The sequence below is a fragment of the Pelophylax lessonae genome (genome assembly GCF_965119305.1).
Source record: "Pelophylax lessonae genome assembly, chromosome: 7".
NCBI lineage: Eukaryota > Metazoa > Chordata > Amphibia > Anura > Ranidae > Pelophylax > Pelophylax lessonae.
The window spans coordinates 260,574,366-260,646,454 of record NC_138774.1 but is presented as its reverse complement, the minus strand read 5'-3'; positions in this window follow the sequence as shown (position 1 = coordinate 260,646,454).

Below are 72,089 nucleotides of genomic sequence, written 5' to 3'. Positions count from 1 at the left end.
GGACGGATAACTGACCGAGAATTCCTCCCCATCCGGATAGACTGGCATCCGTGGTCACTGTCGTCCAATATATTGGCAGAAATGACTTTCCCTGGCTGAGCATCGGAGACCGAAGCCACCATACCAGAGACTCTCTGGTCTGTTTGCTCAATCGGATCTGATTGTCCAGGGATTCCGGATTCCGATTCCATCTGAGAAGAATCTCTTGCTGAAGAATTCGGGTATGGGACTGGGCAAATGGGACTGCTTCGAACGAAGCCACCATCAACCCCAGAACCCTCATGCAAGTCCGAAGGGAAGACCAGCTGTTGGACAGTAACAACTGGACTGCTGATTGAATCTTTCGGAGTTTCCCTACCGGAAGAAAAACTCTTGTCCTGACTGTGTCTAGAATTAGACCCAGATATTCGAGCCTCTGGGTGGGAACCAGAAATGACTTTTGCTGGTTCACCAGCCACCCGAATTCCTGTAAAGAAATCATAGTAATTTCTATGTTTTGTAGCAAGGTCTGAGGAGACTCTGCATGAAGCAGAAGATCGTCTAGGTAACCTAGAATCGATATACCTCTTTGGCGCAGAAGTGCCAACATTGGGGCCAACACCTTTGTGAAGACCCGCGGAGCCGTGGCGAGACCGAAAGGTAACGCCACAAACTGATAGTGGTTCTCCTCTACGGAAAAGCGTAGAAAACGCTGATGTCCTGCGAAAATGGGAATGTGAAGATAGGCGTCCTTGATGTCTATGGACGCTAGGACATCCCCTGGATGCAGGAAGGCTGCTACCGTGCGAATGGACTCCATTCTGAATCTTCTTATGTTGACGAAAGAATTGAGTGCTCTTAAGTCCAGAATTGGACGCACTTTGCCCTCTTTCCTGGGTATTGTAAACAGGTTTGAATAAAACCCTTGAAACCGTTCTGTCCAAGGAACGTGGACTACCACTCCTTGTTGTAGTAAATCTGTGACTGCTCTCCGCAGATCTTCTAAACGATCTGAGGATAGTCGGATATTGGAAGGGAAGAATCGCGCCGGTGGGATTGTACCCTGACCTTATGACTTCGCAAACCCATTTGTCCGGGATTCTGGAAAGCCATGGATCCGGGAACCGGCGAAGACGTCCCCCCACCCCAGTTATGGGTGGGGGCGCACCTTCAGGCTTTGGATGGTTTATCTTCAGGTCTGGAGGGGGCGGGCTTTTGCTTGCCCGACCAACGACCCCTGACGCCTCCTGCAGGAGCTTTGGAGGACTTAGTTTTTTCACCCGCTGGACGAAAAAACCTCTTGTGAGCAGAAAAAGAAGGCCCTCGTCTTTGACGAGTTCCTCTACCTTTAAAATTTTGCGGTAAAAAGGTGCTTTTTCCACCGGCGAGATCCTTAATGATCTCATCTAAGTTGGCTCCAAATAGACGCTCTCCTGAAAAGGGGATATTAGCCAATGCTTTTTTGGAACCTTGGTCGGCTAACCAACCTTTTAGCCACAGTGTACGCCTGAGAACCACTGCTGAGACTGATGCTCGCGCCATTAATGGAGTGGCGTCTAACGCCGCATCACATACAAACTGTAACCCCTGTATCATTTGTTCCAACAAATCTGATACCGCCTGAGGGACTTCTTCTAAGTCCCGGCGTAACCACTTGGTCCATTCAGTTACAGCCTGCGAAACCAGACCAATAGCAATTATTGGTCTGAAAGCTGATCCAATCAAGGAAAACATGGTGCGAGACATAGCTTCTATCTTGCGATCCACTGGATCTTTAAAAGACGGAGCGTCTTCTAAAGGAATAACCGTGGCTTTATTCAATCTAGCAATAGGTGAATCCACCACAGGTGGTTCTGTCCATTTCTTAATAAGGGTTTCCTCAAACGGATAACGCCTGTCAATGCGTTTAGAAATATTAAAAGTGCGTTTTGGCAGACGCCATTCTTCTTCGATTGGATTGCCAAAACATTTGGGCAATGGAAAAACCTTCGCCACTTTGATGCGCTTTTTAGTCCCAAAAGGGATCTCAGTTTCAGCTATTTCTGATGGAATACCCTGTAACCTTAAAGTCTCTTGAACAGATACAATGAGTGCGTTTACCAACGCTTCCTCTCGGGCTATGGCGGATGCCGAAACATCCTCCTCACTGTCTGAAGAGACAGGACCCGAGACACCAATACCAGATGAAGTACCTGCAACTGCAGAAATAGGCTCAGAGTCTGAATCCGAGGTTTCAGATAATAAGGGGTTAGGCGGGGGTCGCTTTCTTGCGCCCTGTCCCTGACAAGCCACTTCCACCCGGGACACAAAAGTTTCCATAATAGCTGACAAAGATTCAATTGTCAATGGGGTGCTGGAGGATCCCGCAGACCCCTCGAGGGGATCCGGAGGAGATACATGAGTGGCAGGGTCCATGTTAATACAGGACACCTTTGCCAGCAAAACAAAAAAACTTTTTCTTTTTTTTTTTTGTGTGTCTCCCCCTAGCGCAATAGCGCCCCTCAGAGTACCTGCTTCTCGATCCCAGAGAGAGAGAGAGAGGGACCCCCAAGGCTCACCAACCGATGCAGTGCAGTTTCCAACAAACTGCAGTCAGCGTCTGTCTTACACAGACTGGAAGGAGCTGTTTGCTTTTTCCCGGGCAGAAGGCGTGGCTCCGCCCCCTGTGTACGCCTTCCGGCGTTCCCAGCCCTCCACGAGGTAGCTGGGCTCACAAAACATGGCCGCCCCCATAGAAGAGACATAAGACTCCAAAAACATGGCGGCCGGCGTGACCTGAGGACATACATGCATTCGGTCTACGGCAAAATGGCGGCGGACCGCCGATATCGTCTTCCCAGCACATCCACCTGCCCTCTGCTAAGAGGTGACATATGGATCTACAGAGATATACTGCACATAAGGTAGGATTATACCTCCTATGTCTGCTGTAATGTTACAGTCTGCTGGGTAGAGTGTTAGCTCTTGAACCAAGTCCACTTCCCACAAACACATGCTGTTTTACAAGGGGGACTTGTAAGTATCAGATATATACTGACCATATATGGAGGGGCCCATAATATATACTGCCTCATAATGAGGAAAAAAGGGAACGTTTACTCACCATACCGAACCAACAGGCACCCTCTCTTCACAATACCCTCTCCACCGGGGTGGGGGTTTGTGGACGCCTCGACTCTCTGGTACCTGGCGTCCAAGCGAGACTTTTAACTCGCAAAGTCAGTCCCTTTACTCGGACTCCGTCGCGGCCGACCCAGCGCACTGGTCTGGACGCGCTCGTAGGCAGAAACCGGGGTGACCACTGGATCTCAACATCCAGCCCGTCGCCCGGCCCCGCATACTTACTTGAATATGTCGCGGCCGACCAAGCGCAATGCCATGGTCTGCGCGCGCTCGTAGGCCGGCTGGGGTGACCACAAGTGTCGCCCAGTCCGGCATTTTTGCTTGAAGATCTCACAGGAAAAAAACACTGGAGAAAACTACCTAAAAAATGTCTTTTTCTTAAAGAAAAAAAGTCTTGCCAGGACCAAAAGATCCCAGCAAGGAACTTAGGTCCTTACTCCTGACTAGACAGAAAAAAACTGATTCCCTGTAGCAGAGAGAGGGAGGATATACCCTCAGGGACTGCCCCTAAGGTGGAGCCAGAACGTTTTTGTCATTCTGCCTAGTCCTACTCCTGCGGAGACAACATAACCCAGCTCTTGAGAATCAAGAAGACTACGTCTGTCAATGAGCGATAGAGAAACATTCTTTTATCGGATTTACACTATGTGAGCATCCTTTTCTCCAATACATGTATCGGGGTATTTACATCTGTGGAGATACATCCGCCTTGGAGGAGTTGTGATAGTCGGTTCCTTACTAGGACATAAGCCCTGTCGATCTCTATAGCTATACAGCATAGGGGTCACCATTGTCCGGTAAGTGAACACCCAAAGGGGGAGGACCGGCACTTGCTCACTGCACCGCAAAAGATTGCATGTTTGTGCACTTTCTTCCTGGCACTCCAGCACTTTCGTGGGACACATTTTTGGGACTGTTTATATCTTATCATCTACTGAGATCTTAAAGAACTATTTTATCTGGACTGGCACTTTATTTACTTAGTATATGTTTACATGGTTTCTACACTCCAGCCTTTTTTGCACATATTTGCACGGTGCACTTTATGAGTTTTTGAGTAGAACCTAATTACCTAATTATTCTTTATATGATTCACTATTGTTTGCGCTGTGATATATTTTTCTTGCAATTAATGAATTGCTTAATCTTATAAGATTTTGACTGTCCTGCATCGGTGATTACATTGGTACTTTCTACGTACAGTATCTCACGAAAGTGAGTATACCCCTCACATTTTTGTAAAACAGATGCATAGGTTATCATCTATTCCCTCACTTTCTCATATGACATCAAAGAGTGAGCCATTATATGACAATGATGTATTATGGCAATGTTTTTATACATCCAATATATGCCTTTGCATTATGTGCTGGGTGGGATGACACCATAGGATCTCACACACCCATCTGGGAGGGATTAGCCCTGGTTTACACCTCTTTGCAAGGAGTCTGGTTCTTTAAATATAGAGGTTGAGATACAGTATAGCAGGCTATGAGGAAGAGGCGAGACCTCGATACGCATCAGACAGCCGCTGTAAGGACAATATCTGGGATGCGACAATCTCGATGCTGTAATATTAGTGTTGATGTGCCTTAGTCAAATCTACGTTTGGGAGTATGAATTTTTACTTTCTTTTAATAAGGCTGTTTGTATTGAGGATAATGCGCTAGGCCAGTGTGCTCTCTGTTTATTTCTTGATTCCATTAATGGCTGTGTGTTGAGTTTTTTTGAGGGGACAGCAAATTTACATTATACAAGCTGTACACTCACTACTTTACATTGTAGCAAAGTGCAATTTCTTCAGTGTTGTCACATGAAAAGATGTAATAAAATATTTTCAAAAATGTGAGGGGTGTACTGTGTGTGACATTTTTGACGGGTACATGCCCTCTAGTTCCGGCAGTTCCGTTAGCCAACTCCTCGGCTTGGATCTAATAAACTCTGACTGTATGAGCTCATCTGACAGATTTTTCACCCTTTTGGCAAACATCAGGGGTCTAGGCCCAACGATATCCGCCAACTGTAATGAACAGGATAATATGTGCCAATGTCTTGTTATTATGGCACGTACCTCATCCCATTGTGTGCCAAAGGGCGTAATGATCCTCATGTGGTCAGAAAGACCAGTGTTTTTTGGTTTTCTTGCTTAAAGGAGTAGGTCTTTATAGCTTTTATGTATGACAATGCTGTCAGTTTTTTTTTTAACTATTGTCTATTGCCTATCAACTTTGTATAATTTTCTATTTTTTATGCTTAATAACGTTTTTCAAGGAGAGGGTGCTGGTGGCTCCATTCCCTTTTCACAATTTTGAACTACTGATAGGCTTTTCCGATACATTTATCTCCTGCTGCTGATAGCATGTTCATGTGAAATAGGGAGAAGCCCCACCCAGTGGTGTATTTTGGTTTTGTGCTGCCCTAGGCAAGACTAAAATTGGGTGCCCACCTCCACCCCCTATGTAAATTTGCCCCACTCCTTTTTTACCGAATGTGGCTCCCTCCAAAATTGAATGACTACAAGTCCCAGCATGAACCCCTGAGATCTCACGAGAGGTGGGTGGGTGAGAGAGAGAGAGGGGGGTGGGTGAGAGGGAATGAAAGAGAGAGAGAGGGGGGTGAGAGAGGTGGGTGAGAGAGAGAGGGGGTGAGAGAGGGGGGTGAGAGAGGAGGGGTGAGAGAGAGAGAGAGAAGTGGTGAGAGAAAGAGGTGAGGGGGGGTGAGAGCAAGAGAGTGGGTTGGTGAGAGAGGGGAGATGAGGGTGAGAGAGAGGTGGGAATGAGAGAGGCGGCTCTAGTGGCCAATAGAGTCTCAGGTAGAGGGGGTGGCTTTTTTGCTGCCCCCCTGCAAAGTGCCGCCCTAGGCCTGGGCCTTGTTGGCCGAGGCCAAAATACAGCACTGCCCCCACCTCTCATATTAGGTAAGTCGGTACTCCTAATGTGCTGGTACAGTATTAACCTTACCAGTGAGATCCGGATGATTTGTTTTATTGCAATTACTGTCTATGCAGTGAGAATGCAAACAAAATGCATTCAACTGCATCTGGGGTGAATGGCCTTTTACTAAGAGCTGCACTCCAACCATACAGGATTTAGAACATGATGCAACAGTGGCTTAGTGGTTGGACTTTTGTCTTACATCACTGAGGTCCTCAGTTCAAATTCTGGCTAGAACACTGTATGCATGAAGTTTGCATGTTCTCTCTATGGTGGCGTTTTTCTCTGGGTACTTCAGTAAACATGTCATAGGTTAGTTGGCCTTAGTAAGCGTGCAAAAGGTGAAGGACTGATTTGAATGTACAGTATGTAAAAGAACTGTGTAAATTTTTGGTGCTATACAAATGCCTGTAATTATTTAATTACGATGCACAAAGCTGTATACAAAAAATGTCAGATCGCACAAAGGCATAGATTTAACTGTTGAACTGCATTTTGTCTCTTCATTCGATAAACTCAAAGTGCAGTGTAGCTGAGACACAGGTTTTACATTGCTGGCAATGAAAGAGTAAATTAATCTTACAGGCTGAATAAAAATGGAAAAAAAAAAATACACATTTAAAAGTGATGTCCTTCTCACTTCAGGTGTGGTGAAATGGCCACTGGCTATAGAACTGAAGTGTAAAGTCACACTAAGACCAACACCCAATTATGCCATATCGTATCTTCTTCAAATTTCCCTTCTCAGTTTCAGTGTTTATAGTAAGACAGGCATTTAGGATAAATCTTTTCTATACAAGTATATATCATGGCACAATATCCAATTAAGATAAAATAGATATCCAATTGTAATGAGAATAAAAATGTCGGTATCGTTGAGTTCCTCATCTACTTTATAGGCAGATTTAGGTGTACGTTTATGAAACCAAGAATTTTTCACATCTCGGCAGTTCTCAGAAGAAAATGATCTCCTCTGGCACTATGTGTATGAAACTGAGAACGGCCAGGACCCGTGTAAAGGTGGGTGGGCAGTCTGTATTCTCGTGAGACATAGCGAGATTACAGTATGAGAAAATCAGTGAAACACTGGTGCCTGTTTATTAAGCAGTGGTAAATTATCACTGCGGAGTACACGGGCATTCTCAGTGGAGACCCCCACCTAATGTTAATAAAATATTTATTCACCCTACACATACAGTATCTCACAAAAGTGAGTACACCCCTCACATTTTTGTAAATCTGTTATGTCTTTTCATGTGACAACACTGAAGAAATGACACTTTGCTACAATGTAAAGTAGTGAGTGTACAGCTTGTATAACAGTGTATTGTATAACAGTGTAAATTTGTTGTCTCCTCAAAACAACTCAACACACAGCCATTAATGTCTAAACTGCTGCCAACAAAAGTGAGTACACCCCTAAGTGAAAACGTCCAAAATGGGCCCAATGTGTTAATATTTTGTGTGGCCACCATCATCTCCCAGCGCTGCCTTAACCCTCTTGGGCATGGGGGCCATACTGTACAAGATAATTTTAAACATACGGATCTCAGAAATCACTCCCTTTTTAACCCAAAAGTACCAGGGAGTGATTGTTTAGGAGCATTTAAGAGGATGGTGGAAACAGACTTAAGGAAAATAGACACACCATTCTAAAGATACAAATAAAATTTGGAATACCATTAAAAAATTAGAAAAACAAAAGGATATTGTAATCCGCCCTGCGGATAAAGGAGGGGGGCTAATAATTTTAAACAAAGCATATAACCAACAAGAAATGACTAATTCATTACAGATCGAAGGTACATATCAGAAATTGAAGGGGAATCCTACTAAAAATAATACAAGAAAAAACTCAGGACCTTTGTCGAAGTCAATGTCACTGAGCACTTTATGATCCTATTACTGCATAATTAATTTCAGCGATTTTTTGGATGCATTTTTTTCAATTGTATTATTTATTGTTGTGGTGCACACTTTTATAACTAATTTATATGTGGGCATAAAGTATAATATTTATATATTTAACATAACACCCTCCTGATGTACTAGAGTTAATTTGCTTTATTACCCATTTGGCAGCGCCATATTCCCTACCCTTACCCATTCACACTCAACATTGAACCTGCCACGGTGAAAAGGTAACAGGCCAGAGCCTCAGCTCTCTTGTCCAGAGGATCCTTAAAAGGATGGAGAATCCTTCACCGGCAAAGGCGTGGCATTATTTAGCCTCAAAACCTGAGAGTCCATCGGTGGTGGAACTGTTCGTTTCTTCAGGAGAGACTCTTCAAAGGATTATATCCTAGCGAAGCGCTTAGGTATTCCAACCATGCGTTTTAGGGAACCCCACTGACTAGTGACAATATTGTCAAAATAGGCAGGAAAAGGGAACACCTTTGTCACCTTGGAAGATTTGCAGGTGCCAAACTGCACCAGCGTCGTCGACCCAGCATTAGCTGAGTCCTCCAACTTTAAGATTTCCCGCACTGACACAATTAAAGCCTCCACCAGCACGTTTTCATGTGCGGCAGCGGAGGAGGAGGATTCGTCCTCACTGTTAGAGCACTCAGGGTGTGTGGACGCAGACCCAGTGGGCTGATCCTCGTCCGTGGCGGCCAAATCCACCTCAGACTCTTAGGAGACAGAGGACACAGGTGAAGGCGGGGGCGCTTTTGGTAGGCCGCCTTTGTAGGGCCATATCAACCTTCGACACAGAGCCGCCGTCATGGCCGCCAGGGCAGACTGAGACCCAGAGGGTCCCGTGGCTTAAAGGAGTGGGTCAGGTGGTGATACATGCTCCAGAGGCTCCATGGTTAATCTGAGCCGCACTATAAACAAAAATAAAAAAGTTTTTTTTTTTTTTTTTTTTTAAAGAACCCCTCCCCTGCACACCGCTTGGAACACCACAATAATCAGCACACCCGCGGCGCTGCATATAGCAGAGGAAGGATCATACAGTGCCTTGCGAAAGTATTCGGCCCCCTTGAACTTTGACCTTTTGCCACATTTCAGGCTTCAAAACATAAAGATATAAAACTGTAATTTTTTGTGAAGAATCAACAAGTGGGACACAATCATGAAGTGGAACGAAATTTATTGGATATTTCAAACTTTGTTAACAAATAAAAAACTGAAAAATTGGGCGTGCACAATTATTCAGCCACCTTAAGTTAATACTTTGTAGCGCCACCTTTTGCTGTGATTACAGCTGTAAGTCGCTTGGGGTATGTCTCTATCAGTTTTGCACATCGAGAGACTGAAATTTTTGCCCATTCCTCCTTGCAAAACAGCTCGAGCTCAGTGAGGTTTGATGGAGAGCGTTTGTGAACAGCAGTTTTCAGTCCTTTCCATAGATTCTCAATTGGATTCAGGTCTGGACTTTGACTTGGCCATTCTAACACCTGGATATGTTTATTTGTGAACCATTCAGTTGTAGATTTTGCTTTATGTTTTGGATCATTGTCTTGTTGGACGACAAATCTCCGTCCCAGTCTCAGGTCTTTTGCAGACTCCATCAGGTTTTCTTCCAGAATGGTCCTGTATTTGGCTCCATCCATCTTCCCATCACTTTTAACCATCTTCCCTCTCCCTGCTGAAGAAAAGCAGGCACAAACCATGATGCTGCCACCACCATGTTTGACAGTGGGGATGGTGTGTTCAGGGTGATGAGCTGTGTTGCTTTTACGCCAAACATAACGTTTTGCATTGTTGTCAAAGTTCGATTTTGGTTTCATCTGACCAGAGCACCTTCTTCCACATGTTTGGTGCGTCTCCCAGGTGGCTTGTGGTAAACTTTAAACAACACTTTTTATGGATATCTTTAAGAAATGGCTTTCTTCTTGCCACTCTTCCATAAAGGCCAGATTTGTGCAGTAAACGACTGATTGTTGTCCTATGGACAGAGTCTCCCACCTCAGCTGTAGATCTCTGCAGTTCATCCAGAGTGATCATGGGCCTCTTGGCTGCATCTCTGATCAGTCTTCTCCTTGTATGAGCTGAAGGTTTAGAGGGACAGCCAGGTCTTCGTAGATTTGCAGTGGTCTGATACTCCTTCCATTTCAATATGATCGCTTGCACAGTGCTCCTTGGGATGGCTAAAGCTTGGGAAATCTTTTTGTATCCTAATTTGGCTTTAATCTTCTCCACAACAGTATCTCGGACCTGCCTGGTGTGTTCCTTGTTCTTCATGATGCTCTCTGCGCTTTAAACGGACCTCTGAGACTATCACAGTGCAGGTGCATTTATACAGAGACTTGATTACACACAGGTGGATTCTATTTATCATCATTAGTCATTTAGGTCAACATTGGATCATTCAGAGATCCTCACTGATCTTCTGGAGAGAGTTTGCTGCACTGAAAGTAAAGGGGCTGAATAATTTTGCATGCCCAATTTTTCAGTTTTTTATTTGTTAACAAAGTTTGAAATATTCAATAAATTTCGTTCCACATCATGATTTTGTCCCACTTGTTGATTCTTCACAAAAAATTACAGTTATATATCTTTATGTTTGAAGCCTGAAATGTGGCAAAAGGTTGCAAAGTTCAAGGGGGCCGAATACTTTCGCAAGGCACTGTATACCCACTAGAACTCACCACCCCAGAGCTGGAGAGCGCCAAACAGCCTGCCCCACTGCAATCAAAGAGGAAGAGGACAAGCAGATACTGACCCTAGATGCCCCCGCAGCACATCACTGCACCGGACTACAAGAAAATGGCCGCTGCTATTTACAATGGGAAACCCAAAACATGGCCGCTGGACTACACAAACATGGCCGCCGAAGCCAGTGAACACCATAAACGGTACAATGGCAGGGCTGCGTGGGACCTGGGCCCTCCCTGGACCCCAGGGAAATAAGGATCCACCGGGGAGAACCCCCGAGGGACCCCCTTCCCCACAGCACCAAAGGTACAGGCACCCCCAAAGGGGGGCCGTCAGTGACACACCCACTGCACCTCCACCCCAAAACACACCCGTGCCCCCCAAAAGGGGACTAAGAGGGGAGGACAGGTGAGGGCGACCAATGAAGGGGAACCCCGCTAGGGAGAGGGGGGGGAATGTGAGGGAAGGAAGGACACAGAGGGGGGCCTACCATCCCCAGGGAGGGCCCACGACCACCCCAGCAATTCCCAGAGAAAGGAGGGGGGACACTACTAACCACACCACAGCATCAGGCGGGCACCATTCCCAGCAGTCCACCGCACCATGTTTCGCTTGCTGGCCAGCCCTCACCCAGTGGGGCTATGTCGCAGGCAACCTAGCATGGAGCTAACAGTTGTGTCGCGCTCACAGGCCAGACCGGGAAGACCATAAGGATCTAGGACAGTGATGCCAAACCTTTTCGAGCCCGAGTGCCCAAACTGCAACACAAAACCAACTTATCAGTTTCAAAGTGCCAGTGGGTTAATACCAGGGGTGGGAAGGTGATATATCACCTCCCAGCCACCTGTCAACTGGCTTCTGAAAACTGATCCACCATGTAAATGCACCCCAATCCAGCTACTCACCTCTGCATCCCAAAGCCCCCCTTTTTGCTTACTTCTACATGCCCTCCTCTGCTCACTATTGCACCCACACAAAGCTGCTGACCTTGTAAAGGATAGCCAGTCAGTGGTGTGCGCTCTTCTTCCTTTTGGGCCCACAGAGAGGGCTCTGCGTGCCAGCTGTGGCACGAGTGCCATGGGTTCGCCATCACTGATTTAGGATATCCAGTGCGTCACCCAGTCCAACTGTTGATTGTAGTTCACACAGGAACAGGCTGATTGTAGTTCACACAGGAACAAAAATAATAAAGTAAAAAGGAAAAAAATTCCATTTAAAAAAGGTAAAAATACCAGGACTGCAGATCCCAGCAGAGAGTCAGGTCCTTACTCCTGACAAGGCAGGAAAAACTGAAGTCCTATAGCAGGGAGTGATGGTATACCCCCTGGGACTGCCTCAGGGGCATAACCATAAATGTTCCCGCCTAGTCCTACTCCTGAAGAGAGAGCAGCATAAGCCCAAGGATCTAAAAGACATGAAGCTGTGTCCATCAGTAAATGGAAGAGAAATACTGATTTTAACAAAGCAACAAGTGTCAGAAAAAGGCCTAGTCTTTAAGTGGTTAAATTGCTGTCATTTACAGACCAAAATTCATCCCTTTGATCTTAGACCCCGTTCACACTGGGGTGACCGGTCGGGCGACCTGTCGGGCGACCTGGTCACCTGACAGGTCGCCTGCCATAGAGTAGCTGTGGACCTGTTCTAATAGGAGCGACACAAGTCGCTCCGACTTAGAAAAAGGGTCCGGAGCTTCTTTGGGGCGACCTGGAGCGACCTGCATTGACTTCAATGATATGAAGTCCATGCCGGCCACTCCGAGGTCGCGGTGCGAGCTGCGCACCGCGACCTGTGAGGTCGCCCCGGCAAGTAGCGTTGCCCCAGTGTGAACGGGGTCTAAAAGAACCAAATGATACTTTGTTTATAGTTATCTCCCAGCGCTGGGCAATGTTGATAAACATCTGCTGGAGGCCCTTTTTTTCTGACAGCTGTGCGTGAGCAGAAAATGGCTCTACACTGAATCGTGAAAATGCTGGAGTAGGATCGTGAGGGGGGTGTAAAAATGTGGGAACGACAACATTTATAATGAAGGTATACTGGTCAGCCACGTAAATATCTAGTGAATTAGTGAATATTTAAAATGAATAGACACACCAAGAGCAGTTTTAAAAAGTATAGAACAAAACTTTACTGGACATCAAAATACATAAAGCTTCTTACATAAAAGTTACCATAAACATTAACAAGACTCAAACATACACTCCTATTCCCAATATCCCAAAGAAAGGTCAAATAATACAGTAAAACCTTGGATTGCGAGCATAATTCGTTCCGGAAACATGCTTGTAATCCAAAGCACTCTTATATCAAAGCGAATTTCCCCATAAGAAATAATGGAAACTCGGATGATTCGTTCCACAACCATTTATTTATAAGCCCTTCAGTTTATAGTCCATATAAAAAGATTATAGCATTGCGATAGGTTGTGTAACCATAAAATGTCCATCCACAAATAGCTGCTTCCATAAGGGGATTAGAAGCAAAATCCAGCAGGAGCTACAGAGTATCAAAGAGAAGAGAGGCATCTCTAAGTGTAGCAATATGGTTCCATTTAATGAAGGTACAACATTTAGCAACTCACATGGTTGATGAATAAAACAGGCACATCTAAGTATGCAGGCATCCGGGGTAAAGCTGTCCACATAGACTATCTTCTGCACCGCCGGCTGCCAGTCTGTAATCCTGACCGGGAAGACCACCCTGCAGTAAAGCGATCTGAAAGCGAGGGGCAGCATGGAAAGGATGACGTAGATTAGCGGTGCGGAGGATGGTCTATGTGGACAGCTTTACCCTGGATGCCCGCATACTTAGATGTGCCTGTTCCAATCATCAACCATGTGAGTTGCTAAATGTTGTACCTTCATTAAATTTAACCATATTGCTACACTTAGAGACGCCTCTCTTCTCTTTTATACTCAGCTGTGACTTGAGGCTACTTGTATATCAAGACATCGCTTGTATATCAAGTCAAAATTTATTTGAAAATTTTGCTTGTCTTGCAAAGCGCTCTTAAACCAAGTTACTCTCAAACCAAGGTTTTACTGTACTTTACTCTGGCAACAGCTTGCACTCAATATCTGGAACAAAACCGCGAGGAGGTTTTTTGCTGCATGCTTTTCTTCCACAGCTCCAAAAACAAACCTCTCTTTCCCCCATGTTAGAGACTCTATTTATAGTTCTGTAGACCAGAGACCACCCACAGGATCTAAATAATCCTGCTGACCACTCACAGGTTCTTTTGTTAGTGATGTCAGCAAGACATGGTTGCAATCCCCCCAAAACCACATGGTCAATTGGATATGCGGCAGCCATCTTTACACACAACATCAAAGCTCACCAAACCACCTGTGGATGGGAGATATTATTGCACATGTATGGGAAAATTTGTCATGAATCAGGTAAAAATATCTACAACTGATACAATCTACCTGTTGATCCCATACACAGGCAATTATTACAATTCATACATTTCTACTTCTCATAGGGCCTAGTTTTCCTAAATGCTTTTTTTCCGACATGCATCACGCACATCACACAATTCATAGTTATAAAAACATGCCTACAGAAAGCACAAGCTAATTCTCTTCAAAACAGCTTGTACAATGTGTATGCAGTAAATATCCTAAACGGTTACTCAAAGATGGAATCAAGATAGAATCTTCATAGTTCTTTGCTCAGAGTCTTAACTGCAAGTCTAAGTCTCCATTCACGCTAGTACGACTTGTCAGGCGACTTGGTCAGCCTGACAAGTCGTGCACCGCCGCGGTCCATTGTGTAGTACAGGAACGGTTCTAATAGGAGTGACACAAGTCGCTCCGACTTAGAAAAAGGGTCCACTACTACTTCGGGGCGACCTGGAGCGACTTGCATAGACATTCATTTTATGAAGTCTGTGCAAATCGTGCCGAAGTCGCAGTGCACGCGACTTCACAGGTCGCCCCCGAAGTCGTGCCGCTTCAGTGTGAACCGGCACTAAAGCAGACATGTTGTTCCTTTTTTGTTGCAAAAACAACGCTCCTTTGTCTGAACACATGCTTGTTTCAAAAGTCCTAAACACCTCCGCTACATACTACTTGTAACATGTTTAGCTCCTAAACCAATCGGACTGGTTTATTTGCATATATTGGGGGGAACCTAGCCTCTTAACACAGAATATAACAAATACATTTGCTACAAAATCATCAAATAACCATAGCAACACATTCCAACGCTTGATTTTTATAGAATTTTCATAAAAATAAATAAACCCCCGTATTGTAAATGGGAGGAAAAAAATCCCTTTTGACTCCCGTATGTTCTGAGCAATCAAAATCCCTGGAAAACTCCAACATTCCTTTGAGCAGGGCTATGTGCTTGGCAGTCTGCGGAAAGAAAATTCCAGATGAGGAGAGTCCCATGTCCTCCTGGACATAAGTAAATGCTCAGATGAAAGTCTATTCCAATTCAGCCACCATCAGAAAATCAATCACATCTTCCTCAGGCTTCCATCCGATCTTCTGGTCTGCCTCATCCCATCTGGCTTGGTCATCTGCTCTGCCTGCGTCACCTCTCCATGCTCAGTACCTTAAAAGAGTAAGAGACAAAGCACATTATATGTTCTTTCCACCTGTGCCAAAATGCATAGCTCAATGTTCACATTTCTCAATCTGCCCATTTTTAACTGCAAAATTGTTGTAGGGTGCCCACTGTTGCCTTGTAACACTTTCACAGAAAGGTATTGACTTCCAACGAAAAGAATAAACTTGCATGTCTTTCCGTGCTGTCCTAGGAAAACACGCCTGCTGTTGTCCAGTCTTTACAGCATGGCACTTTCTAGCAATGTGCCCCATTCTTTGACAACAAAAACACTTAATGTGACTGAATCTATCATTCCCAACCACTTGCATCCACCTCTTAAACAAAGCTGGTGTAGGAATCCCATCTATTTCCTCTCTAGGGATCCCCACCTTAAGTAAATCAGTCCACATGTGTCTCCTCCAGACCATAGGCCTTGCCTTCCTTGTATCCGACTCAATTTGGCCATAGCTGATCAGATCCTTAGCTTCCCGCTTATGGGAAGTAACCCTGCCATCCTACTTTTGCTTACAGGCTTAGGGCCTTTGTCCTTTGTTAGGGCATCATTAGACTCATTAATGAGGGCTGCACACCGCTCATTCAAATTTTCAGCTCTGCCTACAGGGGTTTGAACACACTTCAAAGCCACTGCAGGTTTAACTTTGAGTGCCCTATTTCCTATATAATTTGCCTTGCTTGCAGTGTCTTCCAAACATTTGTTCACCACTGCAAGCTGCTCCTTCAGCTAAGTTTGGGTATACCCCTTTATTCAGTTCATCACTAGCAGTATCCCGCAAACCATTCTCTCCACCATGCTCACAAATTTATTTTACTTTTCTCTGATGTGTGATTATTGGACATGCCTGACACTCATCTAGCTCATCCATCATCAGAATAGGACACACAGTCATCTGAAGACTGGAGCGTGTCTTCATCATTCTCTTTTTACACTTCTCCTCTAAGGCAACTACTTGACATGCATTCATTTGCATACATTCTTTGGTCATAACCAACATCTCTTTCAATTCCTGCAACTCTTTCTCAAGCGCTTGAATCTTCTGCACCTCACAGCAAAGGGCCTGCACAACTAACCACCCAGTAGTGGCAGCTGCTTTCCGTTCCTTCTTAGAATATACGCTCAAATCGAAATGCAAAACCTACATACCAAGTTTAGTACCAAGGTCAGGATAAAATGGAGCAGCATATTTATCAACTCCTCTGCAATGGGTTTCCAGTACCCAGAACAGACCCATGTTGGAATCACTCCATTCTTAGAAGCGGATTCCTTCCCTCCCGCTTGCATTTTTGCAGAGTATGCATCCCTACTTTTAGGGGGAACACAAATGCAAAAACAACAAGCACAATCTTTGTGTACTGTCCTCGCTCAAAGTGACTGTGCTAAGGGCTTATTCACTCAACTGCTGACTCTAGAAGCAATTCCATGAATAATACTCATACACCCTCTATAACAAAATATTTTATCCAAATATTCTATATTTAGTGACCATGCAGTATCCTTGCCGAACTATGCCAGTTGTAACAAAGGTGGAACAACAAAATTTATAATGAAGGTATACTGGACAGCCACTTAAATATCTAGTGAATATTTAAAATGAACAGACACACCAAGAAAAACATAACACAAAAAACTTTACTGGAAATCAAAATACATAAAGCTATACACATAAAGGTTACCATAAACATTACCAACTCAAACATACACTCCTATTACCAACATCCCAAAGAAAGGTCAAATAATACTTAACTCCTGTCCTGATCTCCTGTCTCGGTTGACGTCCGCATTAGGAGGAAACGCGTCAGAGGAGCGCCGCATCGTCATCATACATCGCCGCGGTCCGCGCTGCAGGCGGCCGCGGCTCCCATTCATCCCTCGGTCTGTTTATGCACTATACAAGACTACCGCTGTAAGTGTTTTCAACCTTTTTTATTAAACCTGATTTGAGATACTGCACCATTAGTCTATTCCATCTTTTACATGGTTCATTGTGAGGCATATACCAACAATCAGAGGGGTCCTATCCAGCTACTAAACAGGAAGAGAGGAGGATATCAATAGTGGATGATTGCCTACAAGCAGATATTTCTGTTTTTTCTGGTAAGAGGCTTCTTCTTCCCCTCTTGGAGAGGAGAGAAGAATTCCATTTGATTCCTTCCTTCACCTGAGCACTTGGATTTGTATACTATCACGCCCTAATACACATTTCCTTTGGTAAGGGAAGCCAGTCTTTAAGTGGTGATGGGATATCTACACAATTTTCTTCTGTGAAGCTGAAGCAAAGTTGCATTCAGTACCAACATGGACTATTTTGGACTTTGTTGACTATTATCATTTCCACTTATTTCACTGCTCACCTATATTTTGTACACATATTTGTTTTTTACTGTACTAACCATCACTTAAGTATATTCATTCACTTGGCATGTTTTAGTCACATATTAACATTAGTGAACAGGTGGATATTTATATTGTGATTTTTTAATACAAGACCCACTTGAGTTGTTGTGATTTTTCACCAGAGTGTTGTCACCAGTGTGTGACACACTGTTTTCTTTTGCAATACCACCAGTTTTGGTATACATTTATTCACAAGTTTTAGCGCACCTGCTTTTCATTGGAGCATATACTTACACACAATGTCTTCTCTTTTGATTGCTCCCACTACCTCCAGGTGCAGGGCGTAGCGATGGGGACAGGTTTTGCCCCATCCTTCACCAATCTGTGTCTGAGGGAGTGGGAGCGATCTTTTCTAGCAGATGAAACACTTACTCATCTTACTGACCACATTTATCATGTTACCGCTACATGGATGACATTTTTGTCATATGGACCGGGTCCAGTGATCTGTTACACCAGTGTGCCACAAGTTTGAATACAAAATAACATTAATCTACACTTCACAATGTCATACCACCAGGAAACAATACATTTCCTAAATGTGACTGTCCAAAAAGATCCAGAAGACAGACCGCAAATCCAGAGCAGGTAACACCATTCTCCACGATATCAGTTCACATCCCCAACCTCTTTTGAAATCCATGCCTTACAGTCAAAATCTTCGGATCCGAAGGAATTGCTCGGACGACCAAACATTTAAAATCGAAGCTTACAAACTCAAGGGCAGACTTTTAAAAAGAGGATACACCAATATCTGTGTGAAAAAAGCTTTCAGACGGGCCATCACTAAAACATGACATGATCGCTTGTAGGGTAAAAAAAACACCAAGAAACAAGATAAACGTCAGTCTGACACTTCGGATCATTACCAAATACACTCGACCGCATTCTCAGATAAAAAAAAGATCATACAAAAATACTGGCACCTATTGAAAGTCGATCCAATACTTAGTCCTCACGTACCCACCAATCTGTTACCTATCGCAAAACAAAATCTCTTAAGGAATTGCTAGTCCAAAGTGAATTTGTGGGCAAATCTAGACGAGATTCCTGTAAACCCTTAGGCACCTTCCGGTGTGGAGGATGCACATACTGCCAATATATGTGCACAGATATGAGAATAAGATTACTGAACGGTAAACCCTATAAACCAAAACATTTCGCCAACTGTAGAACAGCCGGGGTGGTTTATCTTACTCTGCCCATGCAGTTTTTTTTACGTTGGAAAAACCAAACTTGAATTCCACAAAAGGGCCTATCGACACTTGGCAATTATGAGAACTTGCAACCCCAATCTACCGCTAGGCAGGCACATTAGGGATTTCAACCTAGGCAACTACCCCCCCCCCCCCACATCAAATTCCTGATTTTGGATAGAGTACACCCTAACGCTAGGGGAGGGGACTGGAACAAAATGCTATTACAACATGAAGCACGTTGGATAGTGGAACTCAATGCTACATTTCCCCCCCCCCCGCCCCCAGGGCTCAACGACTCCCTAAGTTATCACCCTTTTTTAGAGAGATTTTCATCTGGGGGGGGGGGGGGGTGAAAAATATCTATTGCATATTCAACTGCTGTGATCCATTATCTGCCCTCATCTGTAATATTTATTCTTGTTACAAACCTGGTAATATCTGAGATATGCCATTAGTATATATGCCCCCCTGAATGGAGGTTGGTAAGCACCAGGTAGTTTCAACTTTCTACCAGGTACTTTATATTCACACACTGGTATATCAGACATTTACTCACCGTCACTAATTTTCTTATTTTTTATTTTTTTTCACCACTCACTTTCATTCTTTATCTTCAACAGTTCTTTCTATTATCTAACACACATCATTTCAATTCACTTCATTTTATTTTTTTATTTTTCATTCCATTTTCCATTCCATCCAGTCTCATCAAGATTTTCAATTTAATTTTATTTGACATCAGATAATTCCCATTTGTGCACTAGATTCCCATCTTTATTTCCATACAGCATTCATCTGTGACATATGCCTCATTCCTCATCTTCTCGCATCATTATTTGACAGATGATTCTCATCCTGATACTCTTGCTGCACAGGTTTTGGTTTGCTGCTTCTTTTCCCCAGGGGTCTGAGCCAGCGCACAAAGGGGCGTACACACTCTGTCGCCCCATCCTTTATGCCTCCTCCCGGGGACACAAGCTCGCCGCCCCCTGACGTGCTTCGTCCATATGGGTAGCAGGCATTCTCGTGCGCTGACGTTCCTAGAATGCATGACACACTGCCACCATAACGGGGGTGCGCCGTGTGTTCCAGGAACGGGGGATCCTATTTGTCATTTACCGCACATGCTCGGTCGATGCCTGACACGGACATGCGAGGGTGTCCCTTTTCAGCTACATATATGGCTGCTCATGCTGCTGGTGACCCACGGAAAGGTCAGATTTTGGCACTACGATTTGCCAGATTATGTAAGTGCTTTTCCTGATTGTCTTATATATTCCTTAATATGTATTCTCACAGGGAGATATTATACCACACTCTGTTGACACCCTTACTTTCTTTACAGACTCCTTATAGACACAGGATATTGATATCATTATATATATATATATATATATATATATATATATAATCGTTTTCCCTTAAGTTTGGGCTATTGCTACCCTGCCACTCAACATCTGATTTCCTGAAGCAATTACTACATATACTTCAAAGTCTTGGATTCAGGTATTTAATTCAGCCAATTCTATTATCTGTCCGTTAATCGCAAATTTAGATACTCCCTCATACCTATATATTTCCAACAGTCACCCTTACAGTGCTCAAGGGACAACACTCTGACCATCCTATTTTGGGATCCCTGTGAGTGCCCGAGGTCCAGCGTTACCCACCAACCGCCGCTTCTTAGCAAGCAGCACCATCTTATTGGCAGCGTCATCTACATTACTTTTATGCACAGAGTCTCTCTCTTGTCTACCCCTAACTCATTCTACTGTACATGGCCATCTCGCCACCTTGAACATTTATCTGGTAAGCAGACACAAGCTTTACTGTTGATGTACATGTAAATGACTATTAGGACTGTTTTTCAATTACAGTGATGTATATTTTTTTATCAACATAATTTAGGAAATCACAATACTCCATCTATACATCCCTGAAGAAAGGTGATCATACCTGAAACGCATCAGGTTTTGGAGGATTCCCACTTGTCACATTAACAGTCGTGATTGACACCGTATACAAGCCATTGTTGTGTTTTTTATTCAAACAATTTGGACCTATATATTTAATGGTCTCTATCAATGTCTGTTGATGTTTGTACATATTTGTAAGATATTTCTTACTATGAGCAGGCATTCATCTTTTAATGTATTAAATAAAATTATATTTTTATATTTATTGGATGTGTGGTAGCCTACATAGTCCCACCCCAAGGGGGGCTTCCTTTCTGTTTGATCACTATTACTGTCACTGGTTCCCGCAAAGTGTCAAGTATCAGTCTCAGATTGGCCATCGCATTCCTGCTATAAGTCGCCGATTGCTGCCATTACTAGTATAAAATAAATGTAAAAAATTCCTATATATATATATATATATATATATATATATATATATATATATATATATATATATATACACACACATACATATACATATACATACATACATACACAGTCAGGTCCATAAATAATGGGACATCAACACAATTCTAATCTTTTTGGCTCTATACACCACCACAATCGATTTGAAATGAAACAAACAAGGTGTGCTTTAACTGCAGACTTTCAGCTTTAATTTGAGGGTATTTACATCCTAATCAGATGAACAGTGTAGGAATTACAACAGTTTGTATATGTGCCTCCCACTTTTTAAGGGACCAAAAGTAATGGGACAGATTAACAATCATAAATCAAACTTTCACTTTTTAATACTGGGTTTCAAATCATTTGCAGTCAATTACAGCCTGAAGTCTGGAAGACATAGACATCACCAGATGCTGGGTTTCATCCCTGGTGATGCTCTGCCAGGCTTCTACTGCAACTGTCTTCAGTTCATGCTTGTTCTTGGGGCATTTTCCCTTCAGTTTTGTCTTCAGCGAGTGAAATGCATGCTCAATCGGATTCAGGTCAGGTGATTGACTTGGCCATTGCATAACATTCCACTTCTTTCCCTTCAAAAACTCTGGTTGCTTTCGCAGTATGCTTCAGGTCATTGTCCATCTGCACTGTGAACCGCCGTCCAATGATTTCTCAAGCATTTGGCTGAATATGAGCAGATAATATTGCCCGAAACACTTCAGAATTCATCCTGCTGCTTTTGTCAGCAGTCACATCATCAATAAATACAAGAAAAACAGTTCCATTGGCAGCCATACATGCCCATGCCATGACACTACTACCACCATGCTTCACTGATGAGGTGGTATGCTTTGGATCATGAGCAGTTCCTTTCCTTCTCCATACTCTTCTCTTCCCATCACTCTGGTACAAGTTGATCTTGGTCTCATCTGTCCATAGGATGTTGTTCCAGAACTGTAAAGGCTTTTTTAGATGTTTGGCAAACTCTATTCTGGCCTTCCTGTTTTTGAGGCTCACCAATGGTTTACATCTTGTGGTGAACCCTCTGTATTCACTCTGGTGAAGTCTTCTCTTGATTGTTACATAGTTACATAGTTAGTGAGGTTGAAAAAAGACATCAGTCCATCCAGTTCAACCTATGATGTGTGTGTGTGTTTGCTTTAACCGTACATTGTATACCCCTGTATGTTGTGGTCTTTAAGGTGTCCATCTAATAGTTTTTTGAAACTATCAATGCTCCCTGCTGATACGACTGCTTGTGGAAGAGAATTCCACATCCTTACCGTTCTTACAGTGAAGAACCCCTTACGCACTTTAAGGTTAAACCGCCTTTCCTCAAGTTTTAGTGAGTGGCCACGTGTCTTATTGTATCTCCTATCTCTGAATAGTTTGTTCCTTATGCTCGGGTCACCAGTACAGTATTTGTACATTGATATCATATCCCCCCTCAATCGTCTTTTCTCCAGAGAGAAAAGGTTCAGTGCTTGTAGTCTTTCCTCATAGCTGATGTCCTCCATTCCCCTAATTATTTTTGTTGCCCTTCTCTGGACTTTCTCCAATTCCAGCACATCCTTCCTGAGGACCGGTGCCCAGAACTGGACAGCATACTCCAGATGTGGCCGGACCAGAGTCTTGTAGAGTGGGAGAATAATCTCTTTATTTCTGGAGTGAATCCCCTTTTTTATACATCCCAGTATTCTGTTGGCTTTGCTTGCGGCGGCTTGGCATTGCATGCCACTGCCAAGCTTGTTGTCTACCAGTACCCCCAAGTCCTTTTCCATCCTAGACTCACCCAGAGGTTACCCCCCTAGTGAGTAGCTTGCTTTCTGGTTTCTGGCCCCCAAGTGCATTACTTTACATTTATCAACATTAAACCTCATCTGCCATGTAGTTGCCCACCCCGTTATTTTGTTCCGGTCTGCTTGCAAGGTTTCCACATCCTGCATAGAAGATATTGGCATGCCTAGTTTAGTATAATCTGCAAATACTGAGATTGTACTAGATATCCCCTCCTCTAGATCATTTATGAACAAATTAAACAGGATTGGTCCCAGGACAGAACCCTGGGGGACCCCACTTTCCACACCCGCCCAATCCGAGTACTCCCCATTAATCACCACCCTCTGTACTCTCCCCTGGAGCCAGTTCTCTATCCAGGTACTCACCTTATGATCCATACCTACCTTCCTTAGTTTGTACAGTAATCGTTTGTGGGGAACGGTGTCAAAGGCCTTTGCAAAGTCCAGATACACCACATCCACAGGCTTACCTTTATCTAGGTGGCTGCTCACTTCATCGTAGAAGGTTAATAGATTGGTTTGGCAGGAACGATTTTTCATAAATCCATGCTGATTACTACTTATAATACTGTTTTCATTACTAAAGTCTTGTATGTGGTCCCTTAACATCCCCTCCAAAATTTTGCAGACTACAGATGTTAGGCTGACCGGCCTATAGTTACCCGGGATATATCTCGGCCCCTTCTTAAATATTGGTACCATGTTGGCTTTTTTCCAATCAGCTGGCACCATACCCGTCTGTAAACTATCCTTAAAGATCAAGAATAATGGTCTGGCAATCACCTGGCTGAGCTCATTAAGAACCCTCGGGTGCAAGCCATCCGGTCCCGGGGATTTATTTATGTTAAGTTTCTCTAGTTTAGCTCTAAGTCTATCCTCTGTTAGCCATGGCGGCACTTCCTGAGGTGTATTATTTAGTTCGGCCTTACAAGCTGGGTTTGTGTAGCCCCCCGATTCTTTTGTGAAGACTCAAGAGAAGAAATTATTTAACACTTACGCCTTTTCTTTGTCCTCAGTGGCCATATTTCCTTTGTCATCTTTTATGGGGCCAATGTGTTCTGGCCTCGCTTTCCTACTGTTTATATACTTAAAGAACTTCTTGGGGTTCTTTTTACTCTCCTCCGCTATATGTCTCTCGTGTTCTATTTTAGCCACCCTGATTTCGTCTTTACATTTCTTATTACACTCTTTGTAATGCTTAAATGCTGCCAATGACCCCTCAGTCTTGTATTTTTTGAAGGCCTTTTCTTTAGCACTAATATACATTTTTATGTTGGAGTTTAGCCATCCAGGGTTTATTTTTGCTCTTTTAAATTTATTTCCCTTTGGAATGCACTGGCCAATCCCCCTGTTTAGTATGCTCTTGAAGCGCTCCCATTTTTCCTCCGTGTTCTTTGTTCCCAGGGTTCTATCCCAATTGATATTTTCTAGCAGCAAGCGCAGTTTAGGGAAACTGGCTCTTTTGAAATTCAGTGTTCTTATATTACCCCTCTGCTTCCTATTACTGTAATTAATACTGAAACTTATTGACCTATGGTCACTGTTTCCTAAGTTGTCCCGTATTTCTATATCCGTGATCAGGTCTGTATCGTTGGTAATCAGTAGGTCAAGTACCGCATTGTTTCTTGTCGGTGCATTCACCATCTGACCCATAAAATTGTCCTGCAAAACATTTAGGAACTGCCTAGCCTTGGCTGAGTGCGCGGTTCCTTCTGCCCAGTCTATATCAGGATAATTAAAGTCCCCCATTATAATGATGTTTCCCATCCTTGCTGCCAATCCTATCTGTAAAAGGAGGTCCGCCTCACCCTCCTCCCTCTGGTTGGGGGGCCTATAGCATACGCCCAATATTACCTTCCCCGCCGTGCCTTCCCTTTGAAGCTCTACCCATAGGGATTCTGCCTCGTCCTTAGCTCCATTATTAATATCATCCCTCATATTTACCTGTACACTGTTCTTAATATACAGACATACCCCTCCCCCCTTTTTACCTTCTCTATCTCTGCGATAAAGGGAATACCCCTGAATGGTCGCCATCCAATCATGAGAGCTGTCAAACCAAGTCTCAGTTATCCCCACAAATCTAAGTCCTCCTCAAACATCAGCAGCTCCAGCTCTCCCATCTTGTTGGCCAGGCTTCTGGCATTGGCATACAACCCTCTTAATTTTGATCGGTTACATTTATCTTCATTTGATGTTTTTAGGCTGCTCTCTTGATTTTTCCCCATACCCACCCTGGGTTTAGGAGCTCCGAACACCCTACCGCTAATGCCCCCATATCTGCCCTCTGAAACTTGCTTTCCACGGGCTAACTCTACATCTGTACCCTCCCCCCCATTCCCTAGTTTAAAAGCCCCTCTAACTTTTTGGCCATCCTTGCACCCAGTACGGCTGCACCCACCCCATTTAGGTGCAATCCGTCCCTACGGATGTTAACATTGACACACATACACCTACCTCCTGGAGAGTGTTCTTGATCTGGCCAACTGTTATAAAGGGTGTTTTCTTCACCAGGGAAAGAATTCTTCGGTCATCCACCACAGTTGTTTTCCATGGTCTTCCAGGTCTTTTGGTGTTGCTGAGCTCAACGGTGCGTTCTTTCTTTTTAAGGATGTTCCAAACAGTTGATGTGGCCACACCTAATGTTTTTGCTACCTCTCTGATGGGTTTGTTTTGTTTTTTCAGCCTAATGATGGCTTGCTTCACTGATAGTGACAGCTCTTTGGATCTCATATTGAGAGTTGACAGCAACAGATTCCAAATGCAAATAGCACACTTGAAATTAACTCTGGACCTTTTATCTGCTCCTTGTAAATGGGATAATGAGGAAATACACACCTGGCCATGGAACAGCTGAGCAGCCAATTGTCCCATTACTTTTGGTCCCTTAAAAAGTGGGAGGCACACATACAAACTGTTGTAATTCCTACATCTTTCACCTGTTTTGGATGTAAATACCCTCAAATTAAAGCTGTAAGTCTGCAGTTAAAGCACATAGTTTGTTTCATTTCAAATCCATTGTGGTGGTATATAGAGTCAAAAAGATTAGAATTGTGTCAATGTCCCATTATTTATGGACCTGACTGTATACTTTTTGGAAAAAAAAAATATATATATATATATACATACATACATACACACACACACACACACACCATAGTTTGTAGATGCTATAACTTTTGCATAAACCAATCAATGTTCGCTTATTAGGATTTTTTCCCCTAACAATATGTAGCAGAATACATATTGGCCTAAATTTATTTTTTTTTATTTTTTTATTATTGGATGTTTTATAGCAGAAAAAAAATATTGGTTTGGTTTTGTAAATTTGTTGAAATGTTTTCTTTATAGCACAAAAAAAAAAAGAAACCCAGTGGTGATCAAACACCACCAAAAGAAAGTTCTATTGGGGGGGGGGGGGTTACATATTTTTCATGACCACGCAGTTGTCGGTTAAAGTAATTCAGTGCCATATACAAAAAATGGCCTGGTCATAAAGTGCATTAAATCTTACAGAGGTCAAGTGGTTAAAGATACTGGGCTTCCTTTGATATGACTGCAACCCTCCTGAATTAGTAGAGCCCCTTCTGCCAATGGTGGCTCAGTATCTTTAAAGTTCAGATCAGTAGCTGGGGTAAATGTAATCAATTGTAACAAACCAAATGTAATTCTGACTCAAAGTGTAATATTGACATCCCATTCTGAGACCTTATTTCCTGGACTGAATGAAGCAGAGACAATCACTGCAGACATTCTTCATCAGACAATGAACTCAACTCACCAAATGCTCTGCAACCACACATACCTACATTGCACGCAGAAGGGTTAATGCAAAAAAGTTTGCTTAATGTTGGTATTTGAAGTGATCAAAAGGAATATTTCCTTCCTGACCTCAGTGTGAGTCTTGAAATTACAATAAGAAGGAAATTGCATCATACAACGGTGATGATACATAGAAAAGTTAGTGCATTTAAAACTGACCACAGGGTGGCAAACAATGAACATAATGGAAGGCATAGGAATTACACAAAAAATGCAATTGCTGATATAAGTGCTAGAGGCAGCACACTCCCAGTCTAATTATCAGATACCACAAAAATTTTTAATAACAAAGACAGTTATGTGATCGCAAACAATTTGCGGAATGTCTTAAAAGAGCTGAAAAACAAGCTTTGGGGCAATGTTATTTGATACAATATGTAGTGTAAGCCTAATGTCCTAATGTGATAGTACAGTCCCTACTAATTGCAGGTGAAGCAACTGTCAATCCCCAAAGGGCAAGAGCAGTATACATTCAGTCATTGGCCTTATGAAAGTTTTAACAGTACAGTAACACTGAGTTCTCAAAATATATTAAATGCAATAGACCCTTGCCCCAAACTGTGCAGCTTTACAAATAACAGCACCATCACCTTCCACAATATAGTTCCAAAAAGTATACTCCTCTCTTTAAATGGAAGGCAAAATACACTGTTACCAAAAGTATTGGGACACCTGCCTTTACACGCACATGAACTTTAATGGCATTCCGGTCTTAGTTCATAGGGTTCAATATCGAGTTGGCCCACCCTTTGCAGCTATAAAAGCTTCAACTCTTCTGGGAAGGCTGTACACAAGGTTTAGGAGTGTGTCTATGGGAATGTTTGACCATTCTTCCAGAAGTGCATTTGTGAGGTAAGGCACTGATGTTGGACAAAAAGGCTTGGCTCACAGTCTCCCCTCTAATTTATCCTAAAGGTGTTCTATCGGGTTGAGGTCAGGACTGTGCAGGCCAGTCATGTTCTTCCACCCCAAACTCGCTCATCCATGTCTTTATGGACCTTGCTTTGTGCATTAGTCCAAGTAATTTGGTGGAGAGGGGGATTATGGTGTGGGGTTGGGCTTGGCCCCTTAGTTCCATTGAATGGAACTCTTAAGGCGTCACCATACCAAGACATTTTGGGCAATTTCATGCTCCTAAGTTTGTGGGAACAGTTTGGGGATGGCCCCTTCCTGTTCCAACATGACTGCCCACCAGTGCACAAAGCAAGGTCCATAAAGACATGGATGAGTGAGTTTGGAGTGAAGGAACTTGACTGGCCTGCACAGAGTCCTCACCTCAACCTGATAGAACACCTTTGGGATGAATTAGAGCGCAAACTGCGAGACAGGCCTTCTCATAAAATGACACTTTCCTAAACCTTGTGGACAGCCTTCTCAGAAGAGTTGAAGCTGTTATAGCGGCAAAGGGTGGGAAAACTCAACATTGTACCCTACAGACTTAAGCCTATTACACACGCAACAAATTTCCGCCGACCGGTCGTCCATCTTTTGTCCAGAGTGGTGTTTTGTTGGTTGGTATGTGCCTAGACTGCACATGAATTTTCCCGCCCGACAAAATTCTACTTCAGAAGTGATGTCATGTGTTGGTTTACTTTCTTTGTGTTCTTTCTTCTCTGAGCATGCCCAGTCTTGCTCATAAGATTTTTCCCTGTCGAAATCTGTACTGACTGCACGAAAATCGGAAGTGTTTTGACGGAGGACAAAAATTTTATAGCCTGCACACCAGATTTTTTTCGGCCGAAAATTCGGAGTCGGTTGTCGGAAGCATCATACTAACAAGCCGAAAATCGGCAGATCGGTCGTCGGATGAAAATTCCCGGCCGAATTTCCACTCGTGTGTACGGGCCTTTAGACTGGGATGCCATTAAAGTTCATGTGCATGTAAAGGCAAGCGTCCCAATACTTTAAGTATTACAGTGTACATTAGCACTGGAAGTCTAGGAAGTATTTTGATCCGGTCGCTGTCCAACTAGTCAGATGTGGAGACTGTAATCCTACTGGACAGACATACAGGTACATCTCATAAAATTAGAGTATCATCAAAAAGTTAATTTATTTCAGTAATTCAATTCTAAAAGTGAAACTCGTATATTTTAGATTAGATGCGTTACACACCGAGTGATATATTTAAAGCAACCCAAAATCCTGTATCTCAGAAAATTAGAATATTACATAAGCCAAATAAAAAAAAAAAAAGGATTTTAAATATAGAAATGTTGGCTTACTGAAAAGTATGTCCATGTACAGTATAGTAAGCATGCAATACTTGGTCAGGGCTTTTGCATAAATTACTGCATCAATGTGGCGTGGCATGAAGGTAATAAGCCTTTGGCACTACAAAGTGTTATGGAAGCCCAGGTTGCGTTGATAGCGGCCTTCAGCTCATTCTGCATTGTTGGGGCTGGTTTCTCTCATCTTCCTCTTGACAATACCCCACAGATTCTCTATGGGGTTTAAGTCAGGTGAGTTTGCTGGCCAATCAAGCACAGAGATACCGTGATCATTAAACCAGGTATTGGTACTTTTGGCAGTGTGGGCAAATGCCAAGTTCTGCTGGAAAATGAAATCAGCATCTCTATAAAGCTGGTCAGCAGAGGTAAGCATGAAGTGCTGTAGAATTTCCTGGTAGAGGGCTGCACTGACTTTGGACTTGAGAAAACACAGTGGACCAACACCAGCAGATAACATGGCTTCCTAAATCATCACTGACTGTGGAAAATTTTGCATATCATTTGGAAATCAAGATTCCAGAGTCTGGAAGAAGAGTGGAGAGGCAAAGAATCCAGGTTGCATGAGGTCCTGTGTGAAGTTTCCACAGTCAGTGATGATTTGGGGAGCCATGTCATCTGCTGGCTTTGGTCCACTGTGTTTTATCAAGTCCAAAGTCAGCGCAGCCCTCTAGCAGGAAATTCTAGAGCGCTTCATGCTTCCCTCTGCTGACCAGCTTTATGGAGATGCGGATTTCATTTTCCAGTAGGACTTGGCACCTGCTCACACTGTCAAAAGTACCAATACCTGGTTTAATGATCATGGTATCACTGTGCTTGAGTGGCGAGCAAACTCGCCTGCTCTAAACCCCATAGAGAATCTGTGGCGTATTGTCAAGAGAAAGATGAGACACACCACACTCAACAATGCAGTCAAGCTGAAGGCCACACTTAAAGCAACCTGGGCTTCCATAACACCTCAGCAGTGCCACAGGCTGATCGCTTCCATGCCACACCACATTGATGCAGTAATTCATGCAAATGGAGTCCCAATAAAGTATTGGCTTAGTGCATACTATACAGGACATGAACATACTTCTCAGTAAGCCAATATTTCTGCATCAAAAATCCTTTTTTTTTTTTTCTTTATTGGTCTTATGTAATATTCTAGTTTTCTGAGATTCTGAATTTTGGGTGTTCACTAGCTGTAAGTAATAATCATCAAAATGAAAAGAAAGACAAGCTTGAAATGTATCACTCTGTGTGTAACGCATCTATATAAAATATAGGAGTTTCAAATTGTGAATTGAATTACTGAAATAAATTACAGTTTTGAGGATATTCTAGTTTTATGAGATGCACCTGTACATTGTCCTCAAATTTAAGAGAGGGGAATACACGTGGTAATTGTAATGTTGTGAAGCTGCATAATTTGAGGCAAAGTTATAATACAGTTAAATTCATGTTTTTCGACAACACAGTATTTAGTTTACAAATAGAAAAAAGGAGTCCAGGAGTGTTTTAATGTTTTATAGTGTGGGCTTCCTGGTATTTTGATTTGTGACTGATGCTTGGTAATGAGTCAAGCATGGTTCATTTTGCTGTTAATCTTAACAGGACCTTATCTTACAACCTTCACCGCTACCTTGTGCCATCAATACTAAGAATGCTCTAAATGGTGAGTCCCATGGGGCAGTCAATTCTCTTAGAATATTGGTCTTTCAGGAGGGTAAGTTCTCAAAATTGTAGATTGGGTTTGAGATGCTGTCATTTTCTGAGTTCTTGTAGAAGAGGAACAAATGCATTCTTCCATTGATTCTAGAAGCAATTGGCTAGGTGCTATACACACACTGACTGTGATACAGTTCGAAAGGAGCAGTCCCAAGCTTTTGGGTAAGAAGAGTAAAACATAGCTGGAGATGTTGGATCTGTTGACACAAACAAAAGGTCTTGAATTATGCCAATTAATTCTACCAGGAAGATGGTAAAGGTTTGCACAAGTAAACCTTGTGGAACTAAACAAATTAACATAGAATCCAGTATCCTAAGTGTGATACCCATCATTCTGTCCCATGTATAGCCATTGTCAGCTAAAAAAGTCCTAGATTAGCTTATAGTTTCATAGTTGGTAAGGTTGAATAAAGATATTAGTCCATCCAGTTCAACCTGTGTGGGTGTGTTTATATCTATATCTCTACCACTTCTGATATTCATGTATATTGTGTTCAATAAGATGCCTATGTAAAGGTTTTTGGAAATCTGTGACACTTCCCACTGAAACCACCGATTGTGGGAGTTCCACATCCTTCTAATATCGAACTATAAAGAACCCTTTATGCAGTTTAGGCTAAAACACTTCTCATCCAAATTCATAGAGTGGCCATGTGTTTTCTTGAGTGGCCTGAGATTGACGAATTTCCTCTCAATGGTGGAATCACCAATAAGATATTTGTATATCGCCATCATATCCCCTCTTAATCATTTCTTCTCTAGCTTAGAGTTGAGCTGAAGATCTTGGGGAGAGCTCTAGTAAAATTAGTTCCAGAGTCAGATCTTAACAACTTTACTGGTCCTCTGATGGCAAGGAATCACCTTAGAGCATTGAGGAAACTTGAGCTATCTAAAGATTCTAAAACATCTGCACACACACTTGCAAAGGTGAACACCATTGTTCATGGTTTTCTATTGTTTTCCCACCCTAGGTTCTAAGTTCCGTTACCATTCATGGCCCAAAAACATCTAGACCAACATGAGAAAAGAGTGGGTCAGAGCTTAACTTGTCACCTGGCAAGCCTGACATTTGGTTTTATTTACCTCTAGGTTTGCGCTACTGAACACAGCGCATACATGCAACAACCAGTTTTGACTTCAGTATGAATCCCTGGATTATTGTCAGGATTTAATTTAAAGACATCAGCAGCAGTTGTTTTCTCTGCATGATCCAGCTGGAATTCAGTATGTGTTAACTCTGGCCTGGTGGCATGATCTGCAGGGTTCATTTCAGATGGAACATAATGGCATTGTTCAGGCTTGGAGGTTTTCCTAATCCTGTCTACTTGATTGGTGAAAGATGTAGCAGCAGGTGGTCTGACTATATATGTAGTCTAGAACGACTCTGCTATCTGTATAGAACTTGAGGTCATCTATCTTAATGTCTAGCTCATTAACAGTAACTTAAGCAGTAACAACAAAATTTGAAATTTCCATAGCCAACAGTCAAGACCAGGAATTATAGGCCTGAAGAAGGAGCACATGCGCCGCAAACATGTCGCCGTAGCGTCCCGCATCACCGCCAGGAGTGACATCAGGATCCCAGGACCCACGAGTACCAGCGTTCCACCAGCTGACCGGGAGCCCACGGATACCACCGAGGCTGCCCCTTCGCATACAGAGGAACCCCTATGCCTCTCTCATCGGGACCCCCTGCCTCCACCACCAGCACTTGCTCCAGCGATGCCCCAGATGACAAACAGCTTGCTGAACTGCCTCTCATTCACCTGTGTCATGTGAGTGTAATACTGCTTTACTTTACATCTTTCCTCTTGTCTCCCCCCAGAGATCACTTCTGTCTCTCTCGCCCGGCAGACGCTACAGTGGACAGCTATCCCCTGAACCCGTTTTTTCCCCCTCCCCTCCCCGAGTCCCCAGGACTAGCCCATACTGAGACCTCTTTTTGCGCCGATGTACCACTAAACTCAGGATTGGGGGCTAACTAGCTTTGCTAAAGACAAACTCACATGCGGTTAATTGCAAGGTTCTATTACCTTGAGCAAGGAAACAGCAACTATAGCATCAGTGAATGCATCTGAGAAAATGTGAATCTCTTTTCATCAATGTGCAGCAAGGAAAAATGAAATCTAGCAATGAGGTGTGCTTATGCTTAGGGAATGAATAGATTGTTTCAAGGACTCCTATTTTGATAGTTTATACAGTTGGTAGTGGAGAGTCTCAGTCTTTGGTAGTTTCTGAAAACTGTCTCAGTGAGGATCTGCCTTGTATAGTGATAGGAGCTACAAACCCCAGTGAATCTTATAGGTTCTTCTCCCTTGAGACTACACTACTATTTGATTGTTTGATTTGCAGACAAATGGTTTGTCTGCAAACTTAACTTGAAAGCCAAATGAGTTTTCATTTTTTTTTCACTAAAAGCTCAGACTTATTCGTATTTTAGGTTTTGGGCATAACTGTCTGGTTGGAAAGTAACAGCAGCAGAATTGCCTCACACAATTTTAAGGCATCCGATGTTGGCTTCAGAAAGCATAACTTGTCTCTTTTTGAGCAAGTCAATTCCCATTTGTGGGTAAAGATTTAGCCCTCATGCACACGGGCGTCAGAAAAAACGAGCCGCAGAGCCACTTTTAACACCAGGAGAAAGCAGCTGTAAAAACGTGCTTTTAGTAGCTTTTTCCATTTGCGTTATTGCACGTTTGGCCACTTCGCTTTTAGCAGCGTTTTTTCTGCCTCCATTCAAAATCAATGGTTCCATATGGGAGCCTATTGATTTGAATGGAAGGCGCACCGCGAGGATCCGACTTGCGCTGTGAGAATCTTGAGGGGGAACCCCACGCCATTTTTTTCCTCATTTTGGCGTGGAGTTCCCCCTCAAGATTCTCACAGCGCAAGTCGGATCCTTGCGGTGCGCCTTCCATTCAAATCAATAGGTTCCCATAGGGAACCATTGATTTTGAATGGAAGAAAAAAAACGTATAACGTGGCTTAACGCACGTTAAGCAACGTTATTCAGCCTTTAGCAGGATCAGACATTTTTACAGCTTGACACTGCAGCTCCAGAACGCACTGGTCCTGGGTTTTTTTTGCAGCTATTAAACGTCTATGCCACTTGGAGCTCCTAAAAGCTCTATGTGTGCATGAGGCCATGGAATAACATGGATGGGCGTTCTGCAGCTGCAAAAAAAAAAAAAAAAAAACGTCTGACAGCAGCTGCAAAAACGTCCTGTGTGCATGGGGCCTTAATTCTGTCATCTGCCTGAGAGTCTTTCACAATTAAATGCCAAGCATCTGGTCTGAATTGATTTGGATGCCATTTTGTTTATAGGCTATATGTTACAATAGCAGGTGGGGGACTGTTTGAGGACTATAGAAGATCTGCAATGAAATATCTGTGCAATGTTAGCTGTTGTGGCAACTGACATTCCAGCTTGACTTTTGCAGCATAAAGGAGTAAAGGTGCAACCCAGTTGTTAAAATCATTCTTCGGGAATATATTGTTCATTTTTCTGATGAATTTCCTGTCTCAACTGACAGGGCAATTTTATGGTCATTATGTGTAGTACAAAACATTGCGCTTCCTAAGCTGTCATCACAAAGGACAGGAGTGATATTGGGTACTTTAATGATGTCCATAGGCTTCTCCTTCACTTCATGATGAGGGAATGGTCTGAGTTGTAAGTCATTTCATAATACATGAGTTTTAATGGAGTGGATTGTTTGTTTGCACATCTTGTCCAAATATACATCACCCACCCAGCCCCAGCCTAGTTCAAGTGTTTGTTCATAGGAGGCATTGCCAGAAACACTGGCACATCTTATGTACTTTGAGAATGTCTCTTCCCAGCAAGACTAATATTTGAGCACTTGTCCATAGCAGGAATCTGATCAGCCTGAAGTGGGGATAATAATATGCAGCTTCCAGAGTATGAATCTCTTCACTGTTGTTGGGACCAGAAGGGACCCAACACCAACACAGAAAGCTAAATGCGCTCACCAGAAAATAGACCCAAGTACCTTTTGGCAAATGGGTCAATCATGCCAAGGTTTTGTAAAAGATTGACCGCACTCTGGTAAAGATATTTCTTGAAATCAAAATTGTTTCCTTTATTGTTCCAATAAAATCAAGTGACAGACAGTGTACAGGCAGACAAGGTTGATGCGTTTCACGACATTGCCAATCGCTTACTCATAACCACTCACTGTCTGTCACTTGATTTTATTGGAACAATAAAGGAAACAATTTTGATTTCAAGAAATATCTTTACCAGAGTGCGGTCAATCTTCTCACAATTTTGCAAGCTTCCGGATTACGGCTCCGACCTGCACCTGGTTATCAGACATACACCTGAGCGGCTACACTTTCCTGCCTTCCAAGGTTTTGTAAAACCCTATGAAGACATATGATGAAACGCGTCAATCCACAATTTTCCACCTGTAATCGCTCCGTTTTCTACATGCTGATTACATATGGATGTCTGTGTTTTTGACCTTTTTAAATAAACCTAATTTTAGCAGTTTTACGCTATGTATTTGCACTTTGGCTTATTTCCACATATCGGTGTGCTGCCAGGAGACAAAGCCATTCCAGCCCAGGAATATATTGACACACTTTGATCGACCATTCCTCGCAAGCAGACCACTTTATCCCATGAGGATTACTTGGCTTGATTGACCCATTTGCTATAAACGTACTTGAGTCCATATTTTCAGGTGAGCGCATTTACCTATCTGTGATGGTGTTGAGTCCCTTCTAACTGACAACTTTGGATGTTTGAACACTACAGCTAGCACAGAGAAAGGGGGTACTGGGGGAGTACCCTGAAGAGGAACGAGGAGGTTAGCTGTGAGCTAGGCAGTGGGAGACCTGTGGATGTGGTGTACCTGGATTTTGCTAAGGCATTTGATACAGTTGCCCACAAACGGTTGGTTTATAAATTAAGGTCCACAGGCATCGACCATAAGGTTTGTTCTTGGATACGGAACTGGTTAAAGGGGTGTGTCCAAAGGGTGGTAGTAAATAATGCATACTCGGACTGGTCTGAGGTGGTAAGTGGGGTTCCCCCAAGGCTCAGTTCTGGGTCCAAATTTGTTCCATTTATTCATAAATAGCATTGAGGATGGGATCAGTAGCTCGATCTCAGTTTTTGCAGATGACACAAAATTGAGTAGGGCAATAACTTCACATCGGGAGGCAGAAATATTGCAGAATGACCGGAACAAAATAACAGAGTGGGCAACTACATGGCAAATGAGGTTTAATGTGGATAAGTGCAAGGTATTGCACTTAGGGACTAATAACGTAAAAGCAAAATACACGCTAGGGGGGAACCTCTGGGGGTATCAAAAATGGAGAAAGATCTGTGAGTCTTAGTAGAAGATAGTCTTAGCAATAGTATGCAATGTCAAGCTGCGGCTGCCAAAGCCGGCAGAATATTAGCATGCATAAGGAAGGGGATGCATTCCAGAGACAAAACTATAATCCTTCCGCTTTATAAATCACTGGTCCGACCACATCTGGAGTATTCTGTCCAGTTCTAGTCACCAGTCTTTAGAAGGGATGTGTTGGAGCTGGAGAGAGTACAGAGAAGGCCAACAAAACTTATTAGAAGATTAGAGGACCTTAATTATGAAAAGCGTTTTGAGGTGCTTGATTTATTCTCCCTGGAGAAGAGACGCCCGAGAGGGGACATGATAACAATTTACAAATACCTCAACGGTGATCAAAGCATAGAACAAAAACTATTCAATCGCAAGGAATGCATAAGGACACGACAGGATATTAACATTCAGGGGTATGGGAAATGATTCACACCCACACAGGTTGAACTGGATGGACTATTGTTTTTATTCAACCTCAACTACTATGTAACTATATGTAACTATGTACAGCTTCACGTTTGGTTTTCCAGCATTTTTTTTTCACATCACATTATGAATTTTGGATTCACCATTGGGATTCAAATGTATCAATTGGTTTTCACATTTTTATGCACAATTCTTTGACTGCATAATAATTACTGCACTTTTATTCTATGCGATTTACGGAAAAGAAGGAACCTGACCCGACGCATTGGCCTAAAACCACTGTATGATCCATCTGGAAATGGTCGCAGAAGAAGCAGACAATCCCTTGTGAAGTCTGTTCGTGAGCACATATAGAGAGTCTGACTTCCTAAAGGACTCCGTAGCTGCCAAGTACACCCTAATTGCCCAGTCCAAATCCAAGACATGCAAGGCGATTTCCTTCAGATGTTTAGGACTGGGACACAGGGAAGGCAACACAATATATGCATTCAAATGACAGTCAGAGACCACCATAGGAAGGAATGACAGACAGAGGCAAAAGCCCCAACTTATCCTTGTGAATCACCATAAGGTGAACGACAGGATAACACCATCATTTCCGACACCCTGCATGTAGAGGTGAAAGCCACCAAAGGCGGCCACCTTTTGGGGCGGCATAAGCAGGGAACCTCCCGAATATTTTCAAACAAAAGCTTCAGTAGAGCTGAAAGCACAATATTAAGATTCCAGGGCAGCAACGGAGCATGCACTGAAGGAACCAAATGTCGGACACCCTGATGAAAAGGTACGCACCAGGGAGTGTGTGGCCAAAGGTTATTGGAAAAAAAACACCAAAACCCAATACCTGGCCATTGATGGTACTCAAGGCCAATTTCTGTTCAACCCCCCCCCACTGAAGGAATGTTAAGATCCGATCTACCGAGAAAGAGCAGGGATGAACCCCAAGAGACACCACACAATGTACCACGTAGGATGGTAGATCTTCCTAGAGGCAGATTTCCTAGCTTTTAATAGTATAGGAATCACCAATTCAAAAAAACCTCTATCCTTTATCACCTGGCGTTCAACAGCCAAACCGTTAAAGCCAGCGAATGTAAAGCAGAATGGAAGATTGGTCCTTGGGACAGCAGATCCTCCCTGAGAGGAAGTTCCCAAGGAGCATCAGCGACCAGCCATACCAGATCGACATACCAAGACCAGCGAGACCAGTCTGGAGCCATTAGAATGACCGGAATCCCCTTCTGCCTGAATTCTGCACAGGAGTCGTGACAGAAGTTTTAGAGGGCTGAAACGAATCATGGCCATGGCATTGTCCGAAAGAATTCTTACCGGACACTCCTGAGGACACACTGTTCAATGAGCCAAACAAAGTCTGATCGCTCGGAGTTTCAGTACACTAAATCTGCAGTCTGGTCTTTGCCAGAGTCCAGACCCCCTGAGCACATCTGTGTCGAGGGCGCCTCCCCACCCAGACAGACTGGCATCCGTGAAGACAACCATCCAGTACAGGGGAAGAAGGAGTTACCCTGCTGATGTGCCGGAGAGCAAAGCCACAGCAAGAGACCATGGATCCCTGACCCATTTCACAAGAATCTCTTTATCAGAGATCTTGTGTGGAACTGTGCAAACAAAACGCCTCAAGGGTGGACACCATCAGGCACAGCACATGCATGCAGGCCCGGAGGGATGACCGTCTGCCGAACAACAGAAGCTGAATTGCCTCCTGCAATGTCTGGAGTTTTTCCCGAGCCCAGAGTCAGACCCACATAGTCCAGTTTTTGTGGACCGAACCAAAGCAGACTCCTGAATGTTCAGGATCCAACCGAACTCCCTCAGAGCTTGCAGAGCAATCTCCAGGAGTCCATCAAAGCAGTTGGAGACTCAGTTTAAAGGAAATTGTCCATGTAGCCCAGATTCCCCCGCTGACTCAAACAATGCCAGCACCAGGGCCAACACTCATGTGAAGACCCGAGGTACGGAGGTGAGACTAAATGTCAGCGTCACAAACTGATAAGGCTCCTCGTCCACGGCAAAACGGAGGAATCACTTTTGACTAGCACATATTAGAATGTTCAGGTAGCCGTCCTTGATGTCGAAAGAAGCGAGAAGAAATCCCCCCCTGAAGTAGGGACGCCGCTACCATGTGAATGGACTCAAAGCGGAACTTCTGTACTCGCACAAAGCAGCTTAGCTTTGAATTGGGATGTACCTTGCCTTCCTTCCTGGGGACTGTAAAGAGGTTTGAGTTAAAAGCCCTGAAAATGTTCAGAATTCAGAACTAGAACAATCACCCCTTAAAGTAACAAGTCTTGCACTGCCCCAAAGAGACCCCGGAAGCGATCTGGGGACAAGTGCAGGTTGGAAGAGAAAAAAAAATTTCTGGAGGACAAGACCGAACTCGATCTCATGGACGGACCGAAATAACTTTGTGGACCCACTCGACCTGTACCAGGGAGGTCCATGAATATGGCAACCAGCGAAGACATCCCCCCACCCCAGATATGAGTGAGGGTGCCCCTTCATGCAGAGGCACTCTTGTCCGCAGGTCTGGTAGAGCCCGCTCGTGGCTTGCCAGACCAGGTCCTCTTGGAACCTCTGGTGAAGGCCCTGACTTTTGATCCCATGTCTTGAGACCCTGAGAGAAGACGAGGCCACTTAGGAGCCGAGAAGTGCCCTTGGTAGCCTGTGGAAGAAGAGTACTCTTCCCCTCTGTGAGACATTTAACAATTTCATCCAAGGAAGCTCCAAACAGGGGATCCCCTACAAGAGGGAGATCAGTTAAGGCCTTCTTAGTAAGCTAGTCTGCAGACCAGCATTTCAGCCACATAATACGCCCAAGAACCACTGCTGATACAGACAGCCTAGAGATCAAAGGAGCTGCATCCAAAGAGGCATCACAGATAAAGTGAAGTCCCTGGACCAACTAGTCCACCAGCTCCGCAAAGACAGGGGGAAGCTGTTCTCCCCCCCCCCCCCCAGGTTCCAGGGAAAAAAAACTTAGCCCACTCGGTTAGAGTTTGCAGCACCAGGGCAATAGTAATACTGGCCTAATTGCCGAACCAGCCACAGCGCACATATGGCGGGCCAGAGCATCTGCCCCTCTTATTCACTGGACTTGTAAAGGTTGGGGACTCCTCAACCGGGATGAAGGTAACCCAATTTGATCTGGAAAACGACGAGTTCACCTTTAACGCAGGAAATCTTCAAGGATACCGCAAGCAAAAATGCCTAGCAACCACTGCATTTTGGACAACCCCACTGTTTTGTGACAAGCTGTCAAGGTAAGTGGAAAGAGTAACACCCTCGCCGCTTTGGGGGGCCTGTGGGTGCCAAAACGAAACTGTGCCTCTGACGCAGCATCAGCCGCAACCTCCATTTTTAAAGTTTCAAGCACTGACACAAACAGTGCACACACCAGAGCCTATTTTAGCGCGGCTAGAGAAACAGAAGAATCATCTTCACTATCTGAGCACTCAGGGTGCGTGGACGCAGACCCAGTAGAGACGCTTTATACGGAGCTCACCCCAAAAACATAACAATCAGGGGAGACCGCCAACTGTGATCCAACAAGGGGACTCCGGCCAACGGTCCACAAAATGGACCACCAATTGAACCCCACAAAAACACCCAAAATGACTGAAATTTTAGAGGTGCTGGGGGGGGGAAGGAAGGGAAACCCGGGGGTCTGACCATCCCAGGGAGGGGCACAAGTCCACCCAAAAACCCTTCAGGGGTAGTGGGGGGACAGCTACTTGCCTCACCAGTAACAGGGTGGGCACTGTTCCAGACGGGACACTGATCCATTGTAATGTGGGTGCTGTCGGCCAGGAGGAAACGCTGCGACTCAGGGTGCCGTGAAGTGGCCCTGCAGCTTACACATGCCTTTGCAAATGTGTGCTAACTAAACCCCTGTTTTTAACGCATACTGTTAGACAGGTTAATTTGGTCGGTAAGCAAACTGGTTGGTGAATTGAGCTGGGAGTTTTTTTTGTTTTTGTCTCACATGCGTTGCCCTTCCATGCGCTCTTTGCTATGAAGGCCAGTTATTGGTGGGGGCAGGGGCCATTTTGTTTGTGGTTGATATATACTGGTGAGTGGACATGCTGGATGCCTTTTCTGCCATTGTGCTGTGAGCTGGGCATCCACTGTGCCCACAAGTGCCTTTAGGGAGGGTTGGGCTGCCTCCAGGCTCACCTGCCCCCTATCTATCCCTTAGAGTGCATGTGCTTCCACTGTGGGAACTCTCATAAATTTACAGGAGTTAGGACTGCAGGTAATACAGGGTGCCATAAAGTGGCCCTGCAGCATGCATTTGCAAATGCATGCTAACTAAATCTCTGTTTTTAACACATACTGTTAGACAGTTTAATTTGGTTGATAAGCAAACTGGTTGGTGAATTGAGCTGGGAATTTTTTCTCTTTTTGTCTCACATGCGTTGCCCTTCTATGTGCTCTTTGCTATGAAGGCCATTTTGTTCGGAGAAAAAAAAAAAAAAGAGAGCCTATAGCTGAGAGTGGGTGTATACAGCCCGGGGACTGCCCATAGGCGCAGTCAAGCTTTTTCCTGCCTAGTGTTTTACTCTTGCAGAGGGCAGTATAACCCAATGTATAAGTAGAATCCGCAGCTGTGTCCGTCAATCAACGAAAGAGAAATAGCGTTTTCCATTTGACAGTTTTTAGATAGGTAAGGGCAGGGTCACCTTATCTGGTGGTCTTCAGAGATAAAGTGGTACTTCGACCTAATCAGTCGTTTCTTCCTATGGTGGTTTCGGATTTCCATTTGAATGAAGACATTGTGCTGCCTTCACTCTGTCCTAAGCCCAAGCATCTCAAGGAAATTTCCTTGCATTCTTTGGATGTGGTTCGGGCAATTCGAGTTTACCTGGCGACTACTGAATCTTTCAGTAAATCAGACTTTCCTTTTGTCCTTACCGAAGGACCACGAAAAGGATTGGCTGCGTCTGCTACAACCATATCCACATGGATCAGGCAGACGGTGGTTCAGGTTTATTCACTTTAACAGTCAGGTTCCTCCTTTCCCGGGGAAGGCGCATTCTACTAGAGCGTTGAGTGCCTCTTGGGCTTTTCGCCATCAGGCTTCAGTGATGCAAGTTTGCAAGGCGGAAAGTTGCACACGTTAACAAAATTCTACAAGGTAGATTTGTTGACATCTGCGGATGCCTCTTTTGGCTGCAAGGTTTTGCAGTCTGCTGTTTAAAAGAACTTTTTTTTCTTTTTGAGGGTGTATGTTTTTTCTAGGTGAGCTCCAGTTGTTCCTGGATGAGCTCCCTGTTACCTGGTTGGCTATGTTTAGCCTTTGGGGAATTACATTCTTCTTTGCGTTGTTTTTCCACCCCCTCATTAAAATACTGCTTTGGGACATCCCAATGGCTAAGAAGATATGAAGCTGCGTCAATGAACGATAGAGAACTGGATTTTTGACTTACCGTAAAATCCTTTTCTCTGAAGTTCATTGACAGATGCAGCACACGCCCCTCTAATTATGAGTGGAATGGGGTTGTTGTCTTCTAAACACTGCTTGCAACGAAACTGAGGGCTGTAGCAAAGTGTGTGATGTTATACCTGCAGGGACAGCCCAATAGGCGTGGTGAAAGCTTTTTCCTGCCTAGTGTCCTGTTCCTGAAGGGAGGAGCATAACCCAATGGCGAAGATAAGAAGCTGCCTCTGTCAATGAACTTCAGAGAAAAGGATTTTACTGTCAAAAATACAGTTTTTTTTCTTCATCATGAAAAAAAAAAATGACACTTTGTCTTTTTTAGTGTCTAGGATTGGACGCACATTGCCATCTTTCCTGGACACCGTTAACAGGTTTGAATAAAACCCTTGAAAACTTTCCTGAGAGAGAACTGGAAGAATCACCCTTTGCGACAGCAGATCTAGTACCGCCTCTCGGAGATTACTTAAACGGTCTGGAGATAGGCGCAGATTGGATGGGAAGAATGTGTCTGACAGTCGAGACCGGAATTCGATCTTGTACCCAGTTCTGATCGTGAACCCATTTGTCCTGAAACAAGGAAGTCCATGGTTCCGGAAAGAAGCGAAGATCTCCCCCCACCCCAAAATCGGGTGAGGGCGCCCCCTTCATGCAGACGAAGATTTGTCTGCAGATCCGGATTGGAACTCCCAGAAGACCTGAATGACTTTCCTTTTTCTTGCGACTCGGAGATACGAAAAGGCCGCCTATGAGCAGTAAAAGAAGGTCCCCCGTCTAGCACGCGGTGCCTTGCCCTTAGAGCAGTGGTTCTCAATTCCTGTCCTCAGGACCCACTATCAGGCAAGGTTTGCAAGATAACTGAAATACATCACAGGTGATATACTTTGCTACTCATTGATTGCAGTATTATAGTCTGCATCTCCCCAAGGTAATACTTAAAATCTGGCCTGTTAGTGGGTCTTGAGGACCGGAGTTGAGAACCATTGCCTTAGAAGATTGAGGGAGAAGAGTACTCTTACCACCCGTAAGGCCTTTGATCAACTCATCCAGGGAGGATCCAAAAACCTGTCCCCAGTAAAGGGAAGGACAGAAAGAGCCTTTTTGGAAGCCTGGTCCGCAGACCATATATTTAGCCACACCATGCGTCTAATAGCAATCCCCACCACCGACACTCAAGCTACCAGTGGAGCCGCATCCAGCGACGCATCACATATATACAGAAGGGCTTGAGCCATTTGATCCAAGAGCTCAATCAGCCCCGGGGAGAGCTGTTCCATTTCCAGGACACCTTTAAGTAACTTCACCCATTCAGTGGCGGTCTGTGACACCAGGGAGGTCACAAAAATTGGTTTCAATATTAAGCCCACTAACGCATGTATATGGCGGGACAGGGACTCAATCCATCAACAGGGTCCGTAAAGGCCGGAGATTTTTCCACCAGGACCCAGTAGACTTGAATCTGGAAACTGGATGGTCCACCGGTGGTTGCACGGTCCACGAGTGGAGACCTTATTCGCAAAGGGATAATGGCGTTTAAACTGCTTGGGCACTACTAACATGTGCTTGATGCATCCCCACTGTTCATTGACAATATTGTCAAAAAGTTCCGGACAGGGGAACACTTTGCCCGATTTCTGGGATTTGCGGGTGCCAAAGGACACCTGCGTTCCTGACACTGTAGACTCATCCACCATTTTTAAAGTTTCTCTCATTGAAACTAAGTGCTTCCTCCAATGTGCTTTCCCGCGCAGCACCTGACGGGGACAAATCCTCTTCACCATCAGAATGCAATGACAGAGCTACCAGGGTGGGGTGTGTCTGCGGCGGCCACATCTGCCTCTGAAGATACAACAGAAGGAGGCGAAGGTAAAGGGCGCTTACACCTATTGTTACTTTAACACTAAATCCACTTTTGACACTAGGCTTTCCAAAACTGCTGTAAAAGCTGACGGGCTGCGACCCAGAAGGTTCCGTAGTCACACTGAGGGGGTCTGTAGATGAAATTTTGTCCTTGGACTCCATTTACACTAAATTTAAAAGGATGTAGTTTCGCTTTAAAAAAGTCGCAAAAATGCGATCGCACCGCTGCACTGGCGGTACAGCAAATCCCAGCCTAACACAGTCTGTTAGTGTGTGTGTGTGTGTGTGTGTGTGTGTGTGTGTGTGAGGAAACCCACAAGAGACCCCAAAAAACAATTACCAAACGGATCAGGAGGCCTGCAGGAACGATCTGTACAGCAGAAAGAACGATCTGACACAGGAAGTGAAAGCACCTGGGTCATGCCTAGAGTGTCTGATGCCTGCCTATGCTGTCCAGCACTGTGGACCACAAGAAATTGTGCTCTCCATGCTTTATTATAGGGAAGATTTAGAAAACGGCTGCCCATATATTACAATGAGAGATTCTGACATTAATGCAGGGCAAGTCTACAGCAAAATGGCGGCCCCCATGGCGAGCCATGCGGTCTCCAGGACCCGGGGGGGGTCAGCAAAAAAAGGCATCTGGTGGTCCGGACCCCACCAGAGAAAATGCCCCCCCGCAGAATCCCCGCAGCGGCCGCAATATATCCGCCTCCCAAAGGTAGGAACCTGTATGGGGGGGGAAGCTAAGGGGAGGAGGCCTGGTATACCCGAGAGGCTAGGGGAACCAAGGGATACCCGAGGGTCAGACGATTCCATGGAGGGGGCCCATGTTTACCCCGAGACCAACAGAGAATTGGGGGGACACTTACCATACCAGATGGGCGTCACTCCAAACAGACTACCTCCCACCCGGGATGGGGATTCGGCTAGCCAAGGGGTGCGCTGCGACTCGGTCCACTTGTGGGCTCGTCCCCATCCATTGGGGCCCTGTCGTGGCAGGGCCTAGTGCTGGACTATGACCTGCCCGTGCTCGCTGGCCAGGCTGGGAGACCTTAAGGATCCAGAATATTCAGTCCAAAACGCAGCCGGCTGTTGCTTGTAGTTCTCCAGGAACTCTACTTAACCGGTTCCCGACCACCCGCCGCTTTTTTACTGTGGCAGTGTGGCCCTCCTGCGTGAACCGACGTAGACCTATGTCGGTCGCGCGCCTGCAGCTAGGGGGTGCGCTCCCGCTCCCATTTGGCAACGGGGACTCCGATGCAAGGGGCAGGTGGCTCCGATTGCCGTCTGACACCCGCGATCGCTCGCTGCTGAGAGAAAAACGGCCAGCTGTTGTAAACGCAGCTGACCATTCTTCTCCCTGGAATGATCACAGAGCTCCTGTGATCCTTCTATATACATACACACACACAGTGCCTTGTGAAAGTATTCTGGCCCCTTGAACTTTTCGACCTTATGCCACATTTCAGGCATCAAACAAAGATATAAAACTGTAATTTTTTGTGAAGAATAAACAACAAGTGGGACACAATCATGAAGTGGAACGAAATGTATTGGATATTTCAAACTTTTTTAACAAATAAAAAAAACAGAAAAATTGGGCGTGCAAAATTCAGCCCCCTTAAGTTAATACTTTGTAGCGCCACCTTTTGCTGCAATTACAACTGTAAGTCGCTTGGGGTATGTCTCTATCAGTTTTGCACATCGAGAGACTGAAATTTTTGCCCATTCCTCCTTGCAGAAAAGCTCGAGCTCAGTGAGGTTGGATGGAGAGCATTTGTGAACAGCAGTTTTCAGTTCTTTCCACAGATTCTCGATTGGATTCAGGTCTGGACTTTTGACTTGGCCATTCTAACACCTGGATATGTTTATTTGTGAACCATTCCATTGTAGGTTTTGCTTTATGTTTTGGATCATTGTCTTGTTGGAAGACAAATCTCCGTCCCAGTCTCAGGTCTTTTGCAGACTCCAGCAGGTTTTCTTCCAGAATGGTCCTGTATTTGGCTCCATCCATCTTCCCATCAATTTTAACCGCCTTCCCTGTCCCTGCTGAAGAAAAGCAGGCCCAAACCATGATGCTGCCACCACCATGTTTGACAGGGTGATGAGCTGTGTTGCTTTTACGCCAAACAGAACGTTTTGCATTGTTGCCAAAAAGTTCGATTTTGGTTTCATCTGACTTCTTCCACATGTTTGGTGTGTCTCCCAGGTGGCTTGTGGCAAACTTTAAACGACACTTTTTATGGATATCTTTAAGAAATGGCTTTCTACTTGCCGCTCTTCCATAAAGGCCAGATTTGTGCAGTATACGACTGAGTGTTGTCCTATGGACAGAGTCTCCCACCTCAACTGTAGATCTCTGCACTTCATCCAGAGTGATCATGGGCCTCTTGGCTGCATCTCTGATCAGTCTTCTCCTTGTATGAGCTGAAAGTTTAGAGGGACGGCCAGGTCGTCGTAGATTTGCAGTGGTCTGATACTCCTTCCATTTCAATATTATCGCTTGCACAGTGCTCCTTGGGATGTTTAAAGCTTGGGAAATCTTTTTGTATCCAAATCCGGCTTTAAACTTCTCCACAACAGTATCTCGGACCTGCCTGGTGTGTGCTTGTTCTTCATGATGCTCACTGCGCTTTAAACGAACCTCTGAGACTATCACAGTGCAGGTGCATTTATACGGAGACTTGATTACACACAGGTGAATTCTATTTATCATTAGTCATTTAGGTCAACATTGGATCATTCAGAGATCCTCACTGAACTTCTGGAGAGAGTTTGCTGCACTGAAAGTAAATGGGCTGAATAATTTTGCACGCCCAATTTTTCAGTTTTTTATTTGTTAAAAAAGTTTGAAATATCCAATAAATTTTATTCCACTTCATGATTGTGTCCCACTTCTTGATTCTTCACAAAAAATTACAGTTTTATATCTTTATGTTTGAAGCCTGAAATGTGGCAAAAGGTCGCAAAGTTCAAGGGGGCCGAATACTTTCGCAAGGCACTGTGTGTGTGTGTATATATATATATATATATATATATATATATACACATATAAATATAGGATCACAGGTTTCTGTGATCATTTCATAAGCCACCCCCCCCCCCCCCCCACACACACACACACACAGTTAGAATCACTTTCCTAGGCTCACATTTAACCCCTCATCATCCACAGTGTTAACCCCCTTTCCTGCCAGTGTCATTATTACAGTAACAGTGCATATTTTTAGCACTGATTACTGTAGTAATGTCAATGGTCCCCCTAAAAGTGTCAAAAATGTCAGTTAGGGGTCCGATCTGTCCACCGCAATGTCGCAGTTCGGCATTCTTCACAAAATAATTGGGGGGCTAAACTAACCCAGCTTGTAAGGCCAAGCTAAATAACACACCTCAGGAAGTACCGCCATGGCTAACAGAAGATAGACTTAGAACTAAACTAGAGAAACTTAACATAAATAAATCACCGGGACCGGATGGCTTGCACCTGAGGGTTCTTAAAGTGCTCAGCCAGGTGATTGCCAGACCATTATTCTTGATCTTTAAGGATAGCTTACAGACGGATATGGTGCCAGCTGATTGGAAAAAAGCCAACGTGGTACAAATATTTAAAAAGGGGCCGAGATATATCCCGGGTAACTATAGGCCGGTCAGCCTAACATCAGTAGTCTGCAAGATTTTGGAGGGGATGTTAAGGGACCACATACAAGACTTTAGTAATGAAAATGATATTAGTAGTAATCAGCATGGATTCATGAAAAATCGTTCTTGCCAAACTAATCTATTAACCTTCTATGATGAAGTGAGCTGCCACCTAGATAAAGGCAAGCCTGAGGATGTGGTGTATCTGGACTTTGCAAAGGCCTTTGACACCGTTCCCCACAAACGCTTACTGTTCAAACTAAGGAAGGACCATAAGGTGAGTACCTGGATAGAGAACTGGCTCCAGGGGAGGTTGCAAAGGGTGGTGATTAATGGGGAATACTCAGATTGGGCAGGTGTGGAAAGCGGGGTCCCCCAGGGTTCTGTCCTGGGGCCAATCCTGTTTAATTTATTCATAAATGATCTAGAGGAGAGGATACCGAGTAAAATCTCAGTATTTGCAGATGATACTAAACTAAGCATGCCAATATCTTCTGGGCAGGATGTGGAAACCTTACAAGCGGACTTGAACAGAATAATGGGGTGGGCAACTACATGGCAGATGAGGTTAAATGTTGAAAAATGTAAAGTAATGCACTTGGGTGCCAGAAACCAAGCTACTCACTAGGGGGGGAACCTCTGGGTGAGTCTAGGATGGAAAAGGACCTGGGGGTACTGGTAAACAACAGACTTGGCAGTGGCATGCAATGCCAAGCCGCTGCAAGCAAAGCCAACAGAATACTGGGATGTATAAAAAAGGGGATTCACTCCAGAAATAAGGAGATTATTCTCCCACTCTACAAGACTCTGGTCCGGCCATATCTGGAGTATGCTGTCCAGTTCTGGGCACCGGTCCTCAGGAAGGATGTGCTGGAACTGGAGAAAGTCCAGAGAAGGGCAACAAAAATAATTAGGGGAATGGAGGACCTCAGCTATGAGGAAAGACTACAAGCACTGAACTTATTCTCTCTGGAGAAGAGACGATTGAGGGGGGATATGATATCAATGTACAAATACTGTACTGGCAACCCTAGAATATGGAAAAACCTATTCAGAGAAAGGGAATACAATAAGACACGTGGCCACTCACTAAAACTAGAGGAAAGGCGGTTTAACCTTAAAATACGCAGGGGGTTCTTCACTGTAAGAGCAGTAAGGATGTGGAATTCTCTTCCGCAAACCGTCGTATCAGCAAGGAGCATCGATAGTTTCAAAAAACTATTAGATGGGCACCTTAAATACCACAACGTACAGGGGTATACAATGTACGGTTAACAGCAAACACACACACACATCATAGGTTGAACTGGATGGACTGATGTCTTTTTTCAACCTTACTAACTATGCAGTCCTGCTAAAAATCACAGATAGCCGTCATTACTAGTAAAAAAAACAAAAATGACAAATCTTTCCCGTAGTTAGTAGACACGATAACCAAAAATATGCAGCAGAAAACAAATTGGCCGAAAATGTTAAACATTTTTATTTTATTTTTTTTTTGAGAATGTTGTTGTATAGCAGAAAATGAAAAATAATTGTTTTGTTTATAGCTAAAAATCACACAGGTGATCAAATACCGCCAAAAGAAAGCTCTATTTGTGGGGGGAAAAAAAGGACATCAATTTTATTTGGGTACAGCGCGCACAATTGTCTGTTAAAGTAACGCAGTGACGAATCGCAAAATATGGCCTGGTCATTAAGGGGGAAAATCTTCCGGTCCAGAAGTGCTTAAAGAACAAATTACAAAAAAAGGTTCCCAAAAAAATAACAGCTAAGATCGTAGTCCCAGCAGGGAACTAGGTCCTTCTCCTAAACTAGGCAGAAACAAACTGAGGGCTGTAGCAGAGTGTGGGGTTATGCCTGCAGGGACAGCCCCATTAGCATGGTGAAAGCTTTTTCCTGCATAGTGTCCTATTCCTGAAGGGAGGAGCATAACCCAATGGCTAAGATGATATGAAGCTGCGTCTGTCAATGAACAATAGAGAAATGGGCTCTTTCAATCCGTTGCTAGGAAGCGACGTATGACGTTGCTCCGGTCCTCCAAGGCCATAGAGTCGGGTGAGGCCCATCTTGCCCTCACTCGACTTCCTGCCTGAGGGGACAGCGGACCGGATCGTTTTCCCCGCTACCGACGGGTCCGGTAGGCGGGGAAAATGACCGAGAAGCAGTGGGAAGGGGGGCACCTCTCCCGCCACCCATAAAGCTGATCCCGCGGCGAATCTGCCGCTGGGATCACCCTTGTGTTAAAGCGGACCGCCTGCAGTTTAAAAAATATCAGGGTTATGGCAGCAACCCCGGTATTTAACGTCAAAGTACCGATGTAAAACTGCGGCAGGCGGTCTGTAAGTGGTTAAGGACACAGTGGCCGGCTTCCCAGCTCGCTCATTAGAAAACAGCTCTGGGGGTACCCCATGCTGTTTGACAAATACTGCATGTGATACTACCAGCAAAACCCTGGTGATAAATATTGCATGTTTTCATTACTGCCACATTTTTCATTTTGTGGTAAATACTGCATAATCATTTTTTGTGAACTGGACTTTAACGTATGCAATAATTTATGCAAAGGAGTCAAGTGACCGTTATCAAATACGGTAAACATTAGTGAATTGATCGCTTAGCATTTGACTCTTCACTCCCAGCAGTTGAAGAAAGCCTGATATTCCTACAATCTAATAACATTTTACAATACAAAGGCACAACAGGACAATAAAGTTTTTGACAAGAAAAGAAGAGCTGACCTGAATCTCAAACCTGGGGAAAAGGTGTGGCTGACAACTACCAACCTAAAGTTAGCATACCAGAAACGTGAAAGATTCATCCACTGTTCCATGCATCTGTGCCTGCTGTGTAAGTGTGTAAGATCCTTTTCCTGGACACAATTCTGGACTTCCACCACATACAGTGATCAACCACAATGAGAAATACAAAGCTGAGAATAATTTGGACTACTAGGAAAAGAAGGGACCACATTCAACATCTAGGTAAATGGGAAGGCTGCAGCCCGGAAGAAAATTCCTGGGAGCCAGAAACCAATGTTCATGCCCAAAGACTGGTAAAGGGGTTTTTCGCTGGCGTATCATGAATTGTTCCAGATAACCCTTATGGAAGCAAGGCACTGGAATCGCATTGCGGCCTGTCTGTTCTTCTGTCTCCCGTCAGTAGTGCGCGAGAGCCCAGGATGCTGCTGGCTTCTCTCCTTTTCGTAGGGGGTCCATGATTGTGCCTATGACTGCCTCACAGTCCATCAAAATCTCTTCCTGCTTGTTTTGCACACTAGCCCTGCATACAGCCTACAGGAGTTTGTAATGTAAGTGGACTTGGAATAAATTGATTGTTGCTTGTAACTCATACTTACCTGGTGTCTTTTTATTTTCTTTTGTATGCTCGTGAGGGATTCCCAAACCTACTGAGGAGCTGCCTGTGATTGTATGTGTTCCATTCGCCCACCAGTGAACTACTCACCCTGCCACTGTTTGTCCTGTTTAAGTATGGATTTTATGGACTCCCTATGCTCATTTGCATGTCAGTCAAGTGCTGACCCACCTGCTATTTGATAGTGTGTATTTCGGTCATTATTTTTTCCTGTTTACCTGAGACCTGATCTGCTGATTCAGCCTTACCATGTCTGACCTAGCTTGCCTTCCGACCAGTCTACACACTTTTGGGTCTTTGCTTTAACCTCAGCCTGGCTTTTGGACTCTGCTTTATGAATTCTGTCTTGTACTTTGGCCAGCTGTTTCTGACTTGGCTTTATATTGCTTTCTGGACTGTCTTTTTTCCCGATTTGGTACTTTGCTGCTCAGCTGTTGCTGACCTCAGTTTGTGCCCAGACTCTTCCTCATTCTCCTAAACTGGTACACCACTGCCTGACTGTGTCCACCTTTGACAAGGGCCTCAACCTAATTTCTATAACCTGTTCTGGTATCATTGCATTTCTGCGCGTCATTCCTGCCTGAGTCTCTGCTTCAGCAGCACAGATTGGTTACAGCTTGCAATTTGGCACTCGTGCCACTCAATGCCCTTTTACTCTGTCACTACCCACAGGAGTTTTGAGTAGGAAGTGCAAGAGGAGCTCACATGAGTGAAATGTCATTTTCTGCATCAAAAAAAAGAAAGTGTGATGTGAAATGCACATCACACTGGCCCCTCACTGCAGCCAAAACTAACAGCTGCCTGCACAGCTGTGTTTAGTGTGCAGGTAGTGTCATAGTTGAATGCATTTATAGATTAGCTCCTTAAACCCAAAAAGTTCAGCACATAAACTCAGAAGTGATCTACATGGTATCAAATCCTTTATTTCTCAAAGTTAGGCTCCATTCACACAGGGTGCACCAAAACATAAGCCCATCAAAGGCCATGTTTACCTGCATGGGGATGCACAGGTATTCCAAAGACATTTGTGTGGATACAGGAGCATGTCCATGAACGCACACTGTGTGAGTGTGTGCACCGGAACCCATGTGAATGTCAAATTGGGAGCAGCAGCTGTGTCAGTGCAGTTACTACATCCCAATGGACATCAATGGGATTGCCTCAACAAAGTTACATGGAATGCCAGTGCATCGAGGCCTTAAAGCGATTCTAGAGGATACTTTTTTTACCTAAAATAAAAAAAATGTGTTACACTTACTTGATTTGTGCAATAGTAATGCATAGAGTGGCCCTGAACCTCCTCTTCTGGGCCCTCCTTCTTCTGTGTCTGCACCCATAGCAACAGAAGACTAGTCAAGCCTGAAACATGTAGCTCTCCTACAACTTGTGTCTGTCTGCCCCATATTGGCACTATATCCACTGTAACATTTGCATTTTGCAGAAAAAAAATGGGGAAGGGCCAGAGAGGAATTCGTTTGATGCAGTTTGCCAGCCTAAACAGGTTTTAAACTCTCTCATGTGTACCTATAGGTAGGCCTTTAATAAGGCTTACCTATAGGTACTGTAAATATCTCCTAAACTTGCACCGTTTAGGAAATATTTACTTTTAATGCAGCCAATGACATCATCGGCGCATGCGCTCTGAAGGAACGCTCACCCATGCCGTTCCTTCGGAGCCCTGTGCCGTGAATGCCCGGGAGTGAGGTCATTGCGCTCCCGGCCAATCAGATGGCCGGAGGATGCAAACCAGGAGCATGTCGGCCATCCTGTCGCTGAGCGGGCGTCACTGCGGGGGCTGCGTTCTAGGGTAAGTATCTCATAATGAGCTAGTATGCGATGCAATTTTTTTTATGGGGGGGGGGGGGTTACTTCCCCTTTAAGCATGTTTTGCATTGTATGTAAACTAAAAATCCCTCAAAAAACAAAAAAAGAAAAATAACAGGTTTTACTGGTACCACAAAGAACACAATTATATAAAATCTTTTTGTCCAATTTTACTACAGGATAAAAACACTCAAAAATAAAAAATCAAGAAGGGAAACAAATCAAATCCCAAGCATGTGGTCACATCGCTCATGATCATTTGTATACAGATATATACTCTTCATGGTTCATACAGTCTTCGTCTAAAAAGTCCAAGAGGTCAACACATTTCATGCATGGTGCCTCTTCAGGACCCTTTCTTCGAAACATGAGAGAATGACCAATCTGTAGGAATTATGCAAAGAGTCTCGCGAGCTACCATGTAAGTCCACTAATACAAAATAGTAAGACAGATAGTAAGTTCTGGAACCAGCTTCAGACACTGAACACACTCCCATTATATGTTCTAGCTCAATTCAAAACATGTAAGTGTCACGCTTCATTCCCATTAATGTTCAAATATAAATAACAACAATAATTGCAACAAAAAACAATGTGTACAATAACTTATAATGTGTTTTAAACATGTTTATATATATATATATATATATATATATATATATATATATATATATATATATATATATACTCTTTTCTATTTTAATTTATTTTTGAGGCAATTGTATGATGGTTTCATTGTAAATATCGTATGTCTTAGGTCCCCAAAGATGCACACCCGTAGCAATCACCGTCCTTACATAGTAATAATAACTGAACTTTGATAGGAAATAGAGGGATTAGAATGACTCCCCAGAATAATTACCAACATCGCTTTACACAAGTGATGGTTCAGTTGTGATTACGAGCATTGGGATATGACACACTAAAAACAGTAGAGATGTGGATCACAATAAAGCGACGATTAGCTGAATAGATCTAAATGTAGCTAAGCCTTGCGTCCAATAGGAATCCCCCTGAGGAAGAAGTGACCCTGTGTCTACACACGTAGGGGAGGGGCAAGGATGGTAAAGGCAGTTGGACTCATACGAGGTTGAGGAGGGTGATCATCCAAAAGAGCTGTGCGGCTTTGGATACTTTTAATATTTGTTAGACATCGTTTGATGCGCTGGAAGCACCTTAAACATGTGAGTACTCAAATGATAGGATTCATAAAAGCAGATTTTAAACAGGTATAAGCACTATTGGAGCCCTTTCGTTTCATGAGTCATAACACCTGACTGGGAGATCAGTATTTGTGTGAGCAGAGCGTTCATGAGATCTACATCCTACTGACTGGTTACATAGTAGTTGAGGTTGAATAAAGACAACAGTCCATCCAGTTCAACATGTGTAGGTGTGTGTGTGGACGTATTCATTACCCATACCCCTGAATGTTTTGATCTTGGAGATGTATGTCCAAGAGTCTTTTAAAAGTAGTGATACTGCCCCCAGTTACCACCATTTGTGGAAGAGAGTTCCACATTCTCATTGACCTCACTGTAAAAAACCCCTTGCGTAGCCTGGAGGTTAAAACGCTTCTCCTCTAGTCGCATTGTATGGCCTCGTGTCCTCTTACATTCCTTGCGACTGAATAGGTTTTTTTTCTATGCTGAGATCACGGTTGAGGTATTTGTATATCGCTATCATGTCCCCTCTCAGGCATCTCTTCTCTAGGGAGAATAAATCAAGCGCTTGTAACAATTGTGCTCCTCACAATTTAGGTCCTCCAATCCCCTAACTAGCTTAGTTGCCCTTCTTTGGACTCTCTCCAGTTCCAGCACATCCTTTGAGGATCGGTGACCAAAACTGGACAGAATACTCCAGATGTGGTCGGACCAGAGTTTTATAAAGTGGTAGGATTATAGTTTTATCTCTGGAATAAATCCCCTTCCTTATGCATGCTAATATTATGCCAGCTTTGGCAGCTGCAGCTTGACATTGCATGCTATTGCTTAGTCCATCTTCTACTAAGACTCCCAGATCTTTCTCCATTCTTGATTCCCCCAGAGGCCCCCCCCCCCCCCCAACGCATATTTTGCGTTTATGTTTTTAGTCCCGAAGTGCAATACCTTACACTTCTTCACATTAAACCTCATTTGCCACGTAGTTGCCCACTCTGTGGCAAATCAGGTTTAATGTGGAGAAGTGTAAGGTATTGCACTTGGGGACTAAAAACAAACGTAAAATTGCTATGGTTCACGGGTGCATTCTGACCTAGCTTGATTGTGGGGTCACATCTTGTGACGTGAGCCTTAAATCAGGAAGGGGGGGGGGGGCACGAGTGAGATGGCAGATACCTTTGCTATTGGAGCACATTACTAATTGGAGCACCTAATTGAATTAAGGACATTGATCACGATTATACTGAATCGCTGTGTACATGAATTTATGAACTATGGACTATACCAACCACACCTATATTGCATGTTTAAGAACACAAGTTATTGTACACATTTTCTTTTGTTGCAATTATTGTTTTTTATGTTTGCACATTAATTGGAATGAAGTGTGACACTTTTATGTTTGGAAGCTCTATGTTATGTTATGTAAATGTGGGGCATTCTACATAGGTAAAACCATGAGTAACTTCTGGTGGAGGATTTATAATCATATTTACTTTACTTAAAAAAGCCTCATATACATCAATTGGTAAACATCATTCAAACATTCAGGTATGTGGTGTTTATAGTACTAGGTGTAATATCTTAGGTGAATAATTGTGGGTAGGCAATCAGCTTTAATGTGTATGTAGGTACATCAGTTACTCGGTTCCACTTATTTACTGCACATTACTCCCCTTGGATGTAGATCTCCGGATGTTCGCTTGATTAGTAAATAATTATCTGAGTTTTTTTTACGGGAGTTATACCTTCAGTCCATGCCATCACAGGGTATACGATTGGTTGATTTGGTTTTTCGACTAGTTATATATACCGCTGCTATGTGCTATGGGATATGTGGTATATTCTATTGATACATCGATTTAGTTTGCAGCAGCCATTGGCCGCCATTAATTGCCACCTGTTAAGTGACATGAGAGTTTGCACAGATAATCCCCCTTTATAAACTGTGAATAAGGGTTGTAATGTATGTGTTTATTATTTTCTTATGTAGCCGGGTCGCACGGCTGACATTGTTCAAACTGTTGTGATCAAAGTTCTGCAAAGACAGTGACTTTGGAACTATGGGGGATGTAGTATGGGAGGAGCCAGGATGCTGTGAGAGAGACCTTTCTCCCAGGGAGCACTAGGGCGCACTGAGTTTTCTGGGAGTGGCTTTATAAAGGAGGGCGGGACTCAACTTCGCTATCTTGCCTCGAGGACAGCGTACTGGAAAGAAGGGGAAGAGCTGCTGCGGATCGCAGGAGATTAGGCCAAGGCCTAATGGCGGACACCGAAGTTAAAGCCGCTGGTGTGAGTGAGCGGAGGAGTCTCGGTGGCGGGACCGAGCGGAAGGTTGCTGACAGGCAGACGGAGATACTGAACAGAGCAGGGTCTGGCCACGGCGGAGAGTGGAGCTCCCGGTTTGGGTGAGAGACATCCAGTATCTACATCTCCATAAATCACAGACCTAGGCTGAATCATTGTGGGACAATTGAACGGTTTGCTTACAAAGGGCCATACTGACATATAGCTAACCATTGGACACTGCAGATATCCATATAGTGTGAGGTGGTGGAACTAGGCCTTAAGCCCTCTATTCAGTCCTAGGCTGCTAACCTGTTGTGATGCATCACGATTTGTTACGTTTACTTCTCTGTGGATGACAACTATTGATTACCTTGGGGAATACAGTTCATAATCCTTACCTTTATTGGATTACAAATACTTTCCTTGGATTGTGGGAATTCCTTGCCGGTGAAGACAAGTGAGGCCTCACTCTCCAGGAGACTCTTGCAATTCATCATAAAGGGGGCCCCTGTTGGTATACAGAGTGCACTCTGATAGCTATATAGTATTGTTATATTGTAAATTAGGAACAAGGGAAAACTGGGGAGGAAATTGTTATATTGTTTATTCTACATTAAGTTATCTAGTGTAGTCACTCTTATCTGTGGTCACTCTCTAATTACACCAGATTATTCAAAGTGTTGTTTACTATTACCGAAAACACAATCCTCTAGCATACATATGCACTTATTGGTATGTGTATGTGTGGCCTGTGTTCCGGATCCTGAGTGCTGAACTAAACCTAAATCTTTGGTTGGGAATTCAGGATCTATCTCACAAGTAACATTTGTGTCATTTCTGATTATGTTTGCATATTCTTGTTTTTTCTTCAAAAGTCAAAAGCAGTAAACGGATTATTCACTGCAATACTTGTGGCCGCAATCATTCAAGATGACAGAGCTAATAGTGTCAGATGGGTTGGAGCGGGCTCAGAGCGCAAGAAGTGAAGAGGATACCCATGCAATAAGCCACACCCTTGGGGGGCAGGGCTACACTTAGATAGGTTGCTCTCTTCAGGTTTTCGTGAAAAAGGCCTGAAGAAGCACTATACATCAAATGCAATGACATCTTGGCCTTTTCAGAGGAAGGAGTTATGTATAACCAAGCAGAATATGTATCTGAATACAAATTATGAGAGATGTGACCACATGCTTGGGATTGGTTTCCCTTCTTGATTTCAATTTTTGTAAGTTTTAAAAATTGGATAAAGGTTTTACATAATTGTGCTCTCCCTGGTACCAGTAAAGTCCTCTCTTTTTATTTTTTGATGTACAATATTAGGATGTGGTACATAATATGGCAACAATTTTTGGAAAAGACTAAAAACCTGATTTTTATTGCAAGGTTTGCTAGAAAGGTTACAGAGTGTGCAGAAGGTTCTTCCAGAACTTTTAGTGTCTACATAGCAAGTTGCTTGGAAGGAAGTTCCAGGTTAAAGGTGAGTTTGTAGGAAGTATAGAAGAGACATTCCTGGAACTGGCATGAGTGTATCTTTATTTATTTATTTCAGGTACTTCTATAGCGTTGTCAATTTACGCAGCGCTTTACATATACATTACACATTCACATCAGTCCCTGCCCTCAAGGTGCGTACAATCTAAGATCCCTAACTCACATTCATACATACATACATAGTAGGGCCAATTTTATACAGGATCCAATTAACCTACCAGCATGTCTTTGGAGTGTGGGAGGAAAGCGGAGTACCAGGAGGAAACCCACGCAGGCACAGGGAGAACATGCAAACTCCAAGCAGGTAGTGTCGTGGTTGGGATTCAAACCACTGACCCTCTTGCTGCTAGGTGAAAGTGCTAACCACTACACCACTGTGCCGCCCATATCTTTACATGTGATACATCCGGCTTAATCCTATGGGGACCCAGAGACCAGAGTACAGCTTAAAGGAGCAACACCCATTTAGGAAAAAGGAGTTGCAAACCATTCCATATAAGATCCAGAGGATAGTACACGGGGACCCAGGAGTTCACCTGCTGTCTAAAGTCTCGATACACCTTCATGGGGAAGGGGATGTGATGAGTGTAATACCGTAAGGGGAAATTTGAGCACCGATGTAGAACACGGCAAGAGCACAGAAGGCACAAAGCACTATATATATATTATATATATATGCACTGGACACTACCGCTGGATATATGTATATATAACTGGCTCATTTATAAAGAAAAATTGACAATTTGAAGGTACCACATCCCAATTATGGTAGAAACAAAAATCGGAACAGTGTGGGGCATAGGTCGGGACTATTTAGGTACCGTCTAAGCCCAATAGTGATAATGCAGTACTAATGCAAATACTACTAATGCAAAAAGTACTTTGCATTAGTACTGCATTATCACTATTGGTCTTAGGCGGTACCTAAAAAGTCCTGACCTATGCCCCACACTGTTCCAATTTTTGTTTCTACCGCTGGATATAGATGCTATTGGACTGATTTCTAAGCGGGGACTACTTGCACTTGGCACTTTATGCTCATCTATTTTTTGGCACGTTCCAAATATTGCACAATATTGGTTTCTCTTTATGGTACCACCTTTGTTGAGGTAAATACTATTTTTTTCGTAGGTGGAAGGAACACAAGCACTGATCACCTTATCACTGATAATTTTTTCACACTGTGATTTTTATGTATTGTTGATTTTTATGCATTGGGGTACTTATTCCATAATTTTATCTGCAATGTTTATACACATATTTTTATGCGCATTTGCATTGTTTGCACACATATTGATGTTTACATATACCAAGGAGACAAACCTATATATTTCTTACTACTAGCTCAAATTCCCAACCAAAGTTCGGACATTGTTCAGGAGAAAGTGGACACCCACAAAGGTACACTCCTAGAGAGTAGAGCCATTGCCCTTACCCATTTTCCTTTTGTGATCCATACTTCCCCTTTTGGGGGTAGAAGACGGGGCGGCAGCAACTCATACAAATAGGATATATTTTCCAGTGTGCGGGATACCAAATTATTAATCATCTATAGCAGTGGTCCTCAACTCCGGTCCTCAGGGCCCACTAACAGGCCAGATTTTAGGTATTACCTTGGGGAGATGCAGACTAGAGTACTGCAATCACTGAGCAGCAAATTATATCACCTGGGATGTATTTCAGTTATCTTGCATACCTGTCTCCATTCACACTACCGTGACTTGTCAGGCGACTTGTCAGCCTGACAAGTCGCGGTCCATGCAGTGCTACAGGACCCATACTAATAGGAGCGACACAAGTCGCTCCGACTTAGAAAAAGGGTCCTATACTACTTCGGGGCGACCTCGGAGCGACTTGCATAGACATTCATTATATGAAGTGCGTGCAAGTCGCGGTGCACGTGACTTCACAGGTCGCCCCCGAAGCTTCAGTGTGAATGCGGTCCAAGAGGGTAAAAAATTATATGATTATTAGGACTTTAAAAACAAATAACATTCATATGCACAAGTGCTCTTCCAGTACTATTACTGAGTGCCCGAGAAGAGAAAATTGCTAATGCAGCCATTGGAATGCACGCTGTGCACGTAATGACATTGAGGAACGTGATGTTTTTCCATTTGCTCATGTGCTGTGTACCTATTGTGGTAGTGCAGGCTTGCTCCAATGCACAGCCTGGATGCAAAATTGATATTTTCTCAGGCTTGGCAGCTCCAAGAAAAGTAATATGGGATTCGCAGCATCCTTGATCCAAGATCAATTGAAATATAATTTAGTATTAAAATATAGATTTCTCCTTTAACTGATAAAAAAAAAATATATATAAATACAGAAAAACAAAAATGATGTTACAATTAATATTAAAATACATTAATGTAAAGATAAAAGAGCAACAAACATTTACTTGGACAAGTGGATTTGTGTGGTGCCTTTGTATTCTTTTTGAGCTGCCAAAGGCAACAGACCAAGTTGATAGCATTAAAAACCCACAGGCCACATATAGTTATGTGACAACAGTGTCTTCTCTGTGCTTCCAGATTCCTCAGTACAGCTCTAATGACAGAATTGGTGCAATCACTTTGATCACCCAGTTTCGAGGATCATCTCCTTTAAAAGGCAGACTGGCTGTAACGATGCACAGCAGAACAGATTATAGACACGATCATCATTGTAATGATCATTTTGATTGTGTATGTTAATTTGCGCACAGGATGTATACATAATACAAGCCATTTTTTTTTTTTAATTACAGCTGGCAACGGAAATGTTAACCCCCTTTTTTTTTTCTTGTACAGGTGTCATGTCTGGCTAGATAAACCTGTAACAGGAAGCAATACTTCTTAATTAAGGCTGTAACAGGAGTCTAAGCAGACACCCAAACAGCCCAAGCAGTAAGCTGCAGCCTCTGAATGGGTCATGTTTCAGTGACGGGAATAAAGGATGAGATGGGGGTAAGAATAACAAGAGGAATGGGTGGCCAATGAGAAGCCTGCAATCCCCATCTAGGACTACTCCAACAAATAAGCTGGCTTTCCAGTTCTGCACATGACTGCATTTGCTCCTGTCCATCAAACTGGTCATATATAGTTCAAAGCAAGTGCAGAAGATAGGGGAGAAGATAGTGCAGTTAGCAGGCATTCCACAAGGTCTGAGTGTGTTCTTCTACCGGTTAATGCATTACAGCACACCCCAGGAAAGACATCTGCTGCTAAGGGCTTCTTTCACCATACCGGCTGAAGACCCTGCATCTTCATGTGAAATAGCCTGCTGGGGATTCCCTTTACTGCTGGGTGAGTATTTTCTCTTTTCTGCTGTGTTAACTACATTAAGAGTCAGCAAGTTGGAAACTGTGCAAAAAAATCAACTGTTTGCTTAACTGCACTTGCTTTCTTTGTTCTTCTAACGCCATCTGTGATCCTGTATGTATATTCTGCAGGGATACAATTTATTTCTCCTAGTAGAGATTACCTTTTCTTACTATATGGAAGATTTCATTAAAATAGCATGAATCTTTATAGACATTTCACGTTTTAAAAGAACACAAAGCTGAGCTTGGTAAGGGCAAGAATCCCGAAAGATGTAACCAAATACTCTGCTAGCCGCAGGGCTGCTTCTACGAGACAGGGAGGGACTGAGCCAGACAGGAGGGGGGACAAAGCCAAACCAACTCTATCCCAGCACTTTGTGTCCCGATAGGTGTGCACACAGAGGTCATGTGGCTTTTGTACAAGGGACAAAATTTAGCTATTCGTTTAACCTCTCCTATGCCTGAGGTCTACTACCAGAAAAAGAAGTCACAGATCGGGGCAATTTCTAGATTTCTGAGCAATTTGGGTTTTTTGATCGGCTTAAAGTTAACAATGGTGGGTATTTTAGCGAATATTGTGCAAAAAAGTAAATCAGCGCAATTAAATATAAAGTGGTGTAGTGTTAAGACCCAATAATTTGGGTCACAAAGAAAATACAGTAGCTATATAAAACCTCCTTCACTAACGGGAGAAATGAACTATAAATAGATATGTATACAGCGCTATATAAAATCAAATAAAGTGACAATGTGCATCATACAAATCAATTAACTCGCTTAAAGTGCAATATATATTCATAGTTACATAGTTACATAGTTAGTAAGGTTGAAAAAAGACATCAGTCCATCCAGTTCAACCTATGATGCGTGTGTGTGTTTGCTCAATAAACTCGCTTAAAGTGCAATATATATTCCTCTTAAGTGCAATAAATAATGTCCATAAGGTGCATTCAAAGTAAAGTGCATAAGAGTCCACTAAAATATAAATATATTTATATTTTAGTGGACTCTTATGCACTTTACTTTGAATGCACCTTATGGACATTATTTATTGCACTTTAGAGGAATATATATTGCACTTTAAGCGAGTTTATTGATTTATATGATGCACATTGTCACTTTATGTTCCCAAACCTGCCCATATTGCACTTTAAGCGAGTTTATTGATTTATATGATGCACATGGTCACTTTATTTGATTTTATATAGCGCTGTATGCATATCTATTTTAGCTAATATACCCTAAAGAAAAAAAGTAAAAGCTAGCTTTGACAAAAAAAAAAATACAATAAAGCAGTTGATTTTTTTTTCCCTTTTCTGGCAACTATGCAACAATAATGTGGAAAATCAATACAATAGCAAGCAGATTGGGACGCCAGGTTTAAATACGGCTTGTCCATAGACCACCTGATGGAGGAGAGAGAGGTTTTGGTCATCCAAAGTGAGGATGGAATAAGTACAAAATGGGCATTTGCCATCGTTGCATAGTAGTTAGGGTTGAATAAAGACAATAGTCCTTTAACCTGTGTAGGTGTGTGTGACCGTAATCATCTCACATAACCCCTGAATGTTTTGATCTTGGAGATAACATTCAGGGGTTATGTGAGATGATTATCTCCGATTCCAGAGATAAGACTATAATCCTTCCACTTTATAAAACTCTGGTCCGACCGCATCTGGGAGTATTCTGTCCAGTTCTGGTCGCCAGTCCTCAGGAGGGATGTGTTGGAGCTGGAGAGAGTCCATAGAAGGGCAACTAAACTAATTAGGGGATTGGAGGACCTTAATTATGAAGAGCGTCTGCAATCGCTTGATTTATTCTCCCTGGAGAAGAGACGCCTGAGAGGGGACATGATAGCAATTCATAAATATCTCAATGGTGATCTCAGCTTAGAAAAAAAACTGTTCATTCGAAGGGATTGCATGAGGACTCGAGGACATACAATGCGATTAGAGGAAAAGCGTTTTAACCTCAGGCAACGTGGGGGGTTCTTTACTGTTAGGGCTACAAGATTGTGGAATTCTCTACCACAAGAGGTGGTTTCTGCGGGAAGTATGGTGGCTTCCAAAAGACTATTAGACGTACATCTCAAGGATCAGGACATTAAGGGCTATGTGAGATGATTACAGCCACACACACCTACACAGGTTGAACTGGATGGACTATTGTCTTTATTCAACCTCACCTACTATGCAACTATATGTAACTATGGAGATGTACGTCCAAGAGTCTTTTAAAAGTAGCCATACTCCCCGCAGTTACTACCATTTGTGGTAGAGAATTTTATTATATTATACAGGATTTATAAAGCGCCAACAGTTTGCGCAGCGCTTTACAATGTGAGGGAAGACAATACAGCTACAATACAGTTCAAAACAGGAGAACTAGAGGGCCCTGCTCGTTAGAGCTTACAATCTAGAAGAATCTAGAATTCTACAGTCTTGTAGCCCTTACTGTTAAGAACCCCCTGCGTAGCCTGAGGTTAAAACGCTTCTCCTCTAATCGCATTGTATGGCCTCGTGTCCAATCATTGATTGGAACAAGAACGAGGATTGGAGGCTAAAATACACATCAGTGGGACGTTTACACATCTGCATCTTCCATCCTAGCCATTAGCTGAGCTGGTTATCTTTTGGCCTTGGCGATGGCCCATACTTGACCCAGGCATTTTTCCAGGTTTAAACCTAATCTGCAGGATATCGGACATGTGTATGGTCAATGTAAAGACAATCAACACAATAATGGGGGGGGGATGATTTCTGAATTGTTCCTCAAGGTTACTTCACCTCTACGTATTGTTCAAAAGGCCATTACATCTGCAAATGAAGACGGGGAAAATTGACTCTGAAAACGTAGGGAACAAGACAGGGGTGATTGACTTTGAAAACGTAGGGAACAAGACAGGGAAAACTGACTTTGAAAACGTAGGGAACAAGACAGGGAAAACTGACTTTGAAAACGTAGGGAACAAGACAGGGAAAACTGACTTTGAAAACTTAGGGACCAAGACAGGGAAAATTGACTTTGAAAACTTAGGGAACAAGACAGGGAAAATTGACTTTGAAAACTTAGGGAACAAGACGGGGAAAACGGACTTTGAAAACGTAGGGAACAAGACAGGGAAGATTGACTTTGAAAACGTAGGGAACAAGACAGGGAAAATTGACTTTGAAAATGTAGGGAACAAGACGGGGAAAACTGACTCTGAAAACTTAGGGAACAAGACGGGGAAAATGGACTCTGAAAACTTAGGGAACAAGCCCGAGAAAATTGACTTTGAAAACAGGGACAGGGAAAATTGACTCTGAAAACTTTGGAAAAGTTAAAAACTTTTAAGACTACAAAAATAATTGGAAATTAAAAAATATACCAATAAGCCCACTTTGGTTTAAAAGTTTTTTTTGTTCTTTCTTTGGAGGGAGGAGCAATTTAGCAAGAAAAAGCCTGCCAGTCATCCTACTACCTTTCACTGATCTTAGTTCGGATATATGCGCTATGGTCAGTTTGCTATGGGTTACTGCACCTAGAACATCATGGCTGCTCTTTCCGGCACGGTGCTTTACTAAATAACCTTTATTAGTTTTTCTTATTGTGTGCTGTACCTTCCTGCCTGACAGTTTTGCTCAGTAATGGCTGATAGAATGTGACCTTGCACAGCCCAACCTCACTTGAACTGTTTCTTTCTAAAAAAAAACATCTGAAAAATGTTGCCAGCAGCTGCTGCCATTAACGGGCGCAACGATCTGCCGATCCTACTTGGCAGAAGAAGAGTTAATCTGCTTAGCTGCTTGTGAACCCAGGAAAGTAAGCATAATCACAGCAGACAAAAGAAAGCAAATCAGCAACCAATGCAAAAACTAAAATCCCACAATGAGTAAGTAATACAGAGCGTAATGCCCCCTCGCCCAAATTCTCCCTAGACCAAGTGAAGAGGAATGTGCTAAGTGACAGGAAATGTTCCCAAACCTGCCCACTGCCCCCCCCCCCCTCTATCCTCCTCCCCTCCAGTCGCGCCTGCTTTTGTCTACAATGATCCACACACAAGGCTGCAGGAGAGTACGTCTGGCTTTAAGAGTCTACACAACACAGAGGGCAATGCTGCAGATTCCTCAACTCTGATGCTTTTTTTTTTTTAAATAGGCTGCTGAATAGCTGCTGATTTTGGGTCTGGCCAATTAACAGGTAAGCCATCATACCTGCTAGAAAGGTGACCTGTGATGACAGCACCTTGAACTTCCATGGTTAGCTATACAATCTGATAGAGCTGTAGGGGACAGGGCTTTGCTTTTAAATCTAGACTCCTGTGGTCGTCTGCACCAGCTGCAGGATGTCACATGAGCGTCTGGCAGGGAAGCAGTTGAGGACATGGGGCAAATGCATGCGTAGAAATCACAGCATGTACTAGAGATGAATGTGGGAAGGTGTGCGATAAAAAAAGAAAAGCTTACAAATCGGACGTCTGCAAAGCTCACTGAGCATTCCCTCTGCTGGGCTTCTGCTGTGATGCAGTCTAGACATATGAATACATTAAATAAAATCCTACACTACATAATATATAATATTGTACATGTATACAACATATGCAGACAAGATCATTTCCAGAGTCTGTAGTATGCATCCTGTGCACACAGATACTCATTTTATATATTTTTTGTAATCTAGATTTTTATTATTTTTTCTTAAGATACATAGAAAATGGAAAAATGAAAAAGACTCAATTTGAATATTAAAAAAAAAATACGTATAAATATATTTAAGCCAAACAACATATGCAAACTGTGATCATTAGCAGAATGTACTATGCATGCAGATCTAAAAAAATAAATAAATGATTATATATATATATATATATATATATATATATATATATATATATCTCTATATCTCTATCTATCTATCTATATCTATATATTTTATATCCTAGAAGACATGGTATAGAATGCATTATTGTAACCGTATAACATATGCAGACAGTGATCAATGGCAAAGTGTAATATATATAAAAAATATATTATGCCCACAGATATTTAGAATATAGAAATGCATAATATATGGGTATATATATATATATATATATATATATATATATATATATATATGTGTGTGTGTGTGTGTGTGTGTGTGTGTGTGTGTGTGTGTGTGTGTGTGTGTGTATATATATATATATATATACACACACACACACACATACATACATACATACATATATATATATATATACACACACACAAACACACCACACAAATATGCATATTCGTAGACATAATAAAAAAAATGTATAATATATCTCTATATATATATATATATATATATATATATATATATATATATATATATATATATATAGAGAGATATATATCTATCTATCTCTATATATAGATATCTATTTATATACATACACACACCGTAAACACACACACACCACACAAATATGCATATTAGTAGACATAATAAAAAAATGTATAATATCTATATATCTATATATATATATATATATCTATATATATATATATATATATATATCTATCTCGATATATATCTATCTCTATATATAGATATCTATCTATCTATCTATACACATCACACAAATATGCATATTAGTTGACATAATAAAAAAATGTACAATATATATATATAATCTATCTATACACATACACACACACACACACACACACACACACACACACACACCACACAAATATGCATATTAGTAGACATAATATAGGACTATCAATATTTTAGCCATTGTAAAATTAAGGCCTATTGGTTTTCTTTAAACTCGATCATTCATGTTTTTTTATATTTGCATGTTTGCCGTTTTCATAGGCTGTAATGAATGTAAACCATCTGGGTTTCAGCTCTTCCAATTGTAAACAAGCCACTGGGTTCAAATAAGGATTCTGCACAATGTCTATGTAATACAGGTGCGGAGTTATTCCCCTCCTTGTATCCATAGATGGGTGCATTTAGTGCTGTGTACTGCAAATTGTGGCCTGCAAGCCCTGCTGCCTCATCATGCAGCTGAAGGACAGGCAGTTTTATTTTTTATTTGTATTTATTGCGAACGTGCTCAGTATAGTCTGGCGGTCCCCTATAGTCCTTTGCTAAGTCCCTCACGTAGCCACTGGAACAGTCTCTTTCATAGATACGGCTACCTGGATTTGAATAGAAACCAGACAGCAATTCTTCAGACCCCGCCAGCCCTCCATGCTCTGGACAATAGAGATTTGTTAGCACGTAGCCACAATCCATAGGACACAAAGCTTAAAGCACCACAGACATGGGAGGGGGGGGGGGGGGGGCTCGACAGGAAATTACAGCTTTTTAATGCCTCAGTGGCAGGTCTGCTACAGGAGGAAAGACAGCTCAGTCTGTGCAGTGTTACAGAGGTAATTCGGGGAGAATTAACCCTTTTATCCCAAGACGCCTGCACAGTCGCAGTCCTTTACAATTACTGCAGCTTCAACAACTACAGCCCTCCTGTTACTACTAAACACGTTTACATCATCGAAATACAAAGACAAGTTTAAAAGATGAAAAATCACAGCATTCTACACATTTTTGGAATATAATGAAACCACAAAATTACAGACAAACAATTTTTACAGAAAATGTCCACAAACAACAGATTTCAGTTGGATCTTTACAGAAGACTTTCATTGTGCTCAGCAGATATCCCCCTCAGATACTCTGAATCAAGGGAGAAACAAGAAAAAAGCCACAAAATTCATCGGCCTTTCCAGCAAGCCAAGAATTAGATGGCTTTTAGTAGAAGTGAGTGTAAGGCTGCATTCACACGAGCGTAGCGTTTTCGCGCGTTTTTTACTGCAATTTTACGGCATTTTTTTCAAGCATTTTTGGAGGCAGGCATTGACATCTATCAAAAACGCTGGTAATCAGCCCAAAAAGAAGCTCATGTACTTTTTTCAGCTACAGGCGTTTTGCTTCAGGCGCTAAAACGCTCAGATGTGAACAGGGGCCATTTAAATGAATGGGGTTTTACTTGTTGGGCGTTTTGAAACGTTTTTTTTAGCGTTTTTGGAGCTGAAAAACGCTCAAAAACGCCCAGGTGTGAATGGAGCCTAAAGCTGGATACACACTATACAACTTTTGTTGGTAGATTTCCTTAAGATTTACCTTCAACTATGTAGTATAAGGCCTGCCTGATTGCATGTACATTGAAAGTGTTTAGGTCTGACCTCATATTATGCGGTTTTGGTAAATCTAAAGGAAAACATCTAAAGAAAATTGTATAGTGCGTATCCAGCTTTAGATTTACCAAAAACATATAATATGGTTTTGGTAAATCGAATGCCTCGTACACACGTTCAGTTAATCGGAAGAAAATAATCGCTTTCGACTTGATCGCACGATAATCTGATCGTTAGTAAACAGCTTTCGACAGCCGATCATGACAGTTCGTCCAACAAAATCCAAAGGGACAAACAGGAAAACTTCGGTCTTACGATCTAGCGAACGACAATCGTTTAATCAGTACAGTATGGGTCCGCTAAAAATCGATCGACAAAGACAGCGCCAACTTTTGTTGGTAGATTTTCTTGAGATTTATGCCTCGTACACACGCAACGATTATCAGCCGACTTTTGTCCAGTGTTGTTGTGTTGGTTGGAATGTGCCTAGACTGCACACAAATTTTCTCGGCCAACAAAAATCTACTTCAGAAGTGATGTCATGTGCTGGTTAACTTTCCGTGTGTTTTTTCTTCTCTGAGCATGCCCAGTCTTGCTCAACAGATTTTTGTCTGCCGAAATCTGTACCTACTGACGGAAAATCGGCCGTTGTGGTGACGGCCAACAAAAATTTTATAGCCTGCACACCAGATTTTATTCGGCCGAAAAGTCGGAGTCGGTTGTCGAAAGCATCATACTAACAAGCCGAAAATCGGCCGATCGGACGTTGGCCGAAAATTCACGGCCAACTATCGACGCGTGTGTACGGGACATGACCTTCAACTATGCAGTATACGGGCCTGCCTGATTGCATATGCATTGAAAGGGTTTAGGTCTGACCTCATATTATGTGGTTTTGGTAAATCTAAAGGAAAAAAAATCTAAAGAAATTTGTAGTGTGTATCCATAGAGATTTCTTTGTATGCTGGTAACTTATGTTGTTTTTGAACATGTGCATCATACCTTTTGTGGCCTACATACAGCTCCATTAAACCTTTTAGCCCTTGGTCAGTATAAAATACTTCACAAAATGTTTTTTTAATTCTTTTCTCAGAGATAAAAGAGGCAGCCGTCAGCTACAATTATTCACTCGGCTGTTTAATAATTTTTCAGAACCAAGTGGATGCAGCCCTCAGCAGACCTAACGTGTGTGCGTATTTATTCGACCCAGTTTGACCCTGTATAGAACCTCACACCATACAAATGTAGGCAAATGGACATATTTCCATGACATGAAATATTGTAGCAACTGTGTAATTCTTATTGAGCGTTTGCAAAGTAGCCAAATATTTTATCAAAAGATAGATTTTACCATTCATCTTAAACATTCTTTTCTAGGTGTTATAGTTAACTGCAAGTACAGATTTAAGGCCTAGTTTGCTGTGGAAACCAGCTACAAAGAGATGATTATTTGATGCGGTCATGTGATAATACCCTTCCCTGCCACTGTGTGAAATTCTGCAAAGCAGATGTCTGCATAAAAAAAAAAGAAAAAAAAATCTTCAAAGAACATAGCAGGTCCTCTTCTATTAAGAATATGATCAGGCAAATACTGGACTCCTTTTTTGGAATTGCACAAATGATATACATAAAATCATTCAAGTGACACTAATGATACCCTAAAGCTGGATACACACTATACAACTTTTGTTGGTAGATTTCCTTTAGATTTACCTTCAACTATGTAGTGCAAGGGCCGGCCTGATTGCATATAAATTGAAAGTGTTTAGGTCTGACCCCATATTCTATGTTTTTGGTAAATCTAAAGGAAAAAAATCTAAAGAAAATTGTATAGTGTGTGTATCCAGCTTTATTCTCCATAATTTATCCATACACGGCCACTACTTAAGGACCCTGTAATCCATTTTTCATTCATTTCCTACTGTGTTTTTCTACCTTGTAATATTCTACTGACCCTCTCTATTTCCTCTTCACGTCTGTTTGTGTGGAATGAGTCGTGCTCACTGCTCTATGCACTCTACAAACCCCCATAGTCCCTGATCCATCTAGATCAGGGGTCTTCAAACCATGGCCCTCCAGTTGTTCAGGAACTACAATTCCCATCATGCCTAGTCATGTCTGTGAATGTCAGAGTTCTACAATGCCTCATGGGACGTGTAGTTCAGCAACAGCTGGAGGGCCATGGGTTTGAGGATCCCTGATCTAGGGATTGAGCAAGAGAAGGATGGTTACATTTCTAGATACATTGGGACTATAGAGAATGAACATAGCCACTCTCTAACAGAAGTCACTACATCAGCAATAAAAAAAAAAAGCTTTCTAATGAATATTAATATGATTGGATTATGAATAATCATCTAAGGAAAAGATTGTGGCACTGATATAATCTTGTAAACTTTCTGTTTTGGAGCGTGTAAAGCTTCAAACCCCTGACAAATTTTTACAGCTATCTGAGCCTCTTAAAATGACCATAAACTGGTCAAATGTTGGCTGGTCCACGAGGTACTGGACTTTTACAGCTATCTGACCCTCTTAAAATGTCCATAAACTGGTCAAATTTCGGGTGGTCCAGGAGGTACCGGACAAACTTTGATCAGTGTGTGGCCTTGCCTTCTTAACAGTATTGTATGATTTAATAAACTTCAGTTGAAGGGACAGGTTGGAAAAAATGTCCAATGATCAGAAGCTATAGCCACTAAACAGTTTATTCTTACAGCAGTGAATGTTGTCTAAATACAATGTCCCAGCATGCGGTGGGAAATTCCTCTATTAACTTGGTTTGTGTGAATGGAAGAATCTGTTCCTCCATTCACACAAACGAACCATGATTACCTTAGGCCCCATTCACATGGGCTTTCCTATCAGGTCCGCCTGTCAGAGTTTCAGGGGGACCTGATCGGACGCTCCAGTCACCTCTATGGCGCAGCGGATGTCAGTGGTGACATGTCCGCTGACACCTGCTTCTATCCGATCCAATCCTGTCTGTGAAACCCAGATGGACAGTAACCTTATTTTCGATCTGTCTGGTGGATCGAATAGGATCTGAAAACGGACAGGCGGTCCGTTTTCATCCGTTGCTAGACAGGAAGTGAGGAAAAATCAAAAGCAACATAGATAGCAATAAAAATGTATGTTTAGTTGTGCAGGGCAGGGATATGCAAACTGTGGCCCTCCAGCTGTTGCAGAACTACAAGTCCCATGAGGCATAGCAAGACTCTGACAGCCATAAGCATGACACCCAGAGGCATGATGGGACTTTTAGTTTTGCAACAGCTGGAGGGCCACAGTTTGCATATCCCTGGTGTAGGGGAAAGATTAGAACTCCAGAGAGATTTTTATTGTTGCCGTGGGCTATACAGCACAGATGTTCACTGCCAGCTATTGAATTTGGACAGCTGCAACACCTCCTGCTGCTTGAATACCCGAGCAGTGACTGCATCTGATAAGATGCAGTCACTGTGCAGCGGACAAATTTCAATCGAAGGTTGTCGAGCCAGGTGGTGCTGGCAAGGCTACCCACAGCAAAAATTTCAGTCAACTTAGCAGAAATCGCCAATGAAATAAAAACTCTTCACTCTAATAAAGAGGTTTCAACTTATTGGAGTTTTACTTTACAAGTCAGGATCAGGCAAGGTCCAAAAGCAGTGATCTACTATTGCTGCTGAATATGTGAATATGTAGAGCTGGCTCTCTTGTGGCAGCAAAGTCTTTGTTGTTTGTACCTATCCATTTCCTTTGTGCTCAGTGAAGCTGCATAATTAATGATAATAAAGACAATTAATAATAAAGACAAAACTTTCAACTCATAAAATAGTAAGATGGCAACCTAAAGATTGGTGCAAAACACCTATCTCCTGTGCTCTGAGAGGTAATCTTCTAACCACATCCAGCCACACTCATGCGGCTACCGAAGACTTTCTACTTGACTTTACTTGGATACTTCGGCCTTGCAGCCCCTTTTCAAGACCAGGGTAGTCGGAGACCACTAAGAACAAAGAATAAACACAAGGG